Genomic DNA, 72089 nt, shown 5'->3' with positions numbered 1-72089 from the left:
ATACAGATTTTGGGATACACATTCCAGCTGCAGCAACACTTTGAACACATTTCGGAGTTTGGTTCTACTTGTCACATTCATTTCATTCTGTACTGACTGCAGTATACTTTATTCAGGGGTTATTACTACTTTATTGGTGGATTCATAACTCTTTCTCACACTCTCTCACTTGTTTTCATTTTACTATTCAGGATGGTACTTACTTCTAGGCTTTATTGACATGTTTTACCTGTAGTTATTACAATCCTTTCCAGCAGTCTCACTTCTGTCACGTTTCAGTATTTCAACAGGGATATATTTCACACATGTGATTTGCTCATCTTCTGCAGCTGTACTTTTCAGCCTGCTGCAGGTTGTGTACTATTATATTACAGGTGGGGCATCTTTATTTCAGACTTTATTTCAGACATTTTCATTTTTCTGTTTGGATTACAGACTGCAACACACTTTTGTAATCAAGCAATACTTACACTGTTACTTGCACATTTTATTACTTCGTGACTACACTGCACTCTTTTGCTAACTGTCATACTTTTATATTTCTTTACAGTTACTGGGAGTGGATTACTGACCTGCCTGGTGGTGCAACTGCACCAGCCTATCGCCATAGGCTCTACGGTTCGCAGAACGGACACCTGCAGCTGTAATATAAATGAAGTAATATTGGAATACACATCTCCATAATATCAGCTAGTTTAATTTCTTACATACATAATTAAATGTAACTTACTCAGTAGTGGGGCGTTGGGCATTTGCCGGGCCTCCTGGATCCAAAGGTTCAATTGGTCCTGCTTATGTCTCTTCAGGTCCGCATAGTGGTGACGGACCTGCTCACCAGTCCTTGGAATCCCTGTGGCACTGGTGAGATCATGAGCCAACCGGTCCCATGCCTCAGCCCTATATGCTCCCCACAGGAGCTGGCCCTGCATGAGTTGGGCCTCATGATTGTGGACTAGGAGTCAGACTATGTATCTGGACTCCTCAACGCCCCACCTCTGTGCTCAAAAGCAACTACCCTCACCTACCCCTGACATTCTGGCTTCAAGTTAGTTCTACAATCGTTTATGCTGTGTATTCCCGCCTATGGGGCTTATATATGCCGTTTTTCCCGCACTTATCTGTGATTGGCCATTTTGGAATTGTATCAACTTCACAAAACCTGCTATGTCATGCTCCACTTTCTATTCATTCCTATATATTTGCTATTACTGCATTTCTATGTACAGCTGTCATGGCTTAGTGGTTCAATACCTTGACTATGGTGCATGGTATCATGGGTTCGAACCTGGCCACTGCTTTTTATATTTTATGACTGTCTAGACAGGCTAGGGGTGTGTCTGTGTAAAGGCAGTTTTGATACAGCTTGCTCAACGTTGCCCGTCGGTAAGCTTGTTGGCGCAGTGCACAGCTCCGCGCAATCGAGTTACGCTAGTTTATGATTCATTTGGCTGTCAGCATGCATATTACGCTCAGCTCAGCTAGGGGCACACAGTTTCAGCGTGTTAAACCACTGCTCACCTACGGTCACTCATTTTACACTGTTAAACCACTGCTCACCTACGGGCAGATGCACTCACCTTGTTAAACTGTAGCTCAGCTATAGGCACATCTGGCATTTTTTATTGTTTTCGGGTTGATGGCAAAAACGACAAATGTAAAACATGGTGGTCTAAATCCCCTATCTTCAATCTATTTTAGTAAAAAAGATAGTAGGAATGCTCTGTACCATCATGTGTTTAATACAAATGACAACCATTTATTTTTGTTTCATATTATTGACAAGGTGGAACTTTCACCATATGGGGGTAACATTAAAGCTATGCTTGCATTGAAAGAAAGTAGGTGGCAGATTATTACTGATGCCACCAACTTTCCAGGTATTAATGATAACATCAGCATAAAACCATTTTTAATAATGAAAAAATAGATTGAAGATAGGGGATTTAGACCACCATGTTTTACATTTGTCGTATGTTCTCTCTAGTTATGTAGTCATTTTATTATATAGCTATAGCATAGGATTGTTAAGAGAGTGTATCTCAAGCCTCCACTATTCATTTGGGTTACATCATTAGGCATTTTATTAGGGCACAAGGATGATAGACATCAGTATATGGACATCATACACATTTTAAGTTTTTATGTCATATTTTTTCATGTTATATATAAATTATGCAGTATTTCATGCACTTTGTATATGAAATATTATTTTTTATATTGTGATATCAGCAGTAGTTTTATTTATATGTTTAAATGTTAGTTAATATTATGTATTTATATTCTTTTATATAAAAAATGTATGTTCAATTGCACTGCAAGAAGTTTTGGCGCCAATTTGGGTCAGATGATCTATTTAAACAATCGGAACATTTTTGATGTACGTTCTGATGAAGTCTGGTTTCAGATGAAAGCGCTTAACGTACTTTTATCTTGTGCATTTCAATAAACTTAGTGTGTCCGAGCCGAGGCTTTTTATCGTTTTTGCCATCAACCTGAAGCTTTTCTTGATTTATTTAAGTTGTTGGTACTGTTGGGCAGGATTTTTTATTGTTTTGTTATCTCACATTTCTTCAAAATAAATGGCCTATTTCATTACATTTTACATAGAATATAATTTTATATGTGTACATATTTGTCAGGGACTTGTTTCGTGCTTATTTTACTAAAAATAAAAATTGATGTTGTGGGGGCTCGAACCATGACTGCCTGCTCTTCAGCCAACATCTCTACCACTACGCTATTGCTTCTTGGCTTACTTTGCATATTTAGTTCTTATATGCTTTTCCACTGACTGCTAACTGTGGCTAAGCTACGGGCACGCCCGTGCAAACAAGCGCACTCACGGGCAAACATCTTTACAATTTAAAAAAAAATATATAACATGTTCATTTATATATTTTATGTTCATAGTCTGTGGGGGCATGTGTTGTGTTGTGTTTATTCACATTTACATGGACTCTGTCGTGGGTGTTTACTTTGAGCACTTTTACTCTTCTGGGGACGTGTCCGCTTGCAGGGCTCGGCCTACGGACACGGCCCCTACTGTCTTCCACGGACCGTGTTAGCCTTAGGTGTGATTCAGTTTGCCCTCATGCATATGCATGACATGCTGACGTCACACCGTTTAACTGCAGCCTCCGTGTAAGCCTTGTTATCTCTTACACGGAGGCTTTGTGAATCCTGCCCATTATTTATTTTGACATTTGTTAACCAGATTAGTCCAATTGAGCTACAGCCCATTTTAAGCAGAGGCCCAGGTAGAAATCTCCAGACAGTGACATTAGAAGAACAAAAATCCATAAACAGAGCATAAATGTAATTAGGAAACAAAAGTAATATCTCAATTGTACAACATAGAGATGCAGAACATTATTTAGATATAACATACAATGTAACATTTTTTTTACTATAACTGCAATTTAAAAAAGGAACAAGGCAATATAACCCAATATATTAAACTTATGAAAGAAGTAATAAAACGTGGAGCTCTAATATTAGGAGAAAACAGGAGTTTGATTTATTAAAGAAGCGTTTTTAAAAACAGAAATAGATCTGTTTTATATTTAAAAGATAAAAGAGATTATTGTAGGGGTAAAATGTACAGAATGCCCTGATCCTAGAGCAATTTGGGGTATAATTGGTGATAATGAAGGAAAAGGAATAAAACAACTAACAGGAGATTTTAATGATTTAAAGTTAGAAAACAGTAATTTTGTGGGAAGAATATATGTCTGCAAGAGAATTTTATGAAAACTGGTCATTTTGGTGGATTGTATGTAAAAGAAAATATAAAAGAATATATTTAGATGTAGAAAAAACAGAGAAGGAAAATGTCAAAGAACATGGAGAAAGTTTGAAAAACTATAGTATAGACATGGAAAAGGGAAGTAAAATTGTAAAATGAATAGAAATGGTATTAGATCAGAGAAATAGGAAAAGACTAAAATATTATTTATGCAAAATTATTTCTTAAAGTGGAATAAAAAGAGGTTTATACTTGGTTTGGAAAACAGATTAAGATAAAAGAAGGAATACTGTATTTAATTTATAACATTGAAGGAGACAATGCATATATACAGGAATAAACTATGACAGCAGTAGAAAAATGTGTTTATGTGCTGTATCAATAAGAAAGTGTAGAAAAGGAAAAATTGAAAGCTAATAATATTGGTTGGTGTTAAAAGATTAGGAAATGAAGTACTGAAGAATTAGAAGAAGCAATAAGAGAAGGAAGAGAGGAATCTTGTCTAGATAAATTATGATATACATTTTATAAAGAGATGAATAAAGAAGAAAAAATAATAGTATTTTTAATTTAATAAATGAGTTGATAATGGAAGGAATAAAGGAGTAAGAAATTTATGATGGAGTAGTAAAATATATATGGAAGAGATATACAAAACATATATTAAGATATGGAGATAAATAACATTAGAGAATATAGACTACAACATTTTTATGAGAATAATAGAAAAAGTATGCAAAGGGTACTGGATAAAGTATTAGGTGACGGAGTGGGAATACTGTGGTAAGGTGATGTGAAAAATGCCCATGATACTCAAACAGCTACAGACAGTGGCAGATCAAGAAAGCATAAAGGCTTTCTTACAGAAGATTGGAAAACAAAACACACAACATAGATGATCTTTCTATACTGAAGTGTTCCACTTCTTCACTTGCCCGTAGTCCTACAGAAGCCAACACTAAATATATAAATAAATAATTAAAAAAGCCAATGAAGCTGTTTACCTACAACGTTCTTTGTTTTAGAGTTTGTCTTCCATGCAGTAAAAGCACTCATTTATGAATACCAGCTCTTCAATCCCCATTGGATTGGCACATACCAATCAAGCTTTGTAACACTCATAACACCTTGTGCTGAGGGATCTAACCTTTGAAGGCTCACAGTAGTCATGCATGTTCTCCATAAACAAATATAATATACTGTAGCATAGCAGCACTTTGAATATACATGCCCCAGGATTCACGAATCCTCTGTGCAAGACTACAGTAGTCTTACACGGAAACGCCAGTCTAAGAGTAAGACAGCAGCATGCCATGCATATTAATGAGGGCACGCTGCCTCAACTCAAAGGCTAACACGGAGCATGCACGAGTGCAGGGGGCATGTTGGACTGCCAAGCAGTCCAAAAATCCACGCCCCTGCAAGTCTGTCAATTGGAAAATGTCAACTGACATGAGCGAGTCCGCTCAAATGTGTACATACCCAACACTACACTCCCCCACATTATAAATCCCAGTACAATTATAAAATGTAAAACTTTTAATATTTTTTTTATTATTCCCGATATAGCTGCCCGTATTTGCGCGTGTTTGCACGGGTTTGCCCATTGCTTAGCTACAGTTAGCAGTCAAGATATCGAAGAGGATAATAAGAAACATATATGCAAATTAAGCAAAACAGCAATAGCGCAGTGGTAGAACCTTTGCGCAAAGAGGAAACATTCCCGGTTCGAGTCCCACCACTCCCCTTTTTATTTTCTGTTGGCAAATCTGTATATGAAAAGATTTCCTGAGATTTATCATTGAAATTATAGTAAAAAGCATTGAAATGGCCTATGTAGTAGTGAACATATTTTATATATATATATATATATATATATATATATATATATATATATATATATATATGTATATAAGAAAGTGAAATGGGTCTGCATACTGATGAATGCATAAGTAATGTATCCTAAGCAATGTGAAGCACTGCTAAGCAAAGTTTACCAATATTAAGCACATTTCAGTACAACTGCTCATAGCTTAGCACTGCTTTAACTAGCACAATAGCTTTGCGTGGAGCTGCGCATCGTGCCAACTAGCGCATACAGAACATGTTTGCGCATAGCTGTGCACCGCGCTAACCAGCGCAATGTAGAGCAATGTCGGGCAATGTAGAGCACTGTAGAGCAACGTCAGGCAACGTAGAGCAACATCGAGCAACATCGGGCAATGTAGAGCAACGTCGGGCAAAGTCGAGCAAAGTCGGTAAAACATAGCCACACCTCCTTGCCGGTCTGGCCAGTAGTGAAATAAAAAGCAATAACAGGCCTCAAATCTGGGATACTGTGCTCCATAATCACAGTCCTGAACCACTAAGCCATGACAGCTTTTCATAAGTATGCCCTTTCAACACACACATACATATCAATGGAAGTTTACCCATTGCTAAGCAGGTGTACCCTCAGCTGCATTCTTTCAAAACTGGCCAATCACAAATAAGTGCAGCAAATGATGCATATTTAAGCTCCATAGGTGGGAATACTTGTCATAACTGGTTGTAGCTCCCATCTGCAGGCAGCAATGGCCGGTGCTGGAGAGGGCTCTCATTTTCGAGCACAATGTTGGGCCATTAAGGTGTCAAAAGTAATGGTTTGGCTCCTTGTCCATAATCATGAGGCTAGACTCCTGTGGGGCCAGTACCAGGGCACCCAATACAAAGCAGAAGTCTGGGACAGTCTATCTCATGAACTCACCAGTGCCACAGGTGTCCCTCGGACTGGTGAGCAGGTCAGACACCACCACGCAGACCTGAAGAGACGCAAGGTGGATCAACTGGACCAGTTGATCCAGGAGGCCCGTGAGATGGCAAATGCCCCACTACTGAGTAAGTAGCCATGGAATTAAGTATGTAGGAATTGCTATTCTAGTGTATACTATGGATAGGTATGTCTCAATATCACTTCATTTACTTCACAGCTGAAGGTGTCCGTGCTGCGAATCAGCAAGCCAATGCAGATAGGCTGCTAAGGCTGCGCCACCAGGCAGGTTAGTAATTATTCTGCTTGTACTGTTATGTAAAATAAATGGGATAGCCTGAAAAAAGTATTTAAACACAATAAATAAAGGTATAATAATTCTCTAATAATTATTCTGCATGCACTATTATATAAGATAAATGAGAGAGCCTCTAGAAAAGTGTTTCAAGTCTTTAATAAAGGTATAATTCCTGGAGTGTCTCTGTGTCATTTTCTTTGATATGTTGTTGTACTCTTGCATTATATAAATAATTCTGTTCTATTAAGCGCTGTTAACACACAGTTGGGTAGGCCCATATAAAGTGGATGAAGAGAGTGCCAGTAGCTTTTAAGCATATTCACAGTCCTCAACTGTTGGTTCATGCCCAGCATGTACAGGTTAATCTGGCACATGAGTAGCTTGGTATTGTGTTCCCCAGAAATGTCACTGTGCTGGCAGAAATGTAGGGCGCTGTTAACATACAACTGATAATTCCACCTAAACATATCTAGATAAGTATAGGAAAGTAGAGCTGTCAATGTACCATCTCAGCAGTAGTGTGTCTGAGCAGCTCACAAAATATGTAGCAGTAACATCTGCATCCCGGACAGTTTGTATGTCAGATACAGCCCATGTATATAAAGATCTAGCAAAACCCATTTCACGATTTAAGGACAATTGGGTAATGTAATAATACATGTAGGGGACATATAACTGCAGTTAATAGGAATGTAGTGTAAACTAGAAGGATATATAAGTTGTTAATGGAGCTATCATTTTCCACCCTACTGTATGTGCATAAAAAATGCAATTCCACACCTCAATGGGTATTTCTAATCTCAAAACATTTGTTGGGACATATGTCCTATCGGTTTATAAATATCTGCATTTATTTTGATGCATGTGCCCTGTTCAAATACCACACTATTGGTGGCCTATTGCCATCAATTTAACCTGCATGCTGTTGTAATGTCCACTGTTGTTCCATATATGCATGTGTCATGCTTGCTGTTCAACTGTTGGAACTCTGGTGTGTTGGGTTGATGGGAATACTTCTGCATGCTGTTATAACTAACTGGGAATGCTGTTGAGTGTTAGTAACCCATATTTCCATTAAATCCTCCCAAACATAGAACGTATGGGAAGACCGGTCCCCCTGTATATGCTGGCGATGGCACCTGGCACCAGCAGGTCCGGTGCCCAGCCTGGGACCTACTACTCCATTGGCCCTGTGCCACCTTCGGGTGGAAGCACTGCAGGGGATGGGGCTCACCCCCCCCATGCAAGCATGGGTGGAGGAGGGCCACCTATCACCCTCTGAATGGTCCGGGCTGTGGTGCGTAGGGAGATAGAGCGTTCTGTCGCTGATCCTCTACGCCAGCTTGAGGCACGAGTGGTGCAACTCATGGGTGAGCCTGCCCCTCCTATGCAGCCCCCAACACAGCCATCCTCTGGGCTGTGAAGGTGCAGTGGTGACTGCCCATGGGTGGGGATCTCAGTTCCACTTTTGCCATCTGTGGGCTCATGAGCTTGCGATTTCCAAACATCCTTCCCCGTCAATGGTGTTCACATACCACGTGTCATATTCCGCCCCTGTATGCATCTTGTTTGTCTTGTCTGTTTACCTCCCCAACCTACCTCCCCAAATATACCTATTTCCCCTACCCCACATTCCACTCTCACCTGAAAAAAAAAGAAAAAAAGGGCAATCTGCTCACAAAAAAAAAATACGCCCCATACATAACTGCCCATTTTGCACACATGTCCGCTGGACACATAAACTGATATTTAATTTGCAGTACAACATACTTTGTTGTCCTCACCCCTCTCACAGGGGTTGAAGGTTTCAAATTCCCCTCCAAATTGATTGCATATGCACAGCTGTTGCTGTTAAAGAAATGGGCAGCTATGGGCCTTCCCTACACCTGTCCTGCACATCCTGAGCTGTTTTCCCTACTTTCTTTTCCTCTTTGTGCCCCTTTTTCACCACTTTCCTATCTCCCCATTTTCTTTTCTTTCAAAGAAATGAGCGCAGGGGTTAGCGGGAGTAAGCACTTTTAAGCAGTAGTTAGCGGGTTTGCGCGAGTGTGTGCCTGTGTGCGCTTAGCTAAGCTTAGCTAAGCATCACACAAACCCGCGCAAACCCGCTTACAACTGCTTAAAAGTGCCTTAGTCACTCTGTATGTCAGGGCCCCTGTTCTGCTCAGCAGCAAAATAAAACACCTCTGTCAGTCTCGAACCCCGGACCTTGTACACACTAGACTGCATGAAGTACCACTAAAACATGGTAGACATACAACAAATTGGTGCTGAAATAAATATATCATGCATCAGAATAAGTGAATGTAAAGGAAAAATAGGAATGCCATAACACAAATCTTGGTCTGTGGATCTTTACCAACAGTTCTTGTGGAATTGCATTACATGACTGTGAAAAGAGAACCAGCCATTCTAGCAGGAAATAATGTTACAGCAGCACTTTACAACCTGACACAGTATCATAGCAGGACAAACACTAGCATATCTGATTAGGGCAGAGGCCATACTTCCCAACTGTGACTAATTTTCAGGCATGTCCCTGATTTTGAGACAAGTTTTAGCTGTGTCCCCCTGAATCCCTCTGAAATGTACTGATGTTAGGCAGAAAGGTGGGGAATTACACTTAATGAATAATGACAATAAGTAAGAGTTAGACACTGCTTGTACTTCAGAAAAGGTGTATTAATCCATATGCTCTGGTTCTCTCAAAGTCTCAACTTAATGATTCTAATATTTTAAAGGTGTACCTCACTCTTACCTAATTTTCCATGAGTCTGTTCAAATATGTACCTGAGTGTTTGAGAGGCCTGGCAGAGGCAGAAACACACAGGCATATCAGCTTTTCTGCTGTTACACACTGTGCAAATAGCTTTGGAAGGAGTTCCACAAGCATACCCTTATGTAGGAGTACAACACTGAAATACCAAAGGATGTATCCATGTACTGGTAGCAAACAACTGTAACAATGCCATTGTATCAGTGCTGGAAAGACCTGTGCATTGCACAGACAGAGAATAACAGCCTAACATCTGGCTACCATCTGGAAAGGTCCACAGTTGGAAGCTATGCAGACAAACTACCTGCCTTGCTAAACTAACAGGTACACAGCAACCATTAAAGTCCAGCAAGATAACATTCACACAATAAGACATAATGCTCTCTGTATGTCTGCATCCCCACCCAAATGTACAATATACCTGTGTGTTCAGGGTCAACCAAGGTTGTAGGCAGGCATACTCAGTACTGGAAATGTCCAGTTTCCTTGAGCATCCTGTGCTAATGTCAACAATAACAAAGCATAAATTGTGCAGAAGTGAGTACATTAATATTCACTGTATAGCAGTTCACAAACAGTTCATGTGCCAAATGAATACATCTCAATAACTACTTTTGTATGGCAGTTAACTGTATAAGTAGAAAAGAAACTACATACTCCCATGTATCTTGTGTTAGCATTTGTAGGGGTGAGTGCAATTCTACACTGACAACTGTGTACTGGAAGTGGCAACATTCAGGTCTGAGTACAACATTTAAATCACTGGCTACACCCCTAGCTTCAGATATAAGAACTATACCAACCTTCTGACTTACACAACGGTGTCCACAGCAAACAAGCATGGGCCCCACTTTGGAAAGCTGAAAGGGCTATGCCTACCTGACATAGCAATTTATAGCATTGGGTTGCTATGACAGTGAGTACTACAATTACCACACAGCAGGCTACATGCAATTACCAAATGGTGGCCACCAATTGGTGCAGAGGCCATCACATGCACATGTGCAGATACCTATAAAAGCAGGCTGTACTTGCTGGCCACACATGCAATCATTCCATTGCAGATACTGAGAGAGAGAGACAGAGACAGAGAGAGAGAGAGAGAGACACACACACACACCCACCCACCCACACCAGCCAAAAAAAAAAAAAAAAGGCAAAGACTTGGAACTGAATACTACCAACACATACAAAGGAAAGGTATGTAACAGATATGTATTTACCGGCATGTAGTAGATGTATTTGCAGACTACTCTACATACTTTGAAACATCAATATGTGGCAGCAGTATTTATCTATGCACAGATGCCCTGGACAAATCAGTGTGTAGCTGTATGCAGTGGGACATAACTGTGATATATGTAGCTCAGCATTAAATGTCAAACATCTGATCCATGTTATCTGTGTTCTGTACAGTAGTGTGGACAATGGCTGTTTGGGGGAGTAGTGCATACAGCTATATAAACATGGATGTGACAGAGTAACACATGCATGATAGTCATATCAATGTGTAGCTTAGCATTGGCAATTGCTGTACCACGCTAGTATGCTAATCTAGCATTCGCAGCTATGTATACACCCTCTAATATTACTGTGTGCTCACACGTGACACATGTTCATGTTGCAGCAATGCCCAACAGGTCAGCCATGAGGTCCAGGGACTCCCAACAGTATGGACCTTGTGTGTGTATGGCACACACATATGGAGAGATATATCTGTGTCAGATATATTAGCATCTGTACATGTGCATAGAGCAAGGGACATACTGCAACTGTTTGTGAAGGGAGGTCATATATATGTTGGTGAAGGTTGCAATGTGCATATTTGTATGTAGGTAGTAGTGTGTGGCAAACAGGACAGCATACAGTGCTGGTATATGACATGTGGTGGTTAAACGCTGTGGGTGTGATTTGTTAGGTTTGCAGTGTTGCAGCCAGTGAGGCCTGCTAAATCCACATGGGCTGAGAACACCTTCAATGCATTTCGCACAAGACTGTGCAATATCATTACATAACTGTACACCTCACATACTTCGCATAATTGATATTCCCACCATAAAAGGTGGACTGTATATGTGCCTATATGTATATCTATATGTACACCAATGGATGTTTATATGTACATATATATATATATATATATATATATATATAGAGAGAGAGAGAGAGAGAGTCATATTTTCTGTGACAGATGACTGGTGACAAAGCCATGGCCTCAAGCTCAATGTCAAAAATGCATTGGCATCCCTTTTGCTAAAAACTCTGTACCCATGAGCTACCACATAGGTGGTAGTCGACTTAACACTGAAAGTGTGATAAGAGACCATGGGACACAGGTGGGCAGTAGTCTCTCCTTTGATAATCACAGCGCCACACTAGTCATGTAATCTGTCTATGTGGCACACCTCATCACAAAAGCTGTGTCATCCAGGGAAAAAGAGGTCAGTGTTTCCCTCTCTCATCACTCACAAAACCCATTAAGAGTACAATGCCCCTTCATTGTATGTACCTCACAAGACATCTACAGCAACTGGAAAGGCCACAGACATATCTCACAAAGAGTATTACTGTCCTTAAACAGATGCCCTATGCAGACAATCTTGCAAAACCACAGCTAGACTATGTTGCATACCGCCAACCCAGAGGTGACCTCTGCCTAACATACAAAGTTATGTCAAACCCAGAGCTGTTGGACATGCTCCACGTAAACAGATCACAATCCCTACAAGCTACATGCTCTAGGGACCTAAACCTTGTCACTGCAATAAACAGAACATGTTGAAGGGATAGTTTCCTATCCCAGAGACATCCCATACTCTGGAACAAACTACCTATCAATAGCAAACAAAGCGCCTCAGTAGCACTCATCATGAATAGTCTTGATGATTGGATGGGAGATAGAAAATACACCCAGGAATCACCTCTGTATCTCTGATTGACAGGAGCACATGAAATTAAATTACTTAGGTGTCAAAGGCCAGGGTACTGTCTGGCTAGGCTTCTATAGGCTCTAGGGCCAATAGCCTATTACCTACCTATGAACCAATACACACCCGCATGTACTTGTTGCAATAATTGCTATGTGATGTTGACTGAGTGTGATGGTGAATGTATTGGTGAATGTATCACAGCTGTGTATATGTGGGATAGCTTAGTGGGAAACTGTTTCTGTTATGGTAGTATGTGTCCTAGCTCTGATCTCAGCAAAAGATGTGTATGCTATTGCTAGCCAGAAAAAGCAGTATGGCATATGGTCTGACGTAGTCCCTCTGTGTTAACTGGGGTGTGCCATTGGAGGTTAAAGCAGTACATGTATACTCATTGATTGGTACTGCTGGTGAATCCAAATCGTTATGAACTGTAGTACTACCTGAAGCTGTAGGCCTAAACAGCACAGTATGGTGTATGTCCACATTGATTGGAAACACTGTTTTGTGTGTTCCCTGTAGTCCTCGCAGATTACATACCTCAGGCATAAGGGTTTGTAAGTACTGACACACAGTACTGTATGGTACACACGTAAAGCTCATCTGGGTTGCCATATCTCTGTGTCCTGTATGTATGTCTGATGTGTGTGTGTATATGCTTGTAACATGCCCTTGGTCATATGTGTGTTACAGGATATAAGTGCATATCTAGCAACATGTATAGTCTAGTACAGCAGTATGCCACCTATATTCATGAATGTGCACAAATATTAAGCAGGGGTTTTCCATCAACAACTAGTGTGGTATACTGGTAATACTGTAACTGGACTTTACAATCATTGCAATGGATGACATACTTCTTTATGCATTAGCTTGATATATACCTCCTGTGGCTACGTGGTGCATTGTGTTGCATACAGTGTGTCATGTACTGTTGCATAGTGTTACATAGTGGTTTCTCTTTGTTGCTGTGCAGAAAATGGTTTAATATATAGAGCATGCCAGGCACTGCCAGGCAGTTGTGGGTTGAGCACTGATATGTGGTATTGAAAGTGTGTGTCCTCTGACAGACAATAGTTTGCTATTTATGGCAGTTCAGTCATATCTGTACTGTAGAACGTTAAGTGTGCCACATGACTTGCTCACACATTTTGTTTCATTGTCTTCCAGGGTCATGTCCCACCATCGCAACCTGACCTATAGTCGAGCAGAGGATGTCATCATAACAACCAGTCTCATCCAACACTACACCCTGCTATTTTCAAGAACCAGCCAGGACCAGCATGAGCGGACTGCACTGTGGCAAGATGTTGTCCGTAGGATAAATGACATAGGCATGCATAACCGGACATATGAGCAGGTACACCATCACTGCAATGATTTACTTAGACATGTCTGGCAGCATGCGTCTGATGTCCATAGGCAACAGCTTGCCACAGGTGGTGGGGTTACCACCCATCCCCCCCTCACCAGAGTGGAGGAGCTGCTCCTGAGCCTGGTGGCTCCTGGCCAACGACAACAACAGCACACATGTATCATCTTGGAGGCTGGAGCCCCCCAGCAAGTTCACATGGAGTGTGCAGGTAACATGGCATATCTGTAGACTACTGTTACCTCTATTGTTAGATCATGCATATGTGAGATGTGTACTGTGTAGTTAGAAGATGTGGAGCCTGGTGTTATGCAATACTGATAATTTGGAACATGATGTGTAGGCCTGTGACTGTCAACCATTGTACTACTGTAAGATTGCAAACCCACAGCAGCAATGCCACAGTTGTGGACACTGACAGCTGTCTTATATCCTTGTAGGTCCCTCTGGTGTGACAGCAAGGCAGCAGACCCATGCTGGTGAGTGTGTTCTACAGTTAATATTGCTAATAAAATGTGCATGTCATAGGTGAGGTGTAGGCCATGTACACATGTAACACACCTACGCAAAATGCATGCTGTGCATGTTTGCTGTGAGACTATGCACATCTCAGTAATGTGAGTAGTTGCCTCAAACACATGCAATACACAGAGCATCCCAAACAATTGTGGCTACACTGTAGTGGACATTGGATAGGCAGTCAATACCCGTGCACACAACATGCACAACTTCATCATACGCAGTACATGTTAATATGGTACACATGGCGTATTCAGACACATGCTGTAAGGTCACATTCAGTATCCCAAATGTCATCCACACAGCACACATAATATACCTGAGGGATAGAGGCCTATCATGGGGCAGTGCGACCCTCTTCAACACACAACACATTCATGTCAGGCAATGCTCCCTATTGGGCACCTTACAAACCCATGTAACAACTGGCTGTGAAATGGTGAATGTAGCCATGGTACTGTGGTTCAGGTACAGCATGATAGGTGCCAGTCTGGCACACATTAGTAGCCTTGAGTGACCACATGATGCTGCATGATGATGGCTCATGGTACTACACCCCATCCAGTTACAGTAACCACAGTACTACACATAGCATTAATTGCTATACACCTCAATGTCATGTGTATGCAAACATATGCACCTATACACAATATGCATAGCAATCACCATTTGCACAAAGTGACACATATATGTCTTGTAATGCTATTGAGTGTATAGGTCACATGACACACATTGGGTATGTGTGATATTTAATGTTGCAGTTGTGTTGTAGCATGCCATGTCATGGCTGGCACTGGCATGTCCACAATGTGCTCTACACTCACCATAACTACTGTACAATGGCTATGTTGTGCAATGGTATTCCAACAGGTATACATGCACCACTCATCCTGTGTGTATACATAGCATGCATGGGCTAAACCTGTGACCACATTTATCTGCTAAAGACACAGACACTCTAATCAGTAATAGATATCTATGTGACACACAGAGAAACATCCAGCCATGGTATGTATACCTGTGAGTGATGGTACACAGCACATTGAAGAGCTTGTAATACTTGCGCAGCAATGTTGTGTCCATGTACACATTGCGTTCCAGGGTGAGGCCAATCACTGAACAACAACACACATGCATCAAAGCCATGTATACTGTTATTAGCAAGGACTGTCTACACTCGCACTGCATGCTGTTGAGCAACACACATCCTGCATGCTAACACATGTGATATGACTGTTTATCTTGTGATACTGTACCGCACCATCAACCGCTATTGAGTATGTTCTGGATTGCTGGTGGTGTGTGTACGTGTGTGTGTGTGTGTGTGTGTGTGTGTGTGTGTGTGTGTGTGTGTGTGTGTGTGTGTGTGTGTGTGTGTGTGTGTGTGTGTGCATGTGTGCATGTGTGCATGTGTGCATGTGTGCATGTGTGCATGTGTGCATGTGTGCATGTGTGCATGTGTTCATGTGTTCATGTGTGCATGTGTTCATGTGTGCATGTGTTCATGTGTGCATGTGTTCATATGTTCATGTGTGCATGTGTGCATGTGTACATGTGTTCTGACATCATGTACAGGTCGTAAAGTGTGTTTCCTATCTTCCTCTCACAGGTGCTGAAGTTGGGCTGGTTCACTGCAGCAGGGAACCTGATGTCAGTGACACAAATAGTGATAATGAGGATAGGTGTGTTGAGGTACAGGCATGTTTGCCGGGGTCTGTCGTTGGGCCATCAATCGACAGAACACAGGTGTCCACTCCATCCATGCACACAGTCATACTGCCAATACATCCATCATCACCAATGCCCTTAGCTGAGGGACAGTGTACAGTCAGCAATGGCCAGAACAGTGTGGTGTCTATGGCACATGCATCCAGACACAGCAGTCATACCCAGAGGTCTAGAATGGTGCCACATAGGCAGATGTCCAGGTGTTCTCATCGGAGCACTGCTGGTCATCATGCCCCTGGCAGACGTGCCACAGGTCTTACAACCTCACATATGTTCCAGGCTGTCATGGAGGCACAGGCACGTATGGAATGGTACACCAGACAGGGACTAAGGGCACAGATGGCACATAACACTGCTTTAAATGACAGCATCCGTGACCTAGCAGGTGCCATCCATCATTACACTGAGGTCACTGATAGACGTTGGGGTGAGACATTAGATGTCCTCCGCAATGTCATGTCCATGTGTCAGGACAGTGCAGGATGGTTGAGACATCAACGTGGACATATGCCAGCAACATCAGCAGCTGCCAGTCGCCATGGACGTCCCTCAAGTCACAGCCGCTCCCGTAGTGCCAGTACCAGCCCCAGCAATGTTGGGGGTAGGCTGTCCATAGACCGTCCTAGGAGACCATGTGCACGTGGCTCTGGCCAGTCCAGCAGGGACCTGGGTCCAGTGTACATCTGTCTACCTCTGAGGATAGTACCCAGTCTGGCTTTGTACCTGACACTGTCAGTAGCACCCCTGCCAGGCACAGGTACCGTATCCGTGGCCAGAGACAGTGATCTGTAAAGCCTGGCAGGTACAGTCTGTGGCTGTCCCACAAATCCCTGTATATGGCAGCCACATGGTGGAACTGTGTGCATGAAGATACACCCACACACATACCCGCACACATTACATCAACATTGGCCCATACCAGTACTCTTGGCCCTCACACACACACACACACACACACACACACACACACACACACACACACACACACACACACACACACACATACATGTCGATTGTATGGCTCAATGCAGGCCTCTGGCAAATCAGCAACACACCCTGTGCATATGATGAAACCTGTGCCACCTTCTGTCATCTGTAACATTGATGCAGGAACAGGCTAACATGGTGCTGATGCACAGGGTGACTTTATAGCAGTATAGCAATGTTAGCATGTTGTCAGCAGTAAAGTGTAATGATATCCTTGAAGGTGTAGCTGAGCAGGCATGATGCATTAAAGCTATGATTGTCAATGTAGTATTGTTTACACCAGTGTTATTCCCAATAGTGTATTGTCTGCCCATGTGCCACTTGGCTGATGTGTGTAGTATTGGCAGCATGTGTTAGAGAGTGGACAGTACGTGTGGGATGTGTGCAGCACAGGTTTGCAGGTGTACATTTGTGAACATGGTGGAGGTGCACTGTCTGCATGTACGTGCATAGTGGACATATGGGCAGGGTGACATGCCCTGTATTACACAGTGTTAACACTCCATAGTTTCTATTGGTGGCCAGTATGCATTGTACTACACACATTTTGGAACTTGGGTACACATGTGTCTATGACATGGTTTGACACTGTGCTGTGGGTGATACTGTTACTATCTGTCATTGGTTTGCATTCTGGTAGTATACATAACCTCAACAGCCTGACCATAAGCAATTGTTAGATGATGGCTTGACAACTGACACACAGATGTAGGACACACAGTAACATTTGTATCCTTCAGGAACTATACTATGCCAGTAACCAGTGGTGTTCACCTGCACCCATTCCTGGGACCACCCCTGATTGGCATATATCTCACTTAGGTACAAGCAAACACAGTAGGGATATGTCCATCCACATCTGGAAATGCATACTGTGGCCTATAATGCATTCTCCAAATGACACCCACATCCTCCACAAGGGTATCATACAGACAGATACCTGTTGTCAAACCCATGCTGTAAAGCTATAAGCCACCTAAAGCATAGTCATCCACCTTTACAAAACATAGTATCCCCACAGTACCACATAGGTAGTAGCCCCCAACATGTTGACAGGTACCGATGTGTACATACAGCCAAGTGTTACATCATCTCTCCTTTGGTAATCACATTTCCAAAGGTATTTTGAAACCCCTTGGTGAATCACATAAGCAATAAGAGGTCTGCATGTATATCCACAAAGGTTGTTGTACATCTATAATGAAGAGCCATCATTGACAGACTTTGCTGCGTTTGAATTGGTCTGGAATATATCTCAGGCATAAACCCTCACTCACACTATTCAATAGAAACCATAATGAGTGTGTGTGACACGGATGACCTAGGCCAGGGATCACTGCAGTGGCTGGGCTTGTCACAAGCATACAGATGTGACCTAAGGTCTGGAAACGTGTGCGGCAGCACACTCTGGCAAAGATAACAGATGTGTTCATGGAGAAAGCAGGGTTCCCACCTATGAAATAATTGAGGTCACATGTACGTATATGTATTTGCCACACAGCTACCTGATGTGCAATGCACATACTGTTGTCATTGTGATATGTCCTACAGTAATAAAAGCAAAACACACAACACAGTGACCAATTGTGTCACACACATAGAGCACACACACTCATCAAGTGCAGGATTTAAACGCCTACCTAACTACTTTATGATATTAAAGCAGTACATATTTACACAACATGCTATACACATTACTGGGAGTTCCTTTTTCCACAGGTATATTTGTAGGATGGTGACATCATCAGACTTGACAAAGATAAGTACACCACTTTTAAGGTGTTGTAGTTGTCTCCAAAAAGGTTGTTCTTCTACAAGGAGATACACACAGACACACACTTCCATACAGTTGTCAAGTGTAGGATTCAAACCCCTATCTAACTACTTTATGATACTAGAGCAGTACACATTTATACAACATGCTATACACATTACTGGGAGCTCCTCTTTCCACAGGTATATTTGTAGGATGGTGACATCATCAGACTTGACAAAGATAAGTATACCACTTTTAAGGTGTTGTAGTTGTCTCCAAAAAGGTTGCTCCTCTACAAAGAAATACATACACACACTCTTTCATACAGTTATCAAATGCAGGATTCAAACCCCTACCTAATTACTTAATGATACTACAGCAGTACGCATTTACATAACGTGCTATACACATCACTGGGAGTTCCTCTTTCCGCAGGTATAATTGCAGGATGGTGACATCATCGGACTTGACAAAGATAAGTATACCACTTTTAAGGTGTTGTAGTTGTCTCCAAAAAGGGTGCTCCTGTACAAGGAGACACTCACACAGACAGTCATCAAGAGCAGGATTCAAACCCCTACCTATCTTATTATACTAGAGCAGTATGCATTTATATGACACGCTTTACACCTTAGTGTGAGTTCACCTTTCCACAGGTATATTTGTAGGATGGTGACATCATCAGACTAGACAAAGTGGGTTACATTAGGTGACATTAGGTGGGCTACATAGAAGGAATATGTAAACACTTTGGCAATGTGATAATCAAAGGAGAGTTTACTATCTACCTGGGTCCCCAGGGCCATAATTACATTCTCCGTACATACTGGATTACCACCTATGTGGTAATTTGTGTGCACTTTGTTTTATCCAAAGAGGATGACTATGCATTCTTTGTCATTCTGCTTGAAGGCATTGTTTTGACACCAGGTATCTGTCTCTGTAAGACCCTTCTGTAGGATGTCTGTGTCAGCCGTGGAGTCGATTATGGGCCACAGTTAGCAGTCATCTGCAAACTTGTTCAGCCATACTCCTCCCATGCTTGCCTGTACCTCTGAGCAGTATCTACTGAACAGGTGGGGTCCCAGGACCAATACCTGTGGGATGCCATTTGTGACTGGTTTAGAGTCAGACATGGCACCCACAACTCTGAATATGTGTGTTTGCTCTGTGAGCCAGTTGGCCACCCATCCTGTGACATAGCTGTTAATGTTCAAGCTGGTAAGCTTGTCCATTATGCCAGAGTGGGGAATGGTATCGAAAGGCCTTAGTGAGGTCCAGGTGGTCTGTGTGGACTACTTTCACCTCCATCTATGTCCTTGGTAACTGTTTCAAATAAGTCAACTAGGTTTAGGAGTCAGGATCTACCTTTAACAATGCCAAGTTGGGTAGAGTCCAGAGTCTGGAGGTCCCAAATGTCTCTGTTTATGCGTTCCATGATAATTTGCTCCATAGCTTTGCAGACCAGGCCGAGTAGGCATATAGGGCAATGGTTTCCTGGTTCTGTTATGGCACCCCCTTTGTGGAGCTGGATGACTGTTGCTGTATGCCATTCTCTGGGTACATAGCCTGTGGTATGGTTGAGTCTGGACAGTGAATATAGATGAGGGTGTAGTTCCTTTTGGGGCTGGTGTAAGTCGCAGCCTGGGACACCATCCAGTCCCATTGATGCTTTGTTCTTAGCTTTGGAGAGGGCTGTTTTGACCTGCATGTCCATGAAGTCTGGTGCTCTGCATTCTTCTGGGATGGACACAGGCCCTTTTGGGGGTGATGGGGGGGAGTTTGCACTGAACTTGTCCCCCAGGATGTGGGCAATGTAAGTTGGATCAGTGTATCTTTTTTCCATTTTGCAGTAGCTGACAGTATATTTGAGAGTTGCCACCTAAATGTTTGGTATAGCTAACGAAGGCTTTATGGTTGTTATTCTTACATTCCTTGGCAATTTGTCTTTAGAAACTGACCTTGGATTATTTTATGAGCGATCATTGTTTCTTCCTAATAATAATCAGTGATGCCTTTCCTTTTGTGAAGTTTGCTCCATAGCTTTGCAGACCAGGCTGAGTAGGCCTATAGGGCAATGGTTTCCTGGTTCTGTTGTGGCACCCCCTTTGTGGAGCTGGATGACTGTTGCTGTATGCCATTCTCTGGGTACATAGCCTGTGGTAAGGTTGAGTCTGGACAGTGAATGTATGTGAGGGTATAGTTCCTTTTGGGGCTAGTGTAAGTCACAGCCTAGGACACCATCCAGTCCCATTGATGCTTTGTTCTTAGCTTTGGAGCGGGCTGTTTTGACCTGCATGTCCATGAAGTCTGGTGCTCTGCATTCTTCTGAGATGGACACAGGCCCTTTTGGGGGTGATGGGGGGGAGTTTGCACTGAACTTGTCCCTCAGGATGTGGGCAATGTAAGTTGGTTCAGTGTATCTTTTTTCCATTTTGCAGTAGCTGACAGCATATTTGAGAATTGCCACCTAAATGTTTGGTATAGCTATCGAAGGCTTTGTGGCTGTTATTCTTACATTCCTTGGCAATTTGTCTTTAGAAACTGGCCTTGGATTATTTTATGAGCGATCATTGTTTCTTCCTAATAATGATCAGTGATGCCTTTCCTTTTGTGAAGTTTGCTCTATCATGTGTTCGTTCCCTCCTTCTGTTGTATAGCTTATTTATGTGCGACGACCACCAGATTGGTTTCCTATTTTTGGAGGAGTGCATCTTGGTTTTATTTGGCATGTCTCGATCCATGCATCCATGTAGATGCTCATAGAATGCACTTGTAAATGATTCTGCAGATTGTATAGCATTATCCTATAGCAAGGGTGCTTTTGAACTTTCCACTTTGGTCTTGAGAAGTGTGCTATTTGCTTTAGAAACTTTCTTCACAGTGGTTTCCTTGACTGTGGGGGGGGGGGGGCGTGATGTGTATGTCCAGTGTGATTACTTTATGATCTGATATTACCAGCGAGGGGTTTATCTCTGTTGTGGAACACTGGTACCCCATGTTGGTGATGATCAGGTCCAGTAAGTTGTCACCTCTAGTGGGCGTAGTGACCAACTGTTCCAGAGTGTTTGAGTTTTTAAACTCTAGGAAGCATTGGGCAAAGGGCGTTGTACACGAGTGATTCTCCCAGTCAGTGTTTTGGTAGTTGTAATCTCCTCATATAATGGTGTTTGTTAGGACCTTTATATTTTCCACTGTTCTCAGGAATACTGGGTGAGGTTCCTGAGACAAGGTAGATGATCTGTAGCAGGCTACAATCTGATAAGCAGCTTTGCCCAATGTTAGTTGCACTTGCATGGTCTCCAAGGCTTCATGCTGTGCCCCTAACCTGAAGGTGTGGGTATCCATAAGGTAAATGGATACACCACTTCCTTTTGTATTTCACTCTGGGTTTTGGGGCCGAAGATCAGAGGGATTGTGAGTGTTTTACGTGGAGCATGTCCAACAGCTCTGTGTTTGACATAGCTTTGTATGTTAGGCAGAGATCACCTCTGAGTAGGCGATATGTGAGGGAGTACAGCTGGAGCATTTTGAGATGGTCTGTGTATGGCATGTATTTCAGGCCACTAATGCTATTTGTGAGGTATTTCAGCAGGCTTTCCAGTTGTTGTAGATGTCTTGTGAGGTACATAGCAAAAGCGGCGTTGTACTCTATTATGGATCTAGTGAGTGATGAGTAGAGGGGAACAATGTCCTCATCTATTCTGCATGGTACACCATTTGTGATGAGGTGTGCCACGTAGAAAGATTTCCTGACTACTATGGGTATGTGATTATCACAGGTGTGTCCACTGACGACCTGTGACCCAAGGTCTCTTATTACACTTTCAGTGTTAAGTATACTATCGCCTATGTCGTAGTTCATGGCTACAGAGTTTTTACCAAAGGGGATAACAATGCACTTTTTGGAATTGAGCTTGAGGCCATGGCTTTGACACCAGGCATCTGTCTCAGTGAGGCCCTTTTGTAGGATGTCCACATCTTCAGTAGTTTTGTTTATGGCTCCTAGTTTTCAGTCATTTGGAAACTTCATTAGCCACAGACCTTCCATGTTAAAGTATACTTCAGGGAAGTAGATGCCAGACAGGACAGGACCCAGGACTGAACCCTGTGGTACTACACTTGTCTGTGGTCCAAAGTCGTACTTGGTGTCTGCTACTTTCACAGTGTGTGTTCTGTCAGTTAGCCAGTTGGCAACACATCTTGTGACATAGCGATTTATACCTAGTTTAGTGGGTTTATCTATAATTCCAGAGTGGGGGATGGTGTTGAAAGCCGTGGCAAGATCTACATAGGCTGTGCGAACCACCTTACCCTTGTCTACGGTTCTGGTGACTGCTTCAATGACGTCTATCAGGTTTAGGAGACATGATCTGCCTTTTCCAAACCCAACATGGTTGTGGTCCAGAGTTTGGAGATTACCAATGTCTTTTTTTATAAGTTATATGATGATACATTCCATGGCCTTGCAGAGCAGGCTCATCAGGCTAATGGGGTGCTAGTTTCTGGGGTCCATGGTGGCTCCCCCCTTGTGTAGTGGGATAACCGTCGCTGTGCACCATTCAACAGGCACAAAGCCTGAGGTGAAGCTATGACTTAACATGGTACATAGGTGTGGTGCCTGTTTGTTCTGTAGTTTGTGTAGAACACAGCCTGGGATGTTATCTGGTCCCATGGATGCTGTGTTCCTGGCTTTGGAGAGTGTGTTTTACCTGTGCAGCCATGATGACAGCAACTTTGCAGTCTTCCGTTATAGAGATGTGCTCTTTCGTGGGTGAGAGGGGGGTAAAGTTAGCACTGATCCTATCTGCCAGGATGTTGGCAATATCAGTTGGGTCTGTATATTCAGTGCCATTGTGCTGTAACGCAGAGCAGATCTGAGTGTTGCCATTGTGATTCTTGACATAGCTATAGAATGCTTTGTGGTTGCCTTTATAATCAATGATGATTTTGTTTTCAGAACTAGCTTTGGAGGATTTTATCATGGATCACAGCTTCTTACTGATGTTGACCATGGAGCTCCTCCCCTCATGGGATTTTACCCTCTTTTGCAACAGTATTTTCCTTCTGTTGTGCAGTTTGTTTATGGCAGGGGAACACCAGATTGGCTTGCTTTTCTTTGAGGATAGCGTCTTGGTTCTGTCTGGGATAGCACAATGTATGCAGTCATGTAAGTGCTTATAAAGTGCAATTGTGAAGGATTCAGTAATTGTAACTGTATTGTCCATCTGCATGGGTGTCCTGCAGTTCAGAACTTCTGTCTTAAGAAGCATGAAGTTGGCTTTGGAGACATTTTTAACATGGTTTCCTTAATGGGGGTGTGGGTCCAGGATGTGGATATGTAGGGTAATTAGCTTATGGTCAGATGGGACCAATGAGGTGCTGACATCTGGTGTGGAACACCGGTCATGCAGGAAAAACCAAACCCCGTAACCAACACAAATAACCACAAAGTGAGCTAACTGCTACTCATTGCCGAAGTCTCAGCCTCAAGATGCACACACTCGAGGCACTTCTCATTATGGAGAATATTGATATCTGTGCAGTATCAGTAACCTAGTTCAAGGCTCCAGACAGCACACCAGCACTACCAGGATACTACTCATTCCATACCTTCCAGCATCAGAAACTGAATCATAGCACATAGGGTGAGGATGTAGCCATATTCATCAGGGATACCTACACCTCTCTCTACATGCTCTCTACAGGATATGTGCCCATATAATGTTGCACAGAAACGTTCTTCACACTCCACAGGTCTGGGGCCACAAAAACCCCTTGGCATTCATGCTCTATGAGCCTGACGAGTGTGTTTTGCAAGGCAATGGAGCCAATCATAATGGAAGTCAACAATACAGAGATTGGGAACCTTCACACAGTTGAGCACACCCAGTTTGGCTTCGTCAAATGCAGACCACGCCATTGAACTGGCAGGATTTGTTTGACAGTTACCCAGGCTACAGATGATTGAAATAAACTCCACACAGCCTACCTATACCTCACTAAGGCCTTTGACACCAGTCCCCAGTCAGGTATCATAGATGAACTCACCAACCTGGCCATGAATCCATACATCACAAGATGGATTGCAAACTGGCTCACAGATAGATCCCACACATTATGAGTTGCTGGCTACATGTCAGACTCTACACCGGTAACGACTGGTGTCCACCAGGGTTCAGTCTTGGGGTCCCTCCTGTTTGGTATAGACTTCTCAAATGGACATGCCAACACAGGAGAGTTGTGGTTGACTAAGTTTGCTGGGAACTGTAAAGTGTTTGCCATAATAGATTCTCCGGAGGACAGACATATTCTCCAGAAGGGACTCTATGAGACAGATGTATGGTGTCAGAATCATGGCTTCAAGCTCACTGTGGAGGAATGCATAGTGATCCTCTTTGTTGAAAACAAAATACCCACAAACTACCACAGGGGTTTTACCCCCTTGAAAATGACAAGGTGATAAGGGATCTGAGGACACATGTACATAGTCATCTTTCCTTTGACAACCATGTTGCCAAAGTGATTGGGAGATCCTATGTGGCCCACCTAATCAACAAAGGGTTTGCATCAGGATCCAAAGAGGTAGTGTTGGCACTCCACTCTACTCTTACATCATCAGACCCATAATTGAGTACAGTACACCATTATGGATGTACTCGACTTAGCATATCCAGCAGCTGTAGAGACCACATAGGTACCTCACCAAATGGATTACTGGCCTCGAACAGTTGTGTTATGCAACACAACTGGTAAAACTAAATCTGTTCTTCGTTGCGTACCGCCTACTCAGAGGCACACTCTGCCTAACATACAGAGCCATGTCCAACACATAACTGTTGAACATGCTCCATTTACACATAACAACATTGAGTCACCCTACACATTCCAGGGATATGAACCTCATCAGAACGATGAATACAACATGCTGGTGGGATAGAGTACCATCCCAGACACTTGCCTTACTGTGGAAATGAGTCCCAATGTACATCAGACAGAACCCCTCACTGACACTCTTCAATTGGAACCTTGATGAGTGGATGTGAAACAGACAATCCATGCCAGGCATCACATCAGCAGCCTCACTAGAAAGGGGCTTAGGGTACTAACTATTATAACTAGGCCTTGCGAGACTACCCAATGTTGTGGTGAAAGCTGCACAACTTGCGTAGGCTGATATATGCCTTTGTGGAGATAGTCTACTACATACCTATGAACCTATGTGACAGGTACATGTCTACAGATAGTAGATGTGTACTTCATTGTACAGTCATGATTTACAGCAGGCACATGGACCACATACACTGTAATGCTTACAGATACTGGTGGCTGTTATGTACAGTGGGAGAGATGTGCACCTCATGTCTTTCGTGCCATTGGAATGTGTGCTGGGTGGGACATTCCTGGATGGCTCCCTGTCATGGTCACCCTCTTACACACATCTCTGCCCATCCATCTTTGGCTTATTATACTGTGTTCCCCCTACATATATAGAGGTACATAGGTAGGTAATAGGCTATCTGCCTGAAGGCATATATTAGTATGGCCAGAATGTGCAGCTATCACCACCCATGGAGTTAGTTCCCTAGGCCTCTGTGTAGTAGAGCTGATGAAGTGATCCATGGTGTGACAGTTCAGTTTCACATACACTCATCAAGGCTCCTCTGGAATTGTGTCAGTGAGGGTCTCGGCTTAATGTCGGTTGTGAGCCTGTTCCAAAGCAAGAGAAGTCTGTGAGTTAGTAATGTATTCCTCCAACATGTTCTATTTAATGTTGTGATGATGATATCCCTAGAGCATGTGGTACAGTGAGCTTAGGTTTACTTCAGATAGTGCATGTACATCAGTTCTGCATTGGACATGGACCTGGCTGTTGGACAGAGATCTCCGGAGTAGACAGTATGCGACAGAGTACAGATTGAGTTAAATTCAGTCTTGTTGCATGGGGCAACTGTTTGAGGCCTGCAATCCTCTTGTTGAGGTACTTCAGTGGTCTTTCCAGCTGCTGAGGGGGCATAGTCAGATTCATCGCAAGTGTGTTGTGGTACTCTCTGACAGGTCTGATGACTGATGTGTGGTGGGAACCTCCTTTGACCTACATGCAAAGACTTTGGCAGTTTGTGGGAACACATAGCATGATTTTCTAAACACTTTGTGAATATGTTTCTGGAAGTGGAGATGACTATCCACATGTGTCCATAGATCCCTTATTATCACCTACATATTTAGGGTGTTGGCACCTATGTGGTAATTGTATGACTGTAGCTCAAGGCCATGAATTTTACACCACATATGTCTGACTGAGACCCTGTGTAAGGATGTCTCTGTTGTCCCAAACATTGATTATGACAACTTTTTTGCAGTCATCCACAAACTTTGCTAAGCATAGCCCTCGTGTGTTTGACTGTATTTCTGAAAAGTATACACCAGACAGGAGGGGTCCCGGGACTGAGCCATGGGGGACAGCAGTTGTTACCAGCTTGAACAGGAGACCACAATTGTTACCTTGTGGGATCTATCTGTGCCCCAGTTGGCAATCCATCAGATGACATACATATGTATGCATTGGTTGTTGATTTTGTGGATATGACATGTGTCTGGGATGTTGGAAAAGGGCTTTTCAAGGTCTCTGTGGGACATGTGTAGCTCATTTCATTGATGTATGTCCTGGGTGACTGCCTTGAAAACAGTCTAGCAGGTTTGGGAACCATGATCTGCCCCTGACCAAACCGAAATTGGTAGGGTTGGGTGTTTGTAGGCTCACAATAGCTCTGTTTATGAGTTCCATCATGATGGACTCCATGGCCTTGCAGATCAGGCTTAATAGGCTTATAAGACAATAGTTCCTATGGTCTGTTGTGCACCAGCACTTGTGGAGTGTGCCAAATGTTGCTATAACACATTCAACAGTTTCATATCCTGTACAGAGGGTGAGTCTCAACAGACTGTTCAGGTGCAGGGTCTGTTTGTTTTGGAGTTCACGTATGACACAGCTAGGGAAACCATGGGCAGGATTCACGATGGCTTGCACAGAGTCTAAGAGCCATGTAAAACTCCATGCAGCCATCGCGATCCAGGAACAGCCCAAAATCCCATGTAAGAGAAAGCTAAAATGACTCTTACATGGGCAGGGTGTGGATATGCTAATCACACCACTTGCAGCCGAAAGGCATGCAAATGAGGTAGATTAAGCGATCCACGAAGCTCAAACCAGCCCGTGTAAGAGTCGTGTTAGTTGCAGAAATGTACTCAGTTGACAACTGAGTACGTTACTGCAAATAACACAACGGAGCCATGAGAGCTCCAAATAAACTGTGCAAATGTTACAGACAGCATGCCAATGGCCAAATATGTGGCCATTGGCATGGTAAACCGATGCAAACATGAAAAAAATTTTTTTTTTCGGAGATCGGCGATGTTTAAATGCAGCGCAGCCCCGCGCAAACGGGCTGCGCTATATAAAACTGAAAAGTGAAGGTTTGAAACCCACAAATGTGGGTTTTATGTAATGCATGGATTTGCAATGCAGGGACTAGCAGACCAAAAACAACATGGCCACCGTCTAGTGGTTGCTAAGGGGGGAAGCTGAGTGTAAGACATGTAACTAAGCATTAGTAGGCAATCCTATGTAAATGAATGGTAGGATAGTGAATCACATTGTCACATAGTAAATGAGCACAGTCAGTGTAGTGTAAGAGTTAGATAAGGGGGAGTAACAGAGTAGGAGATAGGTGACATCACAGGGGGAATGTCAGGAAGAAATCAAGCTCATTGGAGCAAAGTGGTATGTGAAACATATCAATCACACAGCAGAAAAAGAGGAGTGTCAACAGATAAGCATGGGAAAGTCAAGAAATGGAAGGTGTACACTGTGGCCAACACCAAAGTTTCTTGCTGTACATGCATGTGCGCGTGTGCACGCTGGGAGCCGCGAGTAAGACAGAGTGCGCGCGTGTAAGACAGAGTACGCATGTAGGAGTCTGTTTAAAGATCTGTAAGCCTGTTTGCGCTGGTGTGCGCGTGTTTTAACCTGAATAAGCAGATTCTAGTCCGTGTAAGCATGTGTACATGTGTGGTAGCCACTGTGAGCGTGTTTTCGCTGGTATGTGCGCTGCTCCCCCAGAAGAAACAGAGAGGAAAAAGAAGCAGAAGAAATAGTAGGAAACTAGCAGGGAATACCTGTAGAGGTAGCAGGTGAAAACAATTAGAAGCAGGCAATTACACAGGCAGAATACAAGCCCAGCCAAGCACTTAAAACACTGCAAACAGCATTGCAGTATGTTTCTCTCAAGAGACACAGCAAGACATGAGTAAGCTAGTAGAAGTGAAAACTGAAAAAGCTGCACTCAGACCAAACATGCTAGGGGCTGCCAAAGCTGTCATAAGGAGACATAGGAAACTTGCTGAGGGTGGTGACAATGGAAATGCTGCCAGACAACCCACAGTGAGGATACAGAGAAGAGTGTACAGGCCCAGGGTCACCTACCAGGGGTTACATGAGCTGGAGATAGTGGAGCGCTATAGAGTGGACAGAGACCTCCTGCAGCAAATTGTTGAGCTGTGCAGGCCATGCCTCACACACAGAACCAACAGAGGGGAACCCATCCCAGTGGAAACAAAGGTATGTGTTGGCCTAAGAATACTAGCAACAGGTACCTTCCAGAGACCAACTGGTGATATGATGGGGATATCACAGGCATCAGCCTCCAGGGTACTGCACCAGTTCCTGGATGCCATGTCAGCACATGTCGGTGATCATGTATATTCCCACAATGCCCGTGAGGTATTGGCCAGCAATATGCGTCTCTTCCAGCAAATAGCGGAATACCCTGAGGTAGTGGGTGCAATAGACTGCACGCACATACGCATCAAAGCACCAGCTGGTGAGCGGGTTAGGGCCTACATTAACCGCAAGGGCTTCCCCTCAATCAACTGCCAGGTCATGTGTGATGCCCAGGGCATAATAATGAATGTGTGCGCTGGCTGCCCTGGAAGCTACCATGATTCCCATATCTGGCATTTGACTCAGCTGTACCAGACATTTGCCAATGGGGACATCCCACATGGACACCTAGTGGGGGATGCAGGTTATGCACTGGAGCCATGGCTGATGACACCCATCAGAAATGCACACACACCTGAACAGGAATACCATAATGAGGCACACGCACAAACATGTAATGTAATAGAGCATGTATTTGGGCTGCTCAAGTCACGGTTCCGGTGCCTGGACACATCTGGTGGAGCCTTGCAGTACTCACCAACTACATGTACCCAAATTGTCATGGTATGTGCTATGCTACATAATATGATCCTGCAAAAACAGCTGCAGCAGGACCAGCATAGGGCCAGGACAAACAGCCCCCCACCATTGCCAAGGCCATCACAGGCAGAGCGTGACTCGGAGGAGGAACAACCTGAGCCTGCCCCAGTAGGCAGAAGGAGGTGTGCCCAGTATGCCCTGGCCTTGGCAAAGAGGCAACGCATAGCCCATACACTGGCTCAGTAGGAACCCTGGGAATGATACCCCTCTCTGACTCACTCATATAGTAACAGGGATGCCTAACATGACATAACCTGCTCTCAAACATGTACAGGGAGTGTAGTATGTGCATCCGACAGAGGCAGCCCTGCAGCACCACCTGAGGCATGATTGCCATGTGTTAAGCAATGTAACACCATTTAGTATATGCAAACATGAAGACCCAACCTAACATCTCACCCTCACCAAGCATGATGCCACACTATGAAGACAACAAGATCAAGTACAATAAATGGCTGAGGTATTGCTGTTAGCAAGGGGGAACACATGGCTGACAGCCTGGGATGACATGCCGAGCAAGACATGATGCCCCACCTGCTAGGGATGGCACGCACCCAGCACACCAGGCTGTGTAGATACTGGCAAAGGCTGCTGTTACCCCCACTGTGCCTAGAACAGGTAAGTCTGGAAACACAAACCCACCAACATAGGTAGCACAAGGGATAATAACCTGGACGTAATGCTACCCAATGCCAGAAGTCTAACCTGCAAGGTGCATGCAGACCAAACCCACCACAGCATGGATAATGGTAATATGTGTTCTGTGACAGAAACCTGGGCAAGGCCCAGAAGAGCACCCTAATACTACCAGGTTATGCCTCATACCATCCTCTACAGCTCCAAAACATGGAACACACGACAATAGGAGTGTGGCTACCAGTAATTATCAAGAATAACCACACACCCAGGTTGGTACCACAGCAAGAAGCAGCATGGACTATCCACGGGCAAGTAACACTGTCTCAAACTGTGTACCTGTTTGAAGCCTGCTACAGACCCCACACACAAACCCAGGTACCCCAGCCAGCCTTCCTGAAGACACTTCAAAGTATGAATGTCCCAACAAATACCAAACAAGGCACACACAAAGTATGACATAGGTGGCAATCCATTATGTATGGAAGAAGTAATCTTGGACCTAGGGACACAAGTGGACGGTAACCTGTCATGTGACACACACATCGCCAAGGTGGCCAGGAAGACCTGCTATATTGCCAACCTTAATATGAAAGGATGCACATGTAGAGCTACAGAGGTCACTGTGCCCCCATACCCTTCCCTTATCAGGCTCATATGTGACAACTCTGCCCCAGTTCGCATGTACCTTACCTTACACATGCAGCAGTCAGAAAGACCTCAAATGTACCCCACCAACAGGATAAAGGGTCCAAACATTGGACATCTGCAGCCTGGCTGAAGAAACCACAGCCCAATTCAGAAGCATACTGCACAGTCAGAGGTGATGTATGCCTGATGTACAAGGCCATGTCCAATCCAGAATGAATGGACATGCTCCACTGCAGAAACCCCAAATCCAGCAGACACACCACAGTGAGATATCTGAACCTCTACACATAGATTAATAGGATGTGCTGGAGGGACAGATCCATAACCCAGAGGCTCAGGACACTCTGGAACAGAATCCCAGTCCATGATAGGCTGAGCTCCACACACAAACTCAACAAGAGAAATCCGTTAAAGTGCATGGGAGATAGTAGGTGTACACTGGGGGCCATCCCTGTGTCACATCTAGGAAAGTAAATGCTACGTGGGCATAATATGCACATTGCAAGGGGTGTTGAGACCCACACACAGTCTGTCCATGCTCAAACAAGGCCAGGGCAGATAGCCTAGTATGAACCTATGAACCTATGATGATACAAATTGTGCAGGACACAAAGGATTATTACACAGCTGTCCTACCTGATGGTATGAACCATGGTGATAATCCACAGATATGCTCTGCAGCACTCAAATATCACAAACAATACACCAAACCCACACACATTGCCAACATCCTACCTAACAGATTCTTTGAAAACTCCCCACCAGCACCTAACTGCCAAATATCTATCCCAGTGAAAGTTTTGCACCAGTACACTATACAACAATACAACTGTTTGGTCAGCAGGGAAGGATGATGACAACTGTATGCAAACTATCTCATGGCTACCCTGCAGGCACAGCATAATGCCTGTTAGGTTCAGAAACACAGCAGTTGGGCAGTAAGAACACAACCTGATGTCCAACACTCAACTGTACATGTGATATATAGATGGCGTCCACACACAAACAGAAATGTGGTGGTCCACAGATCCAAACATAAGGAAAGGTCACACTGGGCATGCTCGCACACTTAGATAAATGAGATGTGGCAGTCAAGGAGCCATACAAACTCTGAATTGGGCATGCTCACACACTTAGGCCATGTCACAGTTCAGCAGTTGCACACACATATCTGGCATTTCTATGTGTTAACACAGGAACCTCCCACAATACAGACATCTGCCCAGTGCACACAGTGAAGTTACAACAGAGACATAAGTAAAGTACTAGATCCCACTCATATGCAAACATCTCCCACAGTACACACGTTGTTTATAGAGATAGGGAAGGCTATGGCAATAAAGACACACAAACAGTATATGAGCAACAGATACTTGCATCTGACAGGTAAACATATGGCCATAGAGTGCAATACCTGACTGTTGTCCCTAGGGAAAACAGAAGGCTATCCACAGTGTATTTGGCATCTGCCTCCACAGTACAGTAGGCCACTGTGCCTGTGCAAAGTTAATGCATAGATATGCTCTCCCCCTTACTGATGGATAGTAACAGATGTACATACCTCTTCATCCATAATGATGTCAGCACACTATACATATGTCAGGAGAAGGAATTATACCTCGTGATGTGAATAGCGCACTCCGCTACTGCATCTCTAACAAGTGTCATAACATAGTTAAGTAGGGGTTTGAATCCTGCAAGTACTCAGTGTGTGTGTGACATGCTGCATATTCCACTGTCTAAACACTGATGATGTCAGCACCCTATAAATACAGCAGGAGAAAACAGTCCCCCCAGTAATGCAAATAGCGTGTTCTGCTAATGTGTCTCTCACTAGTGTCATAACATAGTTAAGTAGGGGTTTGAATCCTGCAAGTGCCCTGTGGGTGGGGAAGTAGTGTGTGCAATTCCATGTGTATCAGAAATGTCCATTTTAGCAACTATTGCTACACAAAACATGCTGCATATTCCACTGTCTAAACACTGATGATGTCAGCACCCTATAAGTACAGCAGGAGAAAGCAATCCCCCCAATAATGCAAATAGGGCGCTCTGCTAATGCGTCTCTCACTAGTGTCATAACATAGTTAGGTAGGGGTTTGAATCCTGCAAACGCCCAGTGTGTGTGTGACTGTGTGTGGGGGAGTCATGTGTGCAATTCCATGTGTATGAGAAATGTCCCTTTTGGCAACTATTACTACACAAAACATGCTGCATATTCCACTGTCTAAACACTGATGATGTCAGCACCTTATAAGTACAGCAGGAGAAAGCAATCCCCCCAGTAATGCAACTAGCACGCTCTGCTAATATGTCTCTCACTAGTGTCATAACATAGTTGGGTAGGAGTTTGAATCCTGCAAGTGTGTGTGTGCCTGTGTGCGGGGGAGTAGTGTGTGCAATTCCATGTGTTTGAGAAATGTCTCTTTTGGCAACTATTACTACACAAAACATGCTTCATATTCCACTGTCTAAACACTGATGATGTCAGCACCTTATAAGTACAGCAGGAGAAAGCAATTTCCCCCCAGTAATGCAACTAGCACGGTCTGCTGATGTGTCTCTCACTAGTGTCATAACATAGTTAAGTAGGGGTTTGAATCCTGCAAGTGCCCAGTGTGTGTGTGTGTGACTGTGTGTGGGGGAGTAGTGTGTGCAATTCCATGTGTATGAAAAATGTCCCTTTTGGCAACTATTACTACACAACACATGCTGCATATTCCACTGTCTAAACACTGATGATGTCAGCACCCTATAAGTACAGCAGGAGAAAGCATTCCCCCCAGTAATGCAAATAATACACTCTGCTACTGTGACTCTCACAAGTGATCTAACATAGTTAGGTCGTTTGTATCCTACAAATGCCATGTGTATTTTTGTCACACAGTTTGTCCATGTGTGTGGAGTGTTGTTCCCAATATTGCACAACATACATTATATCAGTAATGTCAATGCACACATGATGTATGTGTGTGCCACCTACACATATGTACCTGTGAACTGCAAGAGTTCCCATGTCCGAAGCTTACCTCATGTGAATACATGGAATATGCATCAGACAACTGTATGACTGTGGTGTTCTGTGCAGGGGCTGCATGTGGTATGTGACTATACAGTATGGGTTGTAGATGGTGTCATCCCACCAGCGAGGGATACATGATTGGTCTGGAGCATATAGTCCACATGTTGGTGATGAACAGGTACAGCATGTTGTCACCACTTGTGGGAGTGGTAACAAGTTGTTCCATAGCAATGCAGGGAATGAATGATAAGAAACCTTCAGATAGGGTCTTGCAGCTAGAATAATGCTCACACTGTATGTTTGGGTAGTTGCAGTACAACCATATAATGGTGTGTGTAGAAACCGTCATATTCCCAGTGTTGTCAGGAAGGCCAAGTGGGTTTCCTGGGTATGGGAGTGTGGTGTGTGCCAGGCTATGAACCTGAAGGCAGTCTAACCCACTGTGTGTTGCACATGGAGAGGCTCTGATGCTTTGTGCAGTGCCACCAACCTGGGGGTGTGTGTATCTGAGGTGCCTTTGGGTACATCCCCCCTTTTCTGTTTTGGTGCATGTGTAGGGGATGACAAGCATGGTATCAGGAATGACTTGGCACTGATGGTGTGCACCTGGAAGCCTTGTACCAGGAGTCTGTTACTGCATGGGTATTGCTGTACCCCATGCTAAGGACAGTTTCCACTGCATGCATCTTGAGGTTTACACTGCTGCTGTTGAGTAGCATTGCTATTAGTGTCCCATCCCGTGTGATACCTGTGTATGTGGCTATGTAATGTCAGCCTTGCATACAAAGGCACAATGTGTGTAGCAACAGCCTCTGCCAATATACAACGGCCCATGGGTGACAGGTGCAAGCTGTCCCAAGCAAAGCAATGTGGCATGTCCAGCATGTAATCCCACACTGGCAGGCATTGGATCCCCGTTGGATGTCACTGAAAGATACGTTAAGTGCAGAAACCGATGATCCTGTCTACATATTGTGGCAGCATTCATGGTGAGGGTGAGATGCTACTCAAGGCCAGGGTCATACCAGCCTGTGCCACAAGCTCAGAGAGCCCCTCTATGTCCCCTAACATGTAGTCCAGGGAGGTGCGTCAGAGGTCATACACACTGGCACAGACAATGACTGAGTCATACTTCTACATGCCTTGGAGTGACCGCTTTGCTTGTGTTATGTGGTGGATCATAGTGCCCGATGGGCAGCTCAGCTTGACCGTCACCTTGTTCAGCCTGGGAGCAGGACCACCGTGTACGTGACAATAGAGGTACCTCATACAACCGTAGCAGGTGTGTTGTCTAGCCGTATGGCCTGACACTGTTTGGCACACAGGCTTTGTGAGCTATGTGTTGCATGTGCTCTGCTCTGGCATAATGTTTGCTTGTGTGTCTGCTGTGCAGGTGTCAGCTGCTCAGGCAGGATGCTATTCTGAGAGCCCAATAATGTACCTGTGTGTTTCTGTGTTTGGATTGTGGTCGTGGCAGGTCTATGGGAGACTGGTACTGTATTCACTGTAGTATCCCACTCCACCTGACAGGGAATGCCAATGCTGTGTAAACAGAGCTTAGCCCCCAGTTTGGCTATTTGGTTGCATCTCTCACATGTGTTGTACATGTATGGGAAGGGGAGAGGGTTGTCTGTGTACATGAGGCAGCTGTAACATTGCCACATGATTCACAGATTCACCAACTGGACCTGAGAGTAGATCGACAGGTGACCTTTGCACATGCTACCATAGCATTGTGACTCCCATACTAAGTAACAACACATAGGGCCAATGGGGAACAAGGTACTCAAGGTGACTTTGTGAGGGTGTAGTGCTCCTGATTTGTTAGTGCTGGCATATATGCTGTCTTGAGTAAATGTGAGGTTAGTCATATGCAATGTGTTACAGGCAAGCTACATGCAAACAGGACAAACAGTGACGTTCTGTCAAGTGACACATGGACATCAGTACAGTAAGCAACACAGATGTCACTAGGGATCCACAGAGGCACTGTATATCTGCACTGCAGGTGGAATCAGTGTTTCAGGAACATAACAGGCAAACATGCATACAAACAAAGCTACAGTCAGCAGGCCTGTATGTAGACTATGCTACAACAAACAGGGTGTACAACTTCCAGTATGTAACAGTGCATATATGCAGGCACTCTAAGCCAGTACCCAGACATTCCCAGGTCAGACGGGCTGGGTCCAGCTGCACCCCCCACAAGTGTATAGACCACGTACCTTCATAATGTTGAATAACTGGCCTGATACCCAAGTGCTCATACCTGTAATAATACACATGTCAAATAACAGACACTGAGCCCTCACTCAGCAGTTCGAGACTTAGTAGGATGTATGCTACCTGTCCTGGCACCACAGTATCCTTGACATGTATGGACACTCTCCCTCCTGTCATAGTTAGTTCTGTGTTTTGGTGCTGTTATGCATGGTATGAGGTGTGACCTTGTAGTGCTAGTGTGCTCTTGTGAGCCTTGAACCTGTTGTGTAGTACCGCACAGATATCAAAATCCTGAAACATCTGCATTGCAGAGTCATGTGTGGACAGCATGCAACTCGCAGTTGACATGGCCATCATTGAGTATCAATATGTACATTGTTGTATCCCCTGTGCTACCTATGTAGGTGGCCATCCCTTCACAGCCTCACCACCAGTATGCAAAGATGTGCAGACAGAACACTGTGGTAATTACTATGGGTGTACAAAACAATACAATGACATTCATATTGTAACTGCATCAGGCATGCTGGTATATACCCACAATGCTATAATTACATTGTACTGTTGTCAACATCATACTATTACAATACGTCTATGTAGTCACCCTGTGCATCAGCACCATGTTAACCTGTTCCTGCACCGATTTTACAGATTGCAGGAGGTGGCACAGTTTCATCATATGCACAGGGTGTGTACCTGGTATGCCTGAGTCTGCCACTGATACAACCAATTGACATGTCTGTGTGTGTGTGTTGGTGAGGGACAGCAGTAAAAGATGGGGCAATGTTGATGCAGTGTGTGCGTGTATGCGGTAGCCCCAGATGTTATCACTTTGCATGTTTGTATGAATGCACACAGTCCCACCTCATGGATGTCATATACAAGTGTTTGTGGACAGCCACATACTGTACCTGCCATGTCATACAGATCAGTGTCTGTGGCCATGGACATGGCACCTGGGCCTGGCAGGGGTGCTACGGACCGTATCAGGTACCAAGCCAGACTGAGTACTGTCATCAGAAGCAGGTGTTTGTTGACTGGAGACAGGTCCCTGTTGGGACTGTCCAGCGCCACATGCACGTGGTCTCCTGGGGCGGTCCGATGACAGCACAGACCCAGCATTGCTGGGGCTGCTGCTGGCACTATGTGAGCGGCTGCGGCCCTGTTGTCATCCGCGATGGCTGCCAGCTGCTGCTGTTGCTGGCATACGGCCACGTTGATGCCTCAACCATCCACCATTGCCCTGGCTCATGGACATATAGTTGTGGAACAAATCTAATGTGTCCCCCCAACGTCTGTCAATGACCTCGGTGAAGTTGCGGATGGCAGCCACAACATCACGCATACTGTCACTCATGGCTGTGTGACATGCTCTCAGCTCCCTCAGACCCTGTCTGGTGTACCGTTCCATACGTGACTGTGCCAGCATTACAGCCCGAAACATAGCTGGGGTTGAAAGACCTCTGTGGGCATGTCTGACAGGGGTGGTACACCCACGGATGCTCCCACGAGAACCCATGGACGTCTGCCTGTGTGGTACCGTGTCAGGGCCCTGGCCATGGCTGCAGTGCGGGGATGCATGTGCCACCAGTACCACATTACCCTGGTCAATGCCCACTGTATCCTGTCCATCACCTAGGGACATTGGTGACAAAGGATGTATTGGCAGGATGACTGTGCGCATTGATGGGGTCGACAGCTGTGTAGTGTCAATTGGCTGACCAATGACGGACCCTGGCACACCTACCTGTGCCATTACACAGGTATCATTATTATCACTATCCACAGCAGCTGATTCAGGTTCCATGCTGCACGACACCAGAGCAGCACCAGAACCTGTGGGAGTAAGACAGGAAACACAGTTTACAATGTGTACACAATGCCACCACTGATGCACACATGCGCACATGTGCACATGCACACATGGGCACATGCACACATGCACACATGCACACATGCGCACATGCGCACATGCACACATGCACACATGGGCACATGCACACATGCATACATGCACACATGGGCACATGCACACATGCACACATGCACACACCTCAATATATGAGATATCAACCCACAGACACAAACACACCTGCAATCAAACACATAGCACTACTGCTTCAGCCTATTATTGCTATTAGTATACAGAGTAGTGAAGGTAATGGTATTACACACTCACCAGCATGGATAGGCTGCCTTGCTGTTACACCAGAGGGACCTGCGGAAAAGAGACATTTATCGTCAGTGGGCACAACTGTGCCATTGATACTGTGGGCATGATACAGTTCAGTAGTGCAACAGTTAGCTTCCACAGGTGTACTGCAGATAATGAGGTTATCACTAATGCACAATAATTACCAAGATTACAGCTACAAATCGAGGACACACCCCACACATGCATAACCTAACAGTGTACAGAATGGTCAACTATACACATGGCATGTTACCTGCATGCTCTGTGTCCTGCTGCTGTGTGGCTCCAGCCTCCACCATTACACATGTATGCTGTTGTTGTTGCTGCTGTGCTGGAGCCACAACACTCAGGAGTAGTCCCTCCAGTCTGGTGAGGGGGGGATGTCTAGCCACCCAACCACCTGTGGCAAGCTGCTGCCTGTGGATATCTGACGCACACTGACGGACATTTCTAATTAAATCACTGCAGTGATGGCGTACCTGCTCATATGTCCGGTTATGTGTGCCTATGTCATTTACCCGACTGACCAGGTCTTGCCACAGTGCAGCCCTCTCCTGCTGGTTCTGGCTGGTGCAGGAAAAGAGTACAGCGAAATCCCGCATCAGGCTCTGGTGTATCTCCTCCTCCTTTGTAGCGGAGTAGACTGGGTTCCGCTGGTGAACCATGGCCCTGAAAAAGAGAAGGGAAATATGTCAGCAATATCTGTCAGCAGACTATAGCACACATAATACACATAATACTTGACTGCAGTGATATAACTTAGGCACCATATATAGCATCTGTCTGTCTATTGGGGGATACACATGTACATGACCAGATATCAGTGCCCATCCGACAACTGTGCAACAGTACCTGGCATACTCCATACAACAGACTAGTATACTGCAGCAGTCAACGCACTGTGTCAGGTACAATACACAACCTCACACTGGGGGTTTGAATCAAGGTACTGTATGGGGAACATTATCAGCCCAAGCACTGCACACAATGCACGTTACATATTTCACTGGTAATGCACACTACTCTTACTTGCCATAACCCTACCTACACCACAGTGACATACAGGGTAACACAGCACAACATATGGCAATGTAGTATGTGTTGATCGCAATACCCCACACACCTGTCTCTGGCCTCACACCAAGGACACACACTACCATGACAGACAGACAGTCATGGTGAGCAATCACACCAGTACACAACGTGCACCCAGTCACTAGCACACTCATTCCACCTCACATATTCCGTTTGCAATGTGTTCATGGGTGTGCATTGTGTCCTAGGTAGGTAGTGTGCTTTTGGCGCTGGGCCTAAAGCAGCATACTGTTATGCTACCCTGCCCCTTGTGACACATGTGTTATGATCGTACCTGCTCCTTACAAACAGTTAAACAGGGTAACTCATGTGGCATATTACCTATCAGCATAACATTCAGCAGGGGTATGTCTGACATCTACTCATGGGGAGCCTTGCTTCTTAATTCTGTGTGGTCTACTACAGGGTATGTCATATCTGTGGGTAGGGTCCCGTACCTCCACCATGTGCTCTATACTGCAGTGACAAGGAAGACAGACATAGGTAATTTGTGTTGTGGATGTTGGCGGTGTTACCATGGTTGGTAGACAACTGTCATGGGTGTGACTGAACTATGTATATCCAGCAGTGGTAACCTCTATGTAGGTAGTCTGTGTGCGCTCTGTGGTGTTTGAGTGCATTGACACAGTTACTTGCATATGTCTGTGTCATCACCATATCTGTAGCTGTCATGGGAGGTACATACCGTGTAGGACATTGTGGGGTGTGGAGGGGTACAGTGACCTACATGCCCATAGTTGACACACCATGTCCGCTGACACATTCCATGTACAGGTATTACAGGACTAGTGTGCCACTGTGTATATCGATGTGGAGCCTATTGTACACTTGTTGACTCTGTTCCCCCCTGACACATGCAGTGGTGGGCAGGCATGTACATATGTGGTGGTTACTGGTGTCAGTGTTTTTGAATGGGGTATGGTACTCCAGTATCCACACTGGTGTTCACTCCATGCCTGTGACACCAGGCACCTGTAGCAAGACATCTGTACACATGTGCCTCACACAGTCTATATATGTATATATATATATATATATATATATATATATATATATATATATATATATTGATATAGTTATATCTGTATATGGATATATATCTGTTTGTATATATGTATATATATATATATAATATGTATATATAGATGTAGATATATACATATAGATGTGGGGAGAGAGGGGGAGAGAGTGAGAGAGGGGGAGAGAGTGAGAGAGAGACACAGGGTGAGTGTGAGTGTGAGGGGGTGGGACAGAGAGTGAGAGATAGTCAAGTACAGACATATCTGTTGTCAGTCAGATCTATCTGTATGTGTATAAGTCTCTACAGATATCTATATATGTATGTGTGTATTACATATATCTGTACGTACATATTCTACCAATCTCGATGTCTGTACAGTAAGTGAGAACCTGGTTCAAGGCTCCTGAGAGCACACCAGCGGTACCAGGCTATACCCCGTATCATGCGTTTTGGCCCCAGGACTCAGGACAAAACAAAAAGGGAGGGGGGTGTCCATATTCATGGAGGACACACACACCTCCAGGTTAGTGGCAACACATGAAGCATCACAGACCATCCAGGTGCAGATAACCAGAGGCAAACCTGCTATACAACCGGTAGCATGTTACAGACCACCCTCCCAATCTCAGGGACCACAGTCAGCCTTCCTGTAGACATTGGAGCATATGAATGTCCCACCACACACCATCATACTGGGATACTGCGACTACCCTAACATACACTGGGTGCATTATTCTACCCCAAACACCCTAGCCCAAAGGTTCCCGGAATTCACTATGTCAAATGCAATGGAACAGCTAGTCACCTCTCCCACAACAGGAGATAATATACTAGACCTGATCATCACAAACATGGGGACAATGTGCTACACACTGGAAGTATACCCCTCACTAGTCACATCTGACCACAGACTAATCCCCCTGGATATACATATCCCACCTCCCCCACAACACAAAAGACTACAGTGGGAAACCTCTCACATGCCGACTTTACACATCTTATAACTGAGTTGGTATCCTTCATGCCCACTGGGCCAGTGTAATCCACTTCCCACAATGCAGACACCTTCACATATGCTTCTACAGACATCTCCAAGAATGCATGGATCATGCAATCACAAATGAAACCATGACCCTCTCCACCAAGGGCAGGCGTCCTGTCTGGTGGACCCCAGCATTGAACAAATTGTATAACAACAGAAGGTAGCTACTGCACGGCAGAGCATACTTCCATAGAGCTACGGCATCTCTCATCAGCAGTAGTAGAAAAATAAGTTTTGTCGTACAAACATGCAAGGCCAACAATGAGAGGGACATCGCTATGGTCACTACAGATAACCACAAGGCCTTCCTCTGCTATGTTACACACCTGGGTGGGAACCCTCAGTTGTGTTCACAGTTAGTTCACAGTGACATACGCTACACTGAACACACAGATAATGCCAACAGTCTGGCAGACAGGTTCAGTGCAGGTTTCTCCCCTCCCTCACCCACAAATGTGGAATTACTTATCCCAGCTGACTGTAACCTCCCTGTCATCTCAGATGTCCAGCTGGGAACCACCCTCAGCGGAGCTGTAAACACAGCATCAATGGGACCCAACGGTATTGCAGGTTGCATGCTATGTGAACTGCAAGAGGAGCTACACATGCACATTACATGCTATTCAGCTGTAGCCTTACTACAGCATATGTATCTGGACACTGGCATACAGCAACAGTAGACCCACTCCACACATGAGGCACCTCTACAGACCCTGGTAACTACCGCCCCATAAGCTTAACCATCCTGGTCTGCAACACTATGGAAAGGATCATTATGGTACCCATACACAGAGACATTGGGGACTTAGACACTTGATCCCACATGGTTTGGCTTTGTAGAGGGCAGATCCTGCCTTATGAACCTGGTTGACCTTTTCAAATCAGTCACTACAGCCATTGCTGAGGGCACAGTGGTCCATACAGCCTACCTGGACTTGCCTACAGCATTCGACACAATACCGCACTCTGCCATCATAGACATGATCAACAGCTGACATGTAAATCCATATGTCACATGATGGGTTGCAAACCAGCTAACGGATAGAAACCCTATAGTCAACCTCACTGGTGCCATGTCAGACTCAGAGACAGTCACATGTGGTGACCCACAGGGCTCTGTCCTGGGACTGCTCATGTTCGGCATATCATTCTAAGATGTGGAAGCAGACATGGGAGGGTAGTGGCTGACAATGTTCAAAGATGACTGCATACTAGGCGCCATAGGCGATACACCTGCTGACACATACATCCTACTGACAGGACTCACGGACACCAACAACTGGTGCTGGAGTCATGGCCTGGCACTGCATGCCACGTAATGTATAATCATACCCTTTTGGACGGACAAGGTACCTACATATTATCACATAGACAATAACCCACTGAGTACAGACAAAGTAATCAGAGACCTGGTGACACTGTGCAATGCTGACCTCTCATTTGACACCCACGTTGCCAAAGTGGTTGGATGGACTTCCTACCTTGCCCACCTTATCATGAAGGGATTCACATCCACATCAAAAGGGGTCATTGTACCCCTATACTCCTCCCTTATCAGGCCCATGACTGTGTGCTATGCCCCATTTGGTATGTACCTCACCTGGCACTTGCAACAGCTAGGGGGACCCCATGAGTACATCACCAGGAGGATCAAGGGTCTGCAACAACTGTCATATGCTGCCAGACTAACGTAACTCATGCTCTATTCCATAGCATACTGCCTACGAGGGGTGATCTGTGCCTGATGTAGTAGGCCATGTCCAATCTGGTAGTGATGGACATGTTCCACCTCATACAATCCAAATCCATCAGAAGCACGACAGCTATGGATTTAAACCTCAGCACACATATGAATAGGACATACTTTAGGGACAGATCCATCACTAAGAGGCTTCCCATACTGTGGAACAGGATCCCAGTTCATGTTAGGCAGAGACCCTCACTGACACTCTTCATGTGCATTCTTGACAAGTGGATGGGAGATCATAGGTTTACAGCAGGGGTCTTCTTTGTGTCACTACTAGACAGAGGCACAGTAAACTAATGCTATTATGTAGGGGGGGTCTTCACTGTGTCACTACTATACAGAGGCGCAAGTTTCTAAATCTATTCTATACACTGTCTGCAGATAGCCTAGTACTAAACTATGCCACTGTGAAACTATATCTGTCTATGTATTTCTACATCCCTCTCTATCTATGTATACACATATGCATATTATATATATATATATATATATATATATATATATATATATATACATACATATCTCGATATACATACGTATACACATGTTATATATATATATATATATATATATATATATATATATATATATATATATATACTCCTTTTTAGTTCCACATATGTATACACACAGTAACGTACTGCTGAACACCCATTACTGTACAACCTACTTGTACATTGCATTACAACCTACATTGCTATGTGCACATAGCTACCGTCACATGCATATGTATGTGGAGCCTTCAGTGACAGTTTCAGTATGTCCCCGTCCCTATGCACATCCTCATATACATAGATACAGACTAATAACACATCTGGAGGGTTCACAGTATGTAGAGTATTATAGTAGTACTTTACATTACCTGTGTTTGTTGCAGCTGTTTGTGTAGGCTTGCAGTTGCTTGGCCTGCTGTCAGCCTCTTTGCTTTGTTGTTTCAGGTTTTTTTTTCTTTCTTTCTTTCTTTCTTTCTTTCTTTCTTTCTTTCTTTCTTTCTTTCTTTCTTTCTTTCTTTCTTTCTTTCTTTTTTTTTCTCTCTCTCTCTCCCTCTCTCTCTCTACCTACAGCGGGTGCAATGACAGTATTGCATGTGTGGACTGGGAGTACAGGATGCTTTTGTAGGTATCTGCACATGTCCATGTGATGGCCTCTGCACCAATTGTTAGCCAGCATTTACTAATTGCATGCAGCCTGTTGTGTAGTGATTGCAGTTCTCACTGTGATTACAGGCCTGTGCTATAAAAAGGTCTGTTAGGTAGGCGTAGTCCTTTCAGATTATCAGGGTGGGGACCATGCTGGTTTGCTGTGGACACTGTTCTGTGAGTGTAAGGGTTGGTATGTCTCTCATATTTCAGGCTGTGTTGTAGACACTGCAATGCATGTTGTTCTGTAAGCTGAGTATTCCTTCCTCCAGTGTCCTGTCCTCCATGTGTATGTAAACTGACACCTATGACTAGTAATACTGTGTATATGGGTGTGTGTGCTTTCCTGTGGGGATTGTGGTGTAACTGGTATATAGCAGTGGCTCTTACAATCTGTTGCTATGGCTTCAATATTTGTCCTTTACATTCACTCCTTGTATGCCTGCTAGGTGTCTTTCCTGTAATGTGTTGCTATGGCTTTCCTATTTTCCATTTACATTCACAGCTTGTAATGCTTGCTAAATCTTTTTGGCCAGCAATTCCCTATGTGTTTTTTGTGGTAGAGTGTTACTGCATGCAGTATGGTCTGGCCATGGTGTGGGCCTTGACACTTACAGGGGTATTTGATCATGCTGCTGAGCAGGCCTCAGATACTTTCTGGTGCATCTTTTAACAGCCTCATGGAATGGTACATAGCAGTGGGTTACTCCAGTGACATATTCTGATACTCTGCAGTTGTGACTGTGGGTTATTTCAAGCATATGTATTAGTACACCATTTGTGCCGTGCAGATGGTGCATACCTTCAGTCAGTCATAGTTACCATTGCATGTGTAGTTACACCTTTCAGCCTACTGTTAGTACATTTGACAGGGTGTCAGTGGGGCACAGTTGACATTTGTTTTCACATCAGGAACATCCCTGTAGCTCAGTCACAGTTGCTATGTCTGAACTCTTAACTATTCAACTATGGCAGTGTTTAGCCTGCTTTGAGTACGTGTGTGGCTTGCCAGATGCTACTGTGACATTATTATCTAGTAGCTACCAACTAGCATGACTGTTTCTCAGCACACAGTACTATTTTACAAATCCACTAGATTTGACAGTAAATATACATGACATGCTTTGTGTACTAGACTTGCTATATTCCCTTTACATTAATTCCTACTATTTTATGATATATTTCTTTCAGCACATTGTTCTTGTATAGCACTCATGGCTTAGTGGTAAGTCATGCAGACTAGTGTTTCCAAGGTCCTGGATTCGAGACTGAGGGAGGTATTTTATTTTGCTGCTGAGAAAACTACAGGCCTTGTCATTCACAGTGACTAAGGCACTTTTAAGCATTTGTAAGCGGGTTAGCACTGGTTTGCGCGGAGCTCACGCATGCGCACTGCCGCTTAGCTTCGCGCACACCCGCTTACTACTGCTTAAAAGTGCTTACTCTCGCGCACACCGGCGCTATTTTCTTTGAAAGAAAAAAAATGGGGAGATAGGAAAGTGGTGAAAAAGGGGTCACAAAGAGGGTAGGACAGTAGGGAAACAAGCTCGGGTTTTGCAGGAGGGATGTAGGAAAGGCCCATAGCTGCCCATTTCTTCGTCAGCAACAGCTGTGCATATGTTTGTAATTTGGTGTGAAATTTGAAACCTTCCACCCCTGAGAGAGGTGTGAGGACAACAATAATATTTGTTGTACAGCCAGTTGTAATTGCCAGTTTACATGTCCAGCAGACATGTGTGCAAAATGGGCAGCTATGTATGGGGCATAATTTTTTTGTGGGTACAGAGTGCCCTTTTTTTTTTTTTCAGGTGAGATTGGTATGTCAGGTACAGGAAGTCGGTATAGCTAGAGAGGCAGGTAGGGGAGGTTAACAGACAAGACAAACAAGATGCATACAGGGGTGGTGTATGACACATGTGGGGGGGAAGCACAATTGACGGGGACAGATGTTTGGATATCTCGAGCCCATGAGCCCACAGATGGCAACAGTGGAACTGAGATCCCCACCCATGGGCAGTTGCCACTGTGCCTTCACTGCCCAGGATGGGGCTGTGCTGGGGGCTGTGTAGGCCGGGCAGCAGGCATGCCCGTGAGTTGTGCCACCCATGCCTCAAGCTGGCGTAGGGGCCCAAGCACAGCATGCCGGACCTCCCTACACACCACAGTCCGGACACTATGGAGGGTGAGTGGATGTTCTCCTCCGGCCATGCTTGCAGAGGGGGGACAAGCCCCATCCCCTGCAGCGCTTCCACCCGCAGGTGGCACAGGGCCACCGGAGGAGGGTCCGGCCTGGGCACTACTGCCAGGTGCACTCGCCAGCTGAGGTGGGAGAGGTGGGTCCGCTGGAACCCGCCTTCCCTGTCATCCTATGTTTTGCATTATGTTATGACAGTTTGGGTTAGTAACGTACAATACCATTCACAATTAGTTGTAACAGCATGCATTAGTATTCCCATTAACCAAACACCCATAAATTCAAGCCATTGAACAGCAAGCATAACACATGCATAATTTGAACAGCAATACACAATCCAACAACATGCAGGGTTGATTGATGGCAACAGGCCATCAGGTTTGGATGTATGAACAGGGCAGATGCATCAACGTACATGCAAATATGTATGAACCGACAGGACAAATGTCCAGGGATGTTAATTGTGAATGCACATACCCATTTCACTTGGAATGGATTATTTGTGTTTATAGGGTAGGGTGAAGAAATATTTAATTAACAACTTCAAATACCTATACATATGCTGTACATTTCTACTAGCTGCAGATATATACACACTACAGGTCTGCCTACAGTTTCCTTTATGATAACTACTTCAGGTTGGTGATAGGAATGTTACTGCTACATCAATATACATTTCATATTTATTCATACACATTCATATCTGGCTCTGTTCAGCTACATCATCCTGTTACATTTGCTTTATATAGCTATAGACAGCTGTGGATGTTTGGTATTTCAGACAATCATACTATCTGCATATTGCAGACTGAGAGAAACATATCCAGATTTTGGGACACACATTCCAGCTTTAGTACTTTTTTCAACACATGTTGCTGTTTGGTTCTGCCTGTCACATTCATTTCATTCTGTACTGACTGCAGTATACTTTATTCAGGAGTTATTACTACTTTATTGGTGGATTCATACCTCTTTCTCACACTCTCTCACTTGTTTTATTTTTACAATTCAGGATGGTACTTAATTCTAGGCTTTATTGACATGTTTTACCTTTAGTTATAACAATCCTTTCCAACAGTCTCACTTATGTCATGTTTCAGAATTTCAACAGGGATATATTTCACACATGTGTTTTACTCAGCTTCTGCAGCTGTACTTTTCAGCCTACTGCAGGTTATGTACTATTATATTACAGGTGGGACATCTTTATTTCAGACTTGTTTCATTTTTATGTTTGGATTACAGGCTGCATCACACTTTTGTAATCAAGCAATACTTGCAAACTCTCTTACATTGTTACTTGCACATTTTATTAATTAGTGACTACACTGCACTCTTTTGCTAACTGTCATACTTATATATTTATTTACAGTTACAGGGAGAGAATTACTGACCTGCCTGGTGGCGCAACTGCACCAGCCTATCGCCATAGGCTCGATGGTTTGCAGAACGGACACCTGCAGCTGTAATATAAATGAAGTAATATTGGAATACACATCTCCATAATATCAGCTAGGTTAATTTCTTACATAAATAATTACATGTAACTTACTCAGTAGTGGGGCCTTGGGCATTTGCTGGGCCTCCTGGAGCCAACGGTTCAGTTGGTCCTGCTTCTGTCTCTTTAGGTCCGCAGTCCTTGGTATTCCTGTGGCACTGGTGAGATCATGTGCCTACCGGTTCCACACCTCAGCCCTATATGCTCCCCACAGGACCTGGCCCTGTATGAGTTGGGCCTCATGATTATGGACGAGGAGCCAAACCATATATTTGGACTCCTCAACGCCCCACCTCTGTGCTCGGAAGCAACTACCCTCTCCTACACCTGACATCCTGGCTGCAAGTCGGTTCCACAATCGGTTATGCTGTGCATTCCTGCCTATGGGGCTTATATATGCCGTTTTTCCCACACTTATCTGTGATTGGCCATTTTGGAATTATATCAGCTTCACAAAACATGCTTTGTCATGCTCGTCTTTCTATTCATTCCTATATATATGCTATTACTGCATTTCTAAGTGCAACTGTCATGGCTTAGTGGTTCAGTACTTTGGCTATGGTGCATGGTATCCTGGGTTTGAACCTGGCCATTGCTTTTTATATTTTATGACTGTCTACACAGGCTAGGAGGTGTGTCTGTGCAAAGGCAGTTTTGATACAGCTTGCTCAACGTTGCCCGTCGGTTAGCTTGTTGGTGCGGTGCGCAGCTCTGCGCAAATGGATCACACTGGTTTATGCGTGGTTTGGCTGTCAGCACGCATATTACGCTCAACTCAGCCACAGGCACACAGTTTCAGCATGTTAAAATGCTGCTCAACCCCGGGCACTCATTTTACACCTATTAAACCACTGATCACCTACGGGCACTCATTTTACACCTGTTAAAACACTGTTCACCTACAAGCAGATATCCTCAACTTGTTAGACTGTAGCTCAGCTATAGGAACATCTGCCATTTTTTTTTTATCTCACATTTCTTCAAAATACATGGCCCATTCCATTACATTTTACAGAAAATATAATTTTATATATGTACATATATGTCAGGGACTTGTTTCGTGCTTATTTCACTAAAAATAAAAATTGATGTTGTGGGGGCTCGAACCACGACTGCCTCCTCTTCAGCCGACGTCTCTACCGCTACGCTATTGCTTCTTGGCTTACTTTGCATATTTAGTTCTTATATGCTTTTCCACTGACTGCTAACTGTGGCTAAGCGACGGGCACGCCCACGCAAATGAGCGCACTCACAGGCAAACATTTTTACAACTTATAAAAAAAATATAAGATGTTCATTTATACATTTTATGTTCATAGTCTGTGGGGGCATGTGTTGTGTTGTGTTTAGTCACATTTACACGGACTCTGTCGTGGGGGTTTACTTTCGGGACTTTTACTCTTCTGGGGGCGTGTCCGTTTGCAGGGCTCGCCCTATGGACACGCCCCCTACTGTCTTACACAGACCGTGTTAGCCTTAGGTGTGATTCAGCATGCCCTCATGTATATGCATGACATGCTGACGTCACACCGTTTAATTGCAGCCTCCATGTAAGCCTTGTAACTCTTACACGGAGGCTTCTTGAATCCTGCCCCATGTCATCCCATAGGTTTGGAAAGTGCTGTTTAACCATTGTATATGTGATTTCTGGGTTTTCACAATCTCCAGGTATGATAATGGGCCCTTTTGTCAGTGAGAGGGGGTAAATATGTATGAACCTGTCTGACAAGATGGTGGCAGTGTCAGTCATGTACATGTATTCCTTTACAGTTTGCACTGACTCAGAACATATATGTGTTTACATTGATATATATGACATTGCGAAAGAAAGCTTCATGGTTCTCTATGGACTCTTTGACAATATTTTTGCCAGAACATGGATTGGATAATGTTAGGAGTGCTCATTGTTTATTGATGATACTGATTGGAGATTTATTGATCTTCTTTGAATTTCCACTTTCTTTAAACAACTTAAGTACTTGTAGTACATAGTTTGATTATGACAGGAGTCCAATATATTATATGGGTCTGTTTTCATATAACTGTGTGCACAAGGCAGGATTGGTGAATAGTGACAAGTTTCTGGGGTATGAACTGCAACTGCCAGATATGTGTGGCCCACTGCTGTACTCAGACATGGCCTAAGTGCATGAGCATGCCCAGTATGACCTTTCAGTATGTTGTTGACTGACATTTGCTTCATTTATTTAAGTGTGTGAGCATGCCCAGTATGGACATATATACTATATGTGTGTGACAAATCAAGTTGTTTTTTACTTCAGGGCTCACTTTTGTGTTGTACATTGACATGAAGCATGCTGTGCCTGCAGGGCTTCCATGAGTCGCTTTGCATAGACTTATCAACATTTCTACATACAGGGGGGACGGACAGCTATTATTTGTACATTTCTACCCAGGGGACACACCTGATTGCTTCTGTGGGTGTACATAGGATGAGAGGTTCACCTGACACTTATACACATTTGCTAGGCCTGCACTGCTATGTCAGGTACACCATTTCAGTCCGTACTGTTGCCTATTGTACTGGCTTGAGGCATACTACTGTACTACAGAACTTAGCTTCCCATTTCATGTATATTAGTTTGTGACTTCATAGCCTACCCAACCCACATCACACTGCTTGGCCTGCTGTTATCTGTCTGCATAGGCCTGGAGGAAGTTCAGAGGGCATGATACAGCATTTGTTTGTGTTTGCGTTAGTCTACAATTGCCCTGCTGTGTCTGTGCCAGTGAAATGCTGTAATGGCTGAGTGGTTTAGTACTGTGACTATAGTGCACAGTATCCTGGGTTCGAGCCCTGTCACTGCTTTTTATTTTCCTGCTGGGCAGACCTGACTGGTTAAGGAACAGTAAAGCAGGTGTGAGCGTGTTTACCCAGCTTTGCTCGACTTTGCCCAACATTGCACAACATTGCCCAACATTGCCCACCGTTGTGCTGGTTTGCGTGGCACGCAGCTCAGCGCAATTGTGCTTAAATATGCTAAATAGTGGTAAAATGTGCTTAGCACTGCTTTATATTGCTTAAAATATGGCAATCATGCCTCAGGTGGTGCTGCAGGGCTGCTTATGTCGGATGCACATGGTACACTCCTTATACATGTTTGAAAACAGGTAGTGTCAAGTTAGGCATCCCTTTTATTGTATGTGCGAGTCAGAGAGAGGTGTCATTTCCAGGGTTCCTACTGAGTCAGTGTATGTGCTATGCATTGCCTCTTTGCCAAGGCCAGGGCATACTGGGCACGCCTCCTTCTGCCTACTGGGGCAGGCTCAGGTTGTTTCTCCTCTGAGTCACACTGTGCCTGTGCAGGCCTTGGCAATGGTGGGGGGCTGTTTGGCCCTGCCCCATGTTGTTCCTGCCACAGCTGTTTTCGCAGGATCATATTGTGTAGCATGGCACATACCATGACAATTTGGGTACATGTAGTTGGTGAGTACTGCAAGGCTCCACCAGATGTGTCCAGGCACTGGAACTGTGACTTGAGCATCCCAAACACACGCTCAATCATGTTTCTTGTTTGTGCGTGTGCCTCATTATGGAGTTCTTGTTCGGGTGTGTGCATTTCTGATGGGTGTCATCAGCCATGGCTCCAGTGCGTATCCAGCATCCCCCACTAGGCGAACATCAGGGATGTCCCCATTGGCAAATCTCTGGTACAGCTGCATCAGATGCCAGATGTGGAAATCGTGATAGCTTCCAGGGCAGCCAGCACACACATTCATTATTATGCCCTAGGCATTGCACATGACCTGGCAGTTGATGGAAGGGAAGTCCTTGCGGTTGATGTAGCCACTACCCTACTCACCGGATGGTGCTTTGATGTGTATGTGCGTGCAGTCTATTGCACCCACCACCTCAGGGTATTTGCTATTTGGTGGAAAAGACGCATATTGCTGGCCAATGCCTCACTGTAATTGGGGAAATATACATGCTCACCGACATGTGCTGACATGGCATCCAGGAACTGGTGCAGTATCCTGGATGCTGATGCCTGTGAAACCCCCATCATATCACCAGTCGGTCTCTGGAAGGTACCTGTAGCTAGTATTCGTGGGCCAACACATACCTTGGTATCCACTGGAATGGGTTCCCCTGTGTTGGTTCTGTGTGTGAGGCGTGGCCTGCACAGCTCAACAATTTGCTGCAGGAGGTCTCTGTCTACTCTATAGCGCTCCACTATCTCCAGCTCATGTAGCCCCTGGTAGGTTACCCTGGGTCTGTACACTCTTCTCCATCTCCTCACTGTGGGTTGCTCAGCAGCATTCACAACATCACCACCCTCAGCACCTTGCACATGTTCATTTATGATAGCTATAGCAGCCCCTAACATTTTGTCAGCCTTAAGCTTTTTAAGTTTTCACTCTCTGTGTACTGCAGTGTTGCAGAGTTCTTGTGAAAAACAGAGTAGACTGCTGTTAGCAGAGTTTAAAGTGTTGGGTTGGGCTTGGCTAGTCTACTGCCTGTGCAATTGGCTGATTCTGATACATTTCACCTGGCAGCTCTGCTATTTCTCCTTGGTTAACTTCCTACTACTTCTTTTCCTTCCTTTATCCCTTTCTGTTTCCACAAGGGGCAACAGCGTGCAAACAAGCACACATCAGCACACACGCGCGCACACGCTGTGTGCCCGTTTGCAAGTAATTTCAGATATATCCATGACGTGCACCTTTGGTTTCTTGTTTTCAGCTAGTACCACTGTACATATGCCTCTTGCAATCCTGAGCAACTCCGGGCAAACACAAGCCACTGTGCTCCATTCACCTTACAGTCTTTCAGACATACCCCCTCATGGTGTCACCTATCTTCTACTCTGCTACTACCCTACTCCTACACTTACACTCTAGGGACATGGCTCACATGCCAGGGAAAATTGGGATTCACTATCCTTATCCTCATTTGAATAGGATTGCCTACTAATGCTTTGTTACATCTCTCACACTGAGCTTCCCCCCCTTAGCAACCACTACTCAGTGGCCATGTTGTTTTCAGCCTGCCATTCACCTGCATGGCAGAACAAGTTTTTTAGTGAAAATGCACATTTGTAGCTATTTTTCTCTTTTTTTCATTTTATTTAAAGCGCAGCATGTTTGTGCGCCGCTGCGCTACGCTTAAACATCAGCAATCGGGAAAAAACAAATTGTGATTTTAAGGATTTACAACATTTGCAAATGCCAATGGCCTTATATTTGGCCATTGGCATGCTTCCTCAACTAGATGCATCCTTTATTTGGAGCTGTCATAGCTCCATTTAGCTATTTGCAAAACGGTGTTCTGTTACCAACGGAGTACATTTCTGCAGATAACACTACTCTTACACAGACAGGTTAGTGTTCCCTGGATTGCAAATTTACCTAATTTCCATAGCTTTCAGCAGCAAATGAGATAATTTGCATACCATAACACTGTCCGTGCAAGAGTAGCTTTAGAAGCTCTCATGCACGCCCCTGCTGGCTATTGCTGAATCGCTCGGCAGACATATTGCCTGTCTGCCGTCTTACACTAGTCTTACACTCCGTGCAAGCCTTCATGAATCCGGCCCATAGCCTTTTTACTTTTTTAATGGAGGAGGTTGATAGACCTTTTGGCTTCCGTAAAAAGGCCTTTCAGCTTTTTAGGTCCATGGCTACTGTGTAACTTTATCACATGATTTGATGGAGTTTTTGTGGTTAAGAAGCAATAGAGATGTTAATAATGGTTAAGGATGTTATAAATATTGTAATGGAAGACTATGAGGAGGTAAGCTTAGTAACATGTAATGTTGCAAAGGCCTTTGTTAGGGTTAGTTATGAGGATATGTGAGGAACTCTTGAAGTATATGATAAAAGTGATAGGATAGTGAAAGCTATTAAAGCATGCTTAAAAATTATTGGGTGAGAGTGATGCTAAATGGGTGGTTTGAAAAAAAAAATAAAAAAGAAAGGGGAGTGAAGCAAGGTTGGCCCAAACATATGTGTTTATTTGTCTTGGTGATGAATGCTATGATTAAAAAAAGTAAATATGAAGAAAAGGATGCAGTATGGGAAATAGAGGAGTTAAATACCAATGTGTCTGCCATATGTGTTTGATCTGGTTATTGTTGCAAAGACAAAGTGCGGATAAGTGAAGTGATAGTAAGAACTGAAGAACTGATAAGTAAAGTAAGGTTACAGTTAAACAGAGGTAAAATAAAGGATTTGGATAAATAGAAAGATAAATGGGATATATTTTATGAGTAAAATTTATTGAATATGATACCGTAATATAAAAATTGAAATAAAAACTGGAAGAAGCAAGGAAGTTGACAGCTTGGTGGAAATATGTTAATGTGTATTTTTATATGAAGGTACATATGTTAAATACATATGTACTAGGAAATCTATTATATTTGGGAGGGGTACACATTTCCAGGGAAGATGGAAAAGGAGAGATTGGATATTTTCTCAGTTTTATTTGTGGGAAAAAAATAAATCCTGTCAGAAGGGGTATAATAATAAAAAGAAGGAGATTTGAATTTGAAACACCAGTTGCATATTTAGCATCTATACATTTGTTTTGAGAAACTAAACAGTAAATGATAAGGAATTAAATATGGGGTAGAGAGTGATATTTATGAGGTATAAGAAATATGAAAAAGAAAAAAAAGGAAAGTTTAAAAAGAAAAAAGAAGGAATGAATATATAATTAAGAAAAAGTTATAGAAAATAAAACATGAAGAATGTGACATTAAGAAAAAGGAATGGTATCGAAAAGCAATGCTGGAATTCTGTTTAATATATCCATAGAGAGGATCAAGTGATAAAATAAGAAAAAATATACTTAAAAAGAGATTTGAAAATTTTATAAAGGAAATATTTTTGTAGAGATTGTTATTGTTCAAATTCACTGTCAAAATAGTATGAAGTATAAAATAATGGAAGAAAGAAAGTGTACGGAATGTAATGAGGAGGAAACAGCATTTTTCTAAAATGCATAAAAATGCATATTTTGGGGAACATTTAAAAATAGTACAGATGATCGATTTGAAAAAAATAAATAAATATGGAAATTGTATTTATGGGAAGTATGGAAAGAGACAGAAAAATGAAACTGAAAAAAATGGGATAACATTTTTTATTGCTACATGGATGTTATGGAAAAAGAAATGTGGAAGTTTGTCATACAGTAAAAACACTGATGATGAGGTTGGGTTATAAAAATAGAATGTCATGGAAGAAAGGATGGGGTGAATAAAAATGTTTTGAGTTAATTGAATATCGGATGAGATAATTATGTTAATACCTGAATTTTAAGTATTATGTTTTTGTATGGCACAAAAATTAAAATAATGTGAATATGGGGTTCCAACAAATGCAAATAATATAAAAAGGTAAATGTGTAAAAAATGCAAATAAAGCAACATGTAATCTTCAAAGGACTTTTTGTGAAGTAGTCACTAGGTGGTGTGAGAGGGCACTTACTGCTGATCACAAAATTTAAGATGGAGGCTGTGAGTGGAGGTGAGATGTTGAAGTAGACAATGGAAAGTATAATTTAAAAGGGAAAAGATTAATTTGGGTAATATAATGGGAGCAGGGGATCTGGATGGCTCTGTTTTATGAAAAAGGTGTATGGAGGAGACGAGGGGAATTGGAAGCCATGCAGTACAGTGTGGTGATAAACTGAATATTTTTTATTGAGGAGAAAACAGAAAGGAGGAAGCCTGATGCAAATGATGATATGGATGGAGAGGAGGCACATCTGGCCAGTGGAGTAAATGGATTTAATGGCATGCTCTAATTTGGGATATAGTAAGACAGAGCAGAGAGTGGTAAACAGAAAGACTAGGAGCAGTGTTACCAGAGGAAAAACTTATGCAGCAACAGTGGCAGGGCCAGGTTCTAGTGAAACATTGCAGAAAGAAAATTATGTGGAGGTGCAGCTGAGACATGCTGGCACTGTTTAGAGCTAGGATAAAGGCCTGTGGTGAAGATTAAAATAAACGATGAACACCAGATAAACAGGCACTGTGTTTTAGACAATATTGTTATGCCCTTAGGATTCAGTTTCTCAGATATTAGGACTTTAATACATACAGGCACTGAACCTTTCTAGAAATAACTTTACCTTCTTTGACAGTCATGACTGACTATCCCATATCTTATTTCACACAATCCAACCATCTAGTTTGCTGATGCTCATTTCCTATTGCTTCCTTCCTCTTTGTCCCAAATCTTCCTCACCAGATTGTCTTCTGTTTCCTGCACATGTGCACAAACCACCGTTATCTGTTCTCTTTGACTTTCTTGGCAATTTAAAGCTACTTGGGATTCTGATCTGATGTCCTTATTTTGTCATGTGTCCCATAATGTGCATCTTGCCACCCATGTCAGGCATTTCATCTCCATCACCTCTAACTTCCTCATCTACTCTGCCTTCACTGCCCAGGTTTCTGTATTACACAATAGTACTGGTCACACCACTGTATTGCACACCTGAATTTTCAGCTTCTTTGGCGTTCATCCTTCACATACTACCTCTGACATTCTGTGCCAGTTGGCTGCTGTTCCTCTGGTTCTAACTTTGATCTCCTCATTCAGACTTCCCTTCTTCTCAAACCCTTCCCAGGTACTTGAAGATGTGAAGCTGTTTCACTATTTTCCCTTCTATCTCAATTTTCAGCTTCTTTTGATTTACCCATTTGCTGCCATTATTACTGTTTTCTCTGTACTCAGTTTCATCCCTTGTGCCTTCATTTCCCTATCATTTGTTGATGTTCTTTTTCAGATTCTACTTGTAATTCTACATTGTCTGCATACAGCTTCTTCTTCTTTCGGCTTTTCCCGGTTAGGGGTCACCACAGCGGATCACCTTGTCCGCACATTGAATGGCAGTGGAGTTTTACGGTGTCGAGTTGCCAGCCTGGCGCCCAACCTTCCACAGAAGGCACACTCACATGCACACCTAGGGCCAATTTAGAGTGTCCAATCCACCTGCAGCATGTCTTTGGGATGTGGGAGGAAACCGGAGCACCCGGAGGAAACCCACGCGACCGCAGGGAGGACATGCAGACTCCGCACAGAAGGCACCCCAGCCGAGGATCGAACCGGAGAACCTCTTGTTGTGAGGCGGCAATGCTAACCACTGCACCACCGTGGCTGCCCATTGTCTGCATACAGCAACTCTGTTAATTTGTCACCAGTATGAACAGCATTGGGCTCATAGGTTCATAGGTTAGTACTAGGCTAACTGCCCTTGCAAGCCATTGTAAGCCTAGCCAATTATCCCTTGTGAGACTCAAACCCTGCACCTTGTGTTTGTAAGGCAAAACTAGGCCACCCCAGCTGAACTATGATACACACCCACTCCCAATGGTAACTGCTCTATGAGTCCAAACACTTTTCACACTTGTGTCATTGGGTCCTTGTACATAGCCTGAAAAAAACCTAATTCTACCAATGTTTCTGAGGCTTTGAACCATTGATAATATGTTAAAACCTCTCTGTTAATGAGGTGAGATACCTTATAGTGCTGAAAATAAACTTCTTTCCTTTTTAAATTGGTAAAAGAAAGGTAAATTATCATAATACCTTACCTTTTCTAACAAAATTGACTTACTTAAATATTTTTTCAGAAAGAATGAGTATAACTCTTTTATATCCCTAAAACATGTTCAGTTTCCAAAAACAAACTATTTCCAAAGTTTCTTCACTTCACCACCCGCATACTTAATACCTAAAACTTGTTCAACCGTAAACCTACCATCTGTAAAAAGCTATAAGTAGCAGTAAATCACACTTAACACATGTTTCATCTTGAAAAACACAAATCATCATAATTACACAAAATCTGATTTAAATACACTCTTAACATCACTTTTCATTCAGACCTTCACATTCGTATAACCAGAAGTAAACTGATAAATATATTTACTGCATCACAAATATATGTTCCAAACCCTTAAGCTTTTACATTTTTCAACAAAGCAGTATATTAGACATTATTAGATGATATTTTTGTGACATCTTCTTCAATCAGCATTCCTTTCTTAGCAAAAAGATCCTAAATAACCTCCCTCATTGTCCAGAGTAATTCTTAATACCACCATGTAAATCTGCTCCACGTTATCTCATTAAGCCATCCACTCATCCTAATCTGCAAAATCTTTGTTATTAGCTAATAATTCATATTACAAAAAGTCAATTCCTGGGCTTCACTAATCTCCCATGCAGGAAAAAGTTATTCCTGCATGGATACGACCATTTAAGGGCAGCACAACAGAGCACCATGCATAGTAATGAAGGCAAACTGCCTCTGCTCCTAAATGGTCATGGAGCATGGATGAGTGCAGGGGGTGTGTCTGACAGCAGAGCTCTCACAATACACATGCCTCTGCACTCAGGAAGTGCCGTTCGGCAATTACAATGAGCGAGAATGCTTATAGGAGGTTGCATACCTCCCAATTGTACAAATCATTGCATAATGCCCAGATTTGTTTCCCATACAGTTGGCCTGTACCCCATTTGTACTGGGAAATCATGGGATGATGTCAGGAATGAAGCCGGGAAATAATGGCATACATTTGAGTCTCAGACACCAAACTCCGTCAGAAAACGTATATTAAAACAAATCCTGTTACTCTAGCAACTGTCCCAAGTTTATAAGAGCAATAATTAAAATATGTCCATAGTTGTACCACAGTTTGTCAAGCTTTGTCCAGATAGTTAAAGGTTGAGAGGTATGGGGGATTGCTAGGATGTCTGCCAAATGTGCAGATGCATGCAGAAATCCACAACAGTAAGTAAAACCTGTCCCTTCCTAGAGAAAATAACAGTATGGAATATTTTTTTCAAACAGATTAAATTTAACCATAGGTGCGCAGGTTTGCACATTGCTTAGCTAGGCATACTGTAGCTTAAATAGCACAATAAGATAAATAGCAAGATACATTCAATTGAAGCAGAATTGCAATAGTGTAGTGGTGAGAGCGTTTGTTTTGTGAGCAGTATTTTCCGGTTTGATTCTCACTGTAGTAAATTCCATTTTCCATGTGAAATTACTTTATGATATTTTTTTGCTGTATAACCTACTAAATAACATTTATTGTGAACTGGAGTACTGCATTAAGTGCAGATGTGAAGTGTCATTGTAATAATGTGGTATTAAACACAGATAAACACAAGTGCTCCATACAGTACATGTACAAATGAATCAGGGATACTAAATGAAGGTATAATTTGTAATGAATGATAAATCGATAAAGTGTCCAAATCTACCACTTTCCTAAGACACATGTTTCATTTCATTCTAAATTAGTGCAGGGTTAAGTGGGAGTAAGCAGATTTAAGCAGTAGTAAGTGGGTTTAAGCTTGTTTGCATGGGGGTAAGCAATGCACACACAGGTTAAGTGATTTTGAAGCTAACTGTCTGTAAGCATATTTAACCGGAAGTTAGCATTGCTTACCGTCGTGCAAGCCCATGCAAACCCGCTTACACCTGCTTAAAAGTGTCTTAATCACTCTGTATCCAACAGCCCCTGTTCTGCCCAGCAACAAAATAAACAGACCTTGCAGGTGTTGAACCCAGGACCCTGTACACTATAGTCATAGCAGTTAACCAGTAAGCCATCACAGCAGTACGTCACTATTGCTTATGCTTATATAACTTGTAGCAGGTTTAATATATGTTCTATAGTATTGTATAATGTATGTTCTATAGTATTGTATAATTCTGTGTTCCTGCATTGTGTGACATTTTTAACTTGTTTTTAGTAGATTGTAGTGGAGCTTTTCTCCTCGGGCCTCCACTGAAAATGGACATGTATCCAGTTGGACTAGCCCGGTTAACAAATGTAAAATAATAAATAAAATAAAAATAAAATAAAATTGAGGTATCCCCAAACAGATCCTCATTATAGAAAAAAATCACAATTTACATGTGAAAGGAGTCTATATACAGTTTTATGCTGTATAACTTACTACATAACATATATATGTGAACTGGAGTACTGCATTAAGTCCAGATGTGAGATGTCATTGTAATAAAGTGGTGAAATCCCCAATAAACACAAGGACGCCATACAGTGTACGTACACATGAATCATGGATACTAAACAAATATATAACATGTAATGAATGATAAATCAATGCCAAACAGCAAATAACGTGCAAATTTAAAAATAAGCTATGCTAAGCATTGCACACCCCTGCTTTCTAGGTTTAAGCAATGTGTAGCCCAGCTAAATCAATCTGCCCATTGGTATACAACTTTAAACAATGCCAATCTTAGGTAAGCAGGTTTGCCCATAGCTTAGCATTTTCAAAACCATCCAATCACAGCAAAGTGTAGGAAATCAGCCCTATTTAAACCCCTCAGGCAGGAATGCATCTCATAACTGGTTGCAGCTTCCTCCTGTAGGCATTATGGCTGGTGTGTGAGAAGGATTGTGCTTCCAAGTGCAGCGCTGGGGAATACAGGAGTCCAAAGTCATGGCAGGACTCCTCATTAAAGACCATGAACAGAGACTGCTGCAGGGCCAGTATCAAGGTTCATAATATAAAGCGGAAGCCTGGGACCGTCTCCCTGTGACCTCACCAGTGCCATTGGCATCCTTTGAACTGGTGAGCAGGTCAAGGCATCACTATGCCAACCTGAAACAGAGGAAGAGGGAGCTCTTGGATCAGTGGATCCAAGAAGCTAGGCAGGATGATGTCCCAGCCATGTGTAAGTACTCATTCTACTACCTGTTTAATAATTGCCTAGCTCAAGTATATTATGGATAGGCATGGCTAAATATTCCTCTCATGTCTTTGACAGTGGCAGCAGAGTGGGCTGTGAATCAGGAAGCCCATGCCTGTAGGCTGCAGAGGCTGCATCGTGAGACAGGTTAGTAATCTTGCATGTACTGTCATAAGAAATACATCTAAAAGTAGTAGAAACTTAATTGCCAGTATAAAACCTGTATTGTGTATGACATGTACTGAATAAACCAGACAATATGGCAGGAAGAGTCTAATATAGGTTGTATGTAAATAAAAGGGTAACAGCCTGATAATAAAGGTCTAACTCCTGAACTGCTTGTGTTTACTCTGGTATCATATGGTAATCTAGTGTTGCATTCTCTTAATAGTACTGTTGTATTAAGCACTGTTACCCACACTGTGCTACATAAATAAAATGTGTAGGAATGTCTGTATACGACTGTTGTAATCACAAGGTCATATTGCACAACTGAGACAGACTTGGACAGAAAACTGAAAAGATAGACAACATAATTCAAATAGCATGCTCAAATGAGATGTGAAGTGTTGTATTTTTAGCACATACAGCCATGGTTCGAATCCTGGGAGTGGTAATAAGCTGTATGCAGAATCATACCCCACAACTGTACAGATATTGTCAGAATGTCCAGATAGTTGGCGTAATCCCCCTGCCTGTCACCCTGTCCTCCTGGCAAATCAGTAGGATGATCCCAGAAGTTTAACCAACAAATAATGACATACAACTGATTGTCAGACATCATAACTGCCAGAAATATATCTATAAGAACAAAACTGTCACTCTAGCTACTCACCAAATTGTTATGAGAGCAGTAAGCAAAGAATGTCCTATCACCACCCCCATGTTGTGAAGCTATGACCAGAGTGTGTGCAGTAACAGAGTGAGACGTATGTGCATAATAATAATGTGGAATCTGGTAATATGTGTGGAACATTCTGGCAGTGTTAACAAACATTCCCCCCACAGGTCTGTCAGATATGAAAACTGTGCCGAGAAATAAAAGATTGAAATCCTGGACTGGTACTGTTTAGTCTGGTATTGTATGGCAGTGTTAGTGTTGAAGTTTCTCTGAATAATAAGGTATTACTCACCACTGTCATCCACACAGTGCTACATAATAAAACTGTCTAGGAAACCCTGTATAAGAGTGTTGTAATTACAAGGTCAGATTGTAAAACCACGGGAGACTTATAGACAGAAACCAGAGAAGAGATACACAGTAATATCTATATAGCACACTCAACTGTGATGTACACTGTTTTATTTTTAGCAGACACAGCCATGGTTCGAATCCTGGGAGTGGTAGTAAGCTGTATGCAGAATCATACCCCTCAACTGTACAGATTTGTCCAGAATGTCCAGATAATTGGCCCATATCTGCTGCCTGTTACCCTGTCCCCCTGGCATATCAATGTGATGATCTCTGACATTTAGACAGCATTTAATGTCATATAACTGACTGTCAGACCTGTAAATATTTGGAACATTTATATGAAAACAAACCTATCATTGCAGCAACTCACCAAAGGTTTATGAGGGCAACAGTCAAAATATGTCCCAGTTTCACCTGCATGTTGTCATCACTTGCACACAGTGTGTGCAATAAGAGATGGAGAGGTATGTGCTTAACATCAACCTGGAATCTGGGAATATGCATAGAAAAAGTCAGGTAGTGTTAACAAACAATACCTCCACAGGTATACCAGGTAAGAGGTGTATATTGCAGGTAAAACACAGTTCATGTATATAGCTGTCTACAACCATACCACTGTCCAAACTAAGGCTATACAGTAGTGTAATAATACCTGTAAGATACAGATTACAGCACTGACTAAGAAAGTAATGAGAACTACAGGGATATACAAGTAGTTAATTGTCATATTTCTCTCCCCCCAACCATATCTGCAATAATCTAAATACACAATTAAATCTACTGTTGGGACATATGTCCTATTGTTTGATAGATATTGAAATTTGTTTCTATGCATGTGCCATGTTAAAATACTCCCACATTGGTGGCATGCTGTCATCAATGTACCGGCATGCTGTTGTAATGGCCACTGTGGTTCCATATATGTATGTGTTCTGTTTGCTATGCAACTGTTCCATATCTGGTGTTTTGGGTTAATGGGAATATCTATGCATGCTGTTATACCTAATCCTGGAATCTGTTAAATATTACTAACCCACATATATTTTAACATTGAAACACCATAGCACGTTTGGGAAGGCCGGTCCTAGTGGACCCACCACTCCTACCTCATCTGGCTGTAGCACCGGGCACCAGCATGTTTGGGGCCCACCCCAGGACCTCCTCGTCCACTGGTCCTGCACCACTTTTGGGTGGAACTGCCTCAGGGGGTGGGCTCACCCCCTGGGAGCGGGCGAGGACAGGATAGTGTCACCCATTGTCAGGTCTAGGGTCTGGTGCGTAGCGAGCTCCACATGGAGTTCAGAGATCTGCTATGCCAGCTTGAGGGCCCCGTGGCACATCTAGAGGGTCAGCCTGCCCCTCCTACCCAGCCCTAGCACAGCCACTTTGGGGCCGTAAAGCTGCAGTGGTGACTGCCCATGGGTGGGGATCTCAATCCCACTGTTTCCATTAGGGGGCTCATGTGCTTCCGACTTTCAAACACCCCTCCCCATTCAAGGTGTTTACACCCCCCACATGTGTCATATACCACCCCTGTATGCTGTTTTGTCTGTCTTGTCTGTCATCCTACCCAACCTACTTCCTGAAATATACCTACTATTCCCTCCTCAACACCCCACTCTCACCTTAAAAAAAAAAAAAAAAAAAAAAAAAAAAAGGACAATCTGCTCCCAAAAATAAATCTCATCCCATACATAGCTGTCCATTTCAAATACATGTCCACTGGACACATGTAATCTGATCTAAGTGGCTTCACAACATATTATTGTTGCTCTCACCCCTCTCTCAGGGATATGAGTGCCCAAATCTACCTCCAAATCAGTGTATATGCACAGCTGTTGCTGTAGAAGAAATGGGCAGCTATGGACCTTCGCTATACCCATCCTGCACATCAATAGCTATTTTCCCTACTGTCTTTCCCTCTTTGTGCCCCTTTTTCACCACTTTCCTATCAACCCTTTTTCTTTTCTTTTAAAGAAATTAGCACGGGGTAAGTGGGAGTAAGCACTTTTAAGAAGCAGTAAGCGGGTTTAATCCTGTTTGTGCAGGGGTAAGCAATGCCTACACAGGATAAGCAATTTAGAGGCTAACTGACTGTAAACATATTTAACCAGAAGTTAGCCTTGCTTACCATCACGCAAACCCACGCAAACCTGCTTACAACTGCTTAAAAGTGCCTTAATCACTCTGTATACAACAGCCCTTGTTCTGCCCAACAAGAAAATAATCAGCCTTTGCAAGTCTCGAACCCAGGACCCTGCACAACATAGCCAAATTGATTAATCACTAAGCCATGTCAGATATACATAACCCTGATGTTTTCACCAGATATCATCCATCACAGTCATTCAACAGTACAGGAAATGTATTTATACATGTAAATGTATGTGTGTGTGTGTGTGTGTGTGTGTGTGTGTATGTATATATATATATATATATATATATATATATATATATATATATACATTTATAGATATATAGTCTACAATATATATGTATATATATATATATATATATATATATATATATATATATATATATATATATATATATATATATATATATATATATATATATATATATATACATATATATATATATATATATATATATATATATATATATATATATATATATAGATGTATGTATATAAAGACATATATCTATAGATATAGAAGAGAACACAACAAATAAATATATGACCAAAGACGCTGTTAATGGGGGTGAGGGGGCCGAAGCTAAGTACTTTTTGTAATTATTGAGATCATCCCCTCTCCCACAGCCAAACAGATCTGCCTTCCAACACAATACCAACACTTGCAAGTCCCATACCTAGGACCCTACACAACATAGCCACAAAAAGTTAACAGTAATCCATCCTACCTGTACGATGTCAGGATGGTATCAATAACATATCATGCAGTACATTCTGGCTACCATAGGGAATGTACAATGTGGAAGCAATAAACATTCCAATGATACATATACACACACACACACACACACACACACACACACACACACACACACACACACACACACACACACACATATATAGATAGATCTATATGTATATGCACATACACACACATATACATAAATTACTATGTGTAGATATGTATAGGAAGATACATATTTAGAGGGTACACTGCATATTGAACAGCCAGTATTCCTACAGTTGCCACCTTTTAAAATGGACAGTGTATGATTCTCTCATACCAAAGACAATTATTGCATGAAACATATACCCACAGAGAAGTTAAAGGATATAACACCACACACAGGTTTGCATGCATAAAAATGTTTATTTGTGTACTATTACAGTTGTATATGCCATGTCATATAGCTATTAGGTGTTTGAAATACATACTAACTGAGTAATGCAACTCTCAAGCAGATCATTTTATACAGTAATCTGAAAGCATAACATATGTTGCTGTCTAGGCCAAGGCCTTCAAGTAGTATAACAGTAAAGAAAGACTGGGTCAGAGGATAACAATCAATCAACAGTAAGTAATGCAGATGTAGTTCAGCAGCCTCCAATTACACTCTGTATTCAACCCCTAGGAGGAAAAGAATTAAGTTGTCACAATGAGGATGTATCTGCTAAATAACAATGCTTAGCTTAAAACATCACTATCACACTGACAAACAGAACAGTCTGTATGACAGTAAGCACTAGACCACCAATGTTCCCCAGGTGAAATATATGAAAATGTACAGCCATATACCTTAAGGTGTCTTACTACTGATATCCCTCATATGTTGCAACAGCCTAGTTTGTATATGGTGCATACCCCTCCCACATAGACTGACTTACAGGGGGATATAACAATGTTACATACACTGACCTCTGGACTGCACAAGGGTACATATGTTTTGTCCAGCTGTAGCCCACATATATATGGACCCTACCACACAATATGTGTGGGGACCACAACATCACTGGAATGATGGCAGGAATGGCAGCACGACATAATCACAGGCCACTACATAATAACCTCTTACTGCATGTCATATGGACAAAGCCTGCTATATAGGTGGAGGACAGAGGCCGGAACACAGGGCCATATTTTCATTATTGTTGTTCTACACTGAGAAAGTTGCTGGTGTTACAGGATTGTTTGCAACATACCCTTAGTCAGGAATATGAAGTCAGAAACACAAATGGATGTAGCCATGTACTGATAGCACATAGACAGAATGCCAGTGATATGTCTGAGATAAGACCTGTGTGGTGGACAGACAAAACATAACAAGAAATCCTCTGACCATCATGTAGATAAGCCCACAGTTGAGAGCTATGCAGACAGACTGCATTCCATGCTAAACTACTTATGCACACACAAACTCTGTAACTCTAGTGGTATAGAATGCATATAACAACATTACTGCTACTGTCTATAGGTCTGGAACCTTATACAAATATGTAGCTGGCCTGAGTCTGCAAGTCCTCTTGTAAGAGGTACTGCTACTTGCTGTTTGTAACACTGCTGGCCACACACAGGAAGGATGTCCCCCATAAAGGAAAGGTAAAGGAACCACGCCCACATTATTTAGGAATTTATTGTAGTGGGTTGCCATGACAGCAGTAATTGGAAGTACTACACAGCAGGCTGCATACAGGTAGCAAGTGGGGGACACTGATTGGTGCAGAGGCCATCACCTGATCATGTGCAGCTCAATCCATTTAGTGGAGAGAGACCAAGATAGAGAGAAAGAGAGAGAGAGAGAGAAAAAAAAAAAAAACAACAAACAAACACACATCCATCCATCCACACAGCAAACTGTATCCAGAAGAGACAACATTCAGATAACAGGTATGTGAAGCATACATGCATGTAACTGAATGTAGTAATGGGAGAGATAATGTGGAATGATTTATATGTGCCATCAGGTGTTGTTGTTGTAATGATGTCCAGCTGAAAAACTGCTATGGACAATAGTGTCTGTCCCTGTGGGCAGTGGACCATACATGTCAACTGTGCAGATCAGCACTGACTGACAAGATGTAAGCCATCATAGTGCATGTTGTGTACTGCAAGACATATATATTAGTGTGGCCAATAGCTGGTGGTGGAAGTAATGCCGTTATGATGGACACGTGAGTTTCAGAGCCCACCACTTGTAGGGCAGTCATGTTAATGTGTAATGTAGCATGCACAAATGCCATAGGTGTGTAATAGGCTTACCTGCAATCTGTCCCTATATATACCATCCTAATTTTAGGCTGTGTCCACATGTGACACCTGTCTGTGTTTTAGCAAGGCAGGACAGTGCAGCTATGCAGGAAGGAGAATTAGAGTCTGTGGATCTGATGTTTGAATGCACCCTATATATATATATATATATATATATATATATATATATATATATGTATGTGTGTGTGTATATATATATATACATATGTATGTATGTATGTATGTCTACAGATATAAAGACATATATATATATATATATATATATATATATATATATATATATATATATATATATATATACATATACAACTCATAATATATATCTACACACACACACACACATATATATATATATATATATATATATATATATATATATATATATATATATATATTTATATATATACTGAGGTGGTGGTGCTGTGGTAACGTTGTCGCCTCACAGTAAGATGTCCTGTTCGATTTTCAGCTAGAGCATCTTCTGTGTGGAGACATGCGTGAATGGGAGGTTGTGCGTCAGGGCCAGCAACTCAGCACGTAAAAATCTATTGCCAAATATTAGCGGACCGGAGTTACACTGTGGTGACCCCTAACTGGGAAAAGCCAAAAGACATAACATATATATATATATATATATATATATATATATATATATATATATATATGTACATATATAACTTATAATATATATCTACACATATATACATATATATATATATATATATATATATATATATATATATATATATATATATATATATCTATGTATGTCTACATATATACAAACACACACATACATATTTCTATAAATACATGTCCCCTACTGTTGAATGACAGTGCTGCATGATATGTGTGAGGGAATATCAGACATATCAATACACACACACACACACACACACACACACACACACACACACACACACACATATATATATATATATATATATATATATATATATATGGGTCTACCTGAGTTAGTCGAAATGCCAGAAGACTGACAAGCGAATCACGAGGCCCAGAAGATCAACAAGTCAGAAGACCAACGCGACGGATGAAAACACTGACACCGAGGATGCCGACATGGGAAAAGGCTGTGTAAGCATGCGGTAGTGACGGACGTTTGGGTGCAAGTAAGGTAAGTGTGGATATTGACGGTGTGTGGGGATAGGGGTGGGTTAAGTGAGTTAGGGTCAGTGCGCGGGTCAGGTAAGTGTGTGGTAGTGATTGTGTTTGGGTTAGGGGCGGGTTAAGTGAGTTAGGGTTAGGGAGCGGGTCAGGTAAGTGTGCAGTAGTGATTGTGTTTGGGTTAGGGGCGGGTTAAGTGAGTTAGCGTTAGGGAGTGGGTCAGGTAAGTGTGCCGTAGTGATTGTGTTTGGGTTAGGGGCGGGTTAAGTGAGTTAGGGTTAGGCAGCGGGTCAGGTAAGTGTCTTGGTAGTGATTGTGTTTGGGTTAAGGCGGGTTAAGTGAGTTAGGGTTAGGGCGGGTTAGCTGAGTATGCGATAGTGACGGACCTTAGGGTTAGGGTTTGGGTTAGGGTTGTAGATAGTTGTGTATGTGAGGTTTAGTGTGGGTTTGTAGGGATTTTGGTGTGCTTGTGTTGTGTGTGTGGTTTTTGGACAGGGAATGTGTTTTGTTTGTTGATTGTTGTGATTGTGGTGTGTGCAGTGTATGAGGTTTCGTGTTTGTGTACCGTCAGTTATTTCGTTGTCGGGCATGTGGGGTTTCATGTTTTTGCACTGTCGGTTATGTGGTTTCGGTGATTGCGTTGTCGGTCTTCTGGCGTGTCGATTATGTCAGGTAGAACCATTTATATATATATATATATATATATATATATATATATATATATATATATATATATACAGCAGTAAATGGGTGCAAAATAGACGGTTATGTCAGGTGTGAACCCCATGTTGGGAACACATTGCTCTTGTTTGTGAAAGTGGGCTTGGGAATTTGGGGAAGGATAGTAGGTATATTTGGGGAGGTAGGTTGGGTTGGAAGACAGAGAAGACAGCATACAGGGGCAGTATCTGACACATGTGGTGGGTAAACACCCTGGATGGGGAGTGCTGTCTGGGATGTGGAAGCCCATGAGCCCCAATATGGAAACAATGGGACCAAGGTCCCCACCCATGGGCAGTCACAACATCAGCTTCATGGCCCTAAAGGTGCCTTGGCTGGAGGCTGAGCAGGAGGAGCATACGGACCCTGTGAGTGTGCACTGAGGGCCTCAAGGTGCTGTAGCACATCCACCAAGACTCTGTGGAGCTCCCTATGCACCAGACCCTGGACCTGACATCGGGTGACAGGATCCTGTCTGTGTGTGCTCCCGGGGGGTGAACACCATCCCATGAGGTGGTTCCTCCTGAAGTTAGTGCAGGACCAGTAGATGAGTAAGTCCCAGGGTGGGTACCACGTATGATGTGGCCTTGTAATATGGCCAGATGAGGTGGGAGAGGTGGTTCTGCTGCCAACTGTTTCCCAAACATGCTATTGTGTCACTGTTATAGAACATATGTGGGTAGTAATAGTCCACACATTCCTGGATTATGTCTAACATCATGCATAGATATCCCCATTAACACAAAACAACAGATGTGCAGCAGTCACATAGTAAACATAACACATGCATATATGGAACCATAGTGGCCCTTGCGAAGGCATGCAGGTGACATTGCCCATAACAGGCCACCAATGATAGTGTTCAAACATGGAACATGACTACAAACACATAGCACAGATTGTTGTACAATATGATATATGTCCCAATGGTAGGTCTTCTGTAGACATACCCGTTGAGTTGTGTGTTCAGATTGTTGTTGCAGATATGATGGGGGGGGTACAGAGATATGTATTAACAGCTATGATAACCTTGCAGTATGAGGTCCTCAGACTTGTTTCCCTCTTTATGTCTTTCAGGCAATAGGTCGAGGGAACACCGGCTAATGTACACAGCAGAGGAGAATGATGTCATCATCTCAAACCTGGTGCAGCATGACAACACCTTGTTTGGCTGTACAGCCTATGATCTGCAAGAGAGGACTGCCCTGTGGAATGATCCTGTCCACAGGGTAAATGATGTTAGCCTGCATAACCGCAATTATGAGCAGGTCTGACACCAATGCACTGATCTACTCTGCCATGCCCATCAGTGTGCTGCTGTGATTAGGGGGACCAGCTTGCAACAGGGTGGGTCATGCCATCCAGCCCCCCCGACACATGTTGAGGAGCTCCTTGCCAGCTTCGGGGCACCTACCATCCTGCAAACACAGCACCTGGCGGAGAGCATAGTGGAGGTGGGTGCTAGCCATACAATGGCAGGGGAGCATGCAGGTTAGGCCACAGGGCACATCAGTGGACCACAGTTGCATATCCATCCACATCTGTAGAGTTAGATCATGCATATGTGAGATGAAATATATATAGTTTGTTGCTGCATTGCAGTAATAAACAGATGTGCATAATTTGTAGTATTGTGGGCTTGTACTGTTAATGTATTCTAATGCTGCACCCACCCTGTACCAGTGCCACAGGTGTGGCTACTGACATCACATCTCTCACACAATTATGTAGGTCCCTCTAGTATACCTCCAGGGCAGCAGCCTGTAGCTGGTGAGTATGGTGTTTGTTCAGGTTTGCCAATACACCGGTCATGTTATGGCCATGGTATATTCCATGCACACATTTAACACACCTACCCATAATGCATTCTGTACATGTTCACATATTGTTGCTGTTAACTGCACTGCATCACAGTGGTCACCATGATGGTGTATTTGAAGCGTGTGTCAGACTCCTGCAATATAACTAACATCCTGTCATTGCAAAATGTGTGCACAGAGATGAACATAATGGTGGGACAAATGGCCTACAGTAGGGACTTGTCTGAAACATCACCCTTATACAGTGCTAAAACAGTGCATGTACCGCTATTACAATGGCAACTGTTACAGATCTACACTACGGCATATCACAATACTGCAGTCCACAACCCTTACAACCTGCAATGCGGTCCTAACATGAGCAATGAAAGTGTAATATGAAATCCTATGTTAGGACAGCAAATATGGGAAATACATACCTTCACAAACACTGGAAGCATATGTATGCATTACACTCCAGATAACATATAGTGGAAGCAGCTTTTGAGGTACTGACAGCATGCAATCTTCATGAGTATGGACCTTCCAGCAAGTACAGGTCCCCAATATCACACCAATAAATAGTCTGCTGTCCAAGATGTTTGGCCATCAAATGTGCCCACTTACCTGCAACAGAGGCAGCCATGGCTTGCACACATCTAACATGCCATTGCATGGATCCCATACCCAACAGG

The sequence above is a fragment of the Protopterus annectens genome, chromosome 1.part0 (assembly GCF_019279795.1).
Source record: "Protopterus annectens isolate FY-2018-M chromosome 1.part0, PAN1.0, whole genome shotgun sequence".
NCBI lineage: Eukaryota > Metazoa > Chordata > Ceratodontiformes > Protopteridae > Protopterus > Protopterus annectens.
This window is presented reverse-complemented; position numbering follows the sequence as displayed.